The following is a 72,089-nucleotide window of genomic DNA, read 5'->3' as shown; positions in this document are numbered from 1 at the left end:
TCTGATAAGCGCCGTGTTTTACGGTGGCTGGTTTTGCCACCAAAGCAGTCTGTATAAACAAACTTTTTCCTTTTTCTACCTGCTGCCGTTTTGCGATTGCGTTTGCCACTCGCTGAAACTAGTTGTTGCCACCGAACCAAATGTGCTCTGTTCTGTAGGCGGGTTTTCTTATTGTCGTGAGCAGCATTGCAAGCCAACTCGAGCACTCCGCCGGCCGAAATTCTATAACCGCTATTAGGTATACTGGTGCTCCGGCACCAATCCGTTGATGCGATGTGATGTGAAACGATGCCATACAACCACACTGATTTACGGTTTGAAAGAGAATGATATATTTTTCAGCGGATCCGCGCGTTTTGTACTTTAGCGGTACCCGCTCACAGGATAGAGAAAAATCGGCAGACTCAGCCAAAGGGGCGAGTCCAACGAGACGAACGAATGAGCGTTAAAAGGCAGCGATGGCAAAAAAAATACATTCATTACGATTTGTTCGCTCGTTGGATTCACATGCAGGCTAAAAAGAGTCCTTTTCAGGATCACAAAATTATCTTTAATCTAAAGAGTTTATTGTTTTGTTATCACTCGATATCCTCATCTTGTTCGGCTAAACCTTCCTGTTTAGCGATTTCTTTTGCGACTCGCCACAGGATTCACAGTTGGAAAATTCCTTCCCATCCAGCTTGGGACATGTTGTACTGTAAATTACACTTAATGTGGTATGCCGAAGCACCACTCAGTGTCGCATTGGAGGCGATTTTAACCTGTAATTGAACATTTGCGATGACAGTGATACAGTGTCGACTTTCAATGTGGGGTCATAATTTGGACCCCGAACTCTATGTTTACAAAAATGTTCAACTAAATATGTCGCATTACAGGTCCGTCAAATTAGCTAAATGTCGAGTTAAATGTAAATTACTGTACTTTCAATCTGGAAGAAATTTAATTGGTAAAAATTGAATAATCGAGAAAGTTCCCAACCATCAAAAAGCTCAGCACAACTGCCAAATTCTCATACTCATCATATCTTGGCAAACAAATTATGAAAAAATCAATTTGTGTTTCATTATTATTTTGGATAATATTTTAGAATGCATTGTATTTCGTAAACTCTTTTTTGAAAGGTTTAATGGCCCTGATAAGCGCCGTGTTTTATGGAATGGTTCCAATTTAGAAAACTTAGTACTCGTGGTTTTGAAAAAAAACCATTTCGAACGCCCTCGACGCCGCCTTGTTCTGGATTTGCCACCAAAGCAGTTTGTATAAAGAACAAACTTTTTCTTCTGCTACCTGCTGCCGTTTTGCGATTGCGTTTGCCACTCGCCACTCGCTGCAACTGCCTGTTGTTGGCTTGGTGTCCACGGAACCGATTGTGGTCTGTTCTGAATGCGGATTTTGTTATCGTCGCGAGCAGCTTTACCAGCTAACTCGATAACTTCGGCAGCCGAAACTATATATCGCCGGCTAGGTGGACTGGTGCACTGGTACTAACGCGCTCGGCCTAGCTACCCTTGCGGAGCAATTGGCGGATACACATACGGGGAACTGGAGACCAACACGGTTCGAGCGGGATTTTGCCCTTCTCTTCACTTTTCCTCCTTTGCCATGTCCAACCATGGCTGCTTGTGTTGGTTTGTTGATCTGATGTGATGTGAAACGATGTGGTGTACGGTTCCGATGAGAATGATCGTTACGGCAGCGGAGCGGGGATTTTTAAGCTGACTGGCTGGCTCGAGAATTATGCATGTGTTAGACTGCGACCAATGTTTCGTTCATATTTTTTCTTTTGACGTAGGATTACGTCTTTCGGGAACATATTGGGGTACAAATTGAAAATCGAAAATCGAGCACATCGTGAAAATTGTCCAATTTCAAACGCTTATTGCTCAGTCATTTCATGATGGATTAATGAGATTTTCGCGTCAATCGATTTCGACACTCCATAACAATTTTTTATATTGAAGTAAATATTATTTGTCATGAAGCTAACTATCGAACAATTGAAAAATCTCAACTCCTAACCTAACGGAAATAACCACTTCTGATTGGTCGAAATTGACGACACGTGCGGCGGATCCCTAACAGAGACATCAAAACCAAGCTGTCTGGAGGAAATCGACATTGCAAATACATGAAAATAGGGGGAGCTTTTGTTTCTTCCGAAATGTATTCCCTAACAGAGACATCTAAACTAAGCTGCCTGGGGGAAACCGACATTGCAAATACATGAAAGTAGGGGGAGCTTTTGTTCCTACCGAAATGTATTCCCTAACAGAGACATCAAAACCAAGCTGCCTGAGGAAATCGGCATTGCAAATATATGCATGTCGGGGGCATTTTTATATTGCAAGCGAGGTGAGTGATACGATAAATTGTAGCAAATAAAATTTTAATTTGGGACTTGAATGTTGGTTGCTTCGTGAAATTTCATATCAATGATCGATCGTTCATTGTGAAAAATTTAGCACAAGTGTGAGTATGATGTATGGTAGCAGCGGTGTTGAAAATGACTTGATATATGAAACGATTTATTTCAATTTTAGTAAATAAAAACCAAGGTTTGTTCCCGCTCGCGAACGGGTTGTTAGGTTTAATCTTGTTGTGTTCATTTTCACCCAAGGAAAGTTAATACGGCAGAAAAATTGGAAAAGTGAAGATATATTAGAAAAAGTGATTTTCCATATGCTCTACATATAGTATTAATTGTTGTTGTCCAATTAAAATTCGCATTGGGTTGAATAAACACCCAGAAAGTAAAAAAATATAAAACAAAATTACATTTTCCATTTCAAATAAGTTTTCTCTATATCAAAGAAAAATTGATAGTTGTGTTCGGTATTATCGTATATTACATTGGTGTTTTTTTAAATTTATTTCATCCATACATAACACAGGAGCCATCTCGTCTAGGATCACAAAGGGCAGTTTCCATCATATCTCGTTCCACTTCGGTATCTTTTATCTGATACGCACCATCCAACGACTGTTTACTATTCTTGTGTCATCATCACTCGGTAAACACTGGTGGAGTGAACAAACCATACCCAACAACCAAACAAAACGGCCCTTTTCAGGGCCACCAAATCATTATCGAAGAGTTTTACGATGTAATTCTTCAAACATATGCAAAATCAACAGATAGCCTAACGGAATCCTACGTCAACTATGCGGTCGTGTCTCGGACCCTCCTGTGACTTTTTCCTTTCCAATCGTGCTTCATTGTATTTCGCTGCTGCTCTGGTTGCCCGCTTTGGTCGGTACGATTTGAGGAGCACAAAATGGACCAATCAAAAATGGGCACATAGTGCATTTGGACAATGCTTGATATTGTTATTCGTTATGATAGATGCGTAGATATATTTCCTATCAATTGATGCAAAAACCTTTGCGATCTATTGAGAAATGCTCGAGTTATAAACGTTCCAAATCTTGCATTTTTTCCTACTTGTTCAGTGCCTAGATTTTCATTTCACCCCCTATATCTTCCGGTTAGACGTAGTCCTACGTCAAAAATGATTACTAAGCGAAATCAGTCCCACGTCAACCTTGAGGTTATATCATAGATATAACCCACCCTTTTTACTCTTAGAAAACACGTAAAATAGATTTGCATTCCAGCCGGCCTTGGTTCGATCCCTATTGACGTCGTATGGACTTTTTTTGGCACAATCCCAAATGAAATGAGAAAAGAAAACAGAAAGAGATGATGAGGTCTGCACGCATACATACAAACCATTTTTAAGCTTTTAAAACAGCTCATTATTTGCACATTTAACTCTCCAGCAACACTAAATGGCATCATTTCTGCCAAAGATGACATGTTTTCTGCCAACGCTAGTTTGGGTGTACTTTCAACAGAATAATGACCCGAAGCAAACTGACCTCATCATGCGGGAATACCTGATCTATAATGTCCCAATCAACTCAAAACACTTCAGAAATCACCGGACTTCAATACTATTCAGTATCTTTGGTGGGAAATCAACGGAACTCGGAACGGCAATCACGGAGATCTGGGAGGCACTTCCGTCTACAGTGACCAGAAATATGGGGCCAGATATGGAAGGTGGCATTACAGGAACAAAAAGGTTGTATGCGTTTGTTGTTTGGTTCAGCATATATATGGTCAGTTCCACAGATGTCACGATGCGAGTCTCTATATGAGAGTAATAAATTATTTGTCTGATTGACCTTCTGTTCGGGACTAATTCATGTCAAATTAAATTTAGTGTTTGCAGATAAGTTTGTGAAAAATAAATTTTTTGGCCAAAGATCTATAGTTGCGGCAGAGAAATCGGAGTATTTGTGTCGAATGAGGCTACACCCAAAGTTAATATTTAGCTCATGTTATGGCATCCCGATTTATTACATTAAATGATCAAAAAAATAACAGAGAATATTCTACTCCCCAATACATGTATATCATTTGTATAATATATATGTAGAGCCAATATGAGCGAGCGAAACAGGACACACATTTAAATGAAAGCATATGAAAGCTTTTCGTATAGTTTGCCAAATACACGGCCCAGACAGAGAAAGATATATTCTCGTTCATGTTCTTCTTTATCGGATTAGAAAACACCTTCCAACTTAATTTTATGATGAGGTGTAAAGGCGCGTCCACATTATGCCGAATAATACCGATCGGCCTGCACCAGGCGGCATATTCGGTTCGTTAAGTAATGTGGACGCCCCATCGGGTGCACGAAGCCGTCACGAACACACGAAGCACTATGTCGTCAACGCTAATTTACTTCGTTTTGTTTTGGTTCGACTTTCTCGAACCGACCCCACTTGTTTCGGTTTGGGTTCGGTTTGATTCGAGTCGGTTTTCGGCACGTCGGCAAGCCCGGGCGGTACGTCCACATTTAGTCGGCTTTACCGGGCGGCTAAGGCCGATTGGCGTAATGTGGACGCGTCTTAATATTATCACGCTTCCGTATATCAGCACTGGCAGCTATATGGATAGCATGGACGTGTGAAATAGCTTTGCATTCCAGCCGGCCTTAGTTCGATCCCCATTGACGTCGTATGAATTTTTTTTGCACAATCCCAAATGAAATGAGAAAAGAAAACAGAAAGAGATGTCTGCTCGCATACATACAAACATTTTTTAAGCTTTTAAAACAGCTCATTATTTGCCCATTTGACCCAGATGAATACAAAATGCCAAGTATGAAATGTTTTCGGCCAACGCTAGTTTTATTTATTTATTTATTTGCTGCTAATGCAGTAAGGTCGTGCTATGACGGTACGAGGATCAACAGAGTCCAGTTCATCAAAACATAAGTGATTTCTTTTAACTGCCCTAGTAGAGAAGTTTTGGGCAGTCGTAAAACGATTATTCTAAGTTTGCATTTTGCGGGCCGTCGTTATGGTATCCGGGTAATAATAACTTACAGTACTTCTGAAAAAATGCAATTTCACCAATTCCGTTAGTACACTGACAGGTTCCGCAAATGCGTGGGCGGGATTCCTTACTTCTTGTATGCAGGAAACCTCTACACTATAATGTCTTGGAATTGTAGAAAAACTAGGGGCTGTTATAACTGTGATACAACCGCAAGATTGACATAGGATTACCGTTGGCTTAGTAATCTTTTTTTTATTTTTTGAATCAAGGCGGCCTTAAGCTGCCGAGATGACGCGACCCGAATCGACCATAGAGTCGCCATCGGATGCGATTTTTATTTCCAATTTTTTCCGGTCACGATTTTTTTGACGTAGAACTACGTCTTTCAGGAAGGGTGTCAAATCAGAAAACAGGTCACGTTTTTATGAAATGAAGTTAACGTTAATAACTATTTTCACTGTGAACGAACTCTTATGATTTGCAATCAAATCGAAAATTCTCTAAGATTTGTTTGATATGCTATTCATTACAATTCGCTTATCTCTAAACGGTTTAAATTCGAGAAAACTGGAAGAACTTCCTTTTTTTCCCATACATTTGTTCTGCCGATTTTTGTGCTAATCCTACCCGTATTTCGAATGCTTATAACTCGCACATTCCTTAAAAAATCGGAAAGATGTTTGCATCAATTGAGAGAAAATATTGCTACGCGTCTATCACAATTAATTAAATGTTATTTTTCATGAGATGAACATTTGAATAACTGTATAATTTCAAGCGTTATCTAAACGCCCTAACTGCCAAGTTTCGATTAGCCCGATTTACGGTTTCCCCAAACCAGACTTCAAAATCAATGTGCCTGGGGGAATTCGCTTTGCAAATATACATGTGAGACGGGGATATTTTTGTTCCCATATTTCCCTAACACGGACTTCAAATTTTATGTGCCTGGAGGAGTCCGATTTGCAAATACGTGCAAGCCGAGGGTATTTTTTGGTGTTGAGTTCTTTTGTACTCGCTTGTCGTGCAGACCGGAATATGTTTCCCTAAAACGTACTTTTAAACTGAGAAGCCTGGGAAATACGTCATTTCAGATACTAGAGATGAATGAACTTTAGCGGTGCGAGAACTACGGAAACATGAAATGTACAATAATTTCAGATGGAAATGTAAAGTACATTGATCGTTTGACATTTTTTCCGTTCACATACTTTGGTAGTCCTAGACATCATATCAAACGAAAAAGGACGTCCATCAAATTTATTTGTAACGAAGAACATAATCTATTACAAAAAAATCGATGCATCCTAAAATAATATTCGAAGCGGTAAACAAGTGGATTGCATAATATAATTGCTTAGTTCTACGACGATAAAATGCGGTCGTGTCCTAGATACAACCCTTTACTATTTTTTATACGAGAAAAGTATTTTCTGACGTTAAGAAAATTTAGCATTAAATTGCATTAGTATTGAGCAAGTTGGTGCTCCCGTGGTCGAGTGGTTAGCGTCTCACATTATCATGCCGGGGGTTCGGGTTCGATTCCCGTTCTGGCCGGCGGATTTTTCGTCAAAGAAATTTCTTCCGACTTGCACTGTGATTACATGTATTGTAGAGCTTGCCACTCCAGAATATATTCAAGGTGTGTTATCCGGCATAGAAATCTCAACTAGGTACTACTAACAAATTGACGCAAGTAATACCTGCGTTGAGAAGGCAAAAAGTTCCACTGGGAACGTTAGTCCAAGAAGAAGAATTGAGCAAGTTGCACAATATCGTAGGTGGTACGAATTCAGAACTGCTAAGAGAAGGGAAGGAATGTTAGTTCGATACTTACTGAGGAGAGATGCAGAGAACTATGCGACCTCTCATAAATACCTCGTGAATTTAGAATATATTTTAGTAGGGAAGGTGAGCCATAGGATACACTCAGTCAGTGTTTTTGGCGTAGCTTGTTATTATTTATAACTTAGTAGTACAGGTCGGACTCGATTATCCGGAGTATTGATTTTTTTTCACTCCGGATAATCAAATCCTCCGGATAATCGAGTCATAGAAAAAGAATTTTCTCTCGGTAAACGTAATATAATTATGATTTGCACTTATTTATTAAACGGTTTTATCTAGGTTGACCCGTTTGTATATTTGTGACTTTGTAACTTTGTCTGTAGCGCTGTAGCAAATTAATAGAAATTTAACCCTATTCCTGTTGATCGTTCATAAATAACTGTGTGCTACTAGACAAGCCTTTTCGTTTGATACCCATATTGATGTAGTTCTAAGAAAATAAGTAATCCGCCATTTTGTAGTAGCCGCCTAAAATGCATTTTTCATAAATAACTACATTCTACTAGTCAAGTCCTTTCATTTGATACTCATATTAGCTATTCAATATGGAATTATTATACAAATTATTCAAAATTTCCGAACATCAAAAATAAAATACTCCGGATAATCGAATCCCGGATAATCGAGTCCGACCTGTACTTAGTAAAGAAATAACTTCATTATTACTATTACTACTATTATTATATTATAAGTGCACTCCAGCCTTCCGATTATTGTGACATCAGTAGCTGTATGAAAGAATTATTTTTATAAATTGTCATTTAGCTGTTAATGGGAATAGGGGAGAACCCGCGGGAAGGTATTTTCTGACTTTAAGAAAATGAATCAAAAATTAAATGCTTGTGTTATATTCAGAAAACAACAAATATGTGTTTATGAAACAATTTTGATTTTTTTTAATTCAATTGAAAGTGAAAAGAAATTGGAAACTGTATATAATCGAATACGCCCTGTATAACATATTATTAGATGAGAATGGGTTCCTCTTATATTAGCAAAAACTTAAACGCCGAAATAGAAAAAAGTAAAAAACGATATTATTATTATAGTTGCCAGGGAGTGGGTAATCGCTGAAAGTTTTACGATCTTAAACTCGCCACAAATAAAAATTGTTCCAGATGCTATTTTAGATAGATTTTTCATGGATCTTCAAATTACAGGTATGACGCTGACTGTCGTAAAATAGTTGGCTATCTTTCAAGCTCTTGATTGTTGCGTGTTTCGGCGAACATTCAATAAAAACAAATACACTTTTCCAATATTTTGCAATATGTACTGCTTTCGCTACGAGATTTCATCGGCTAAATTCTACTTTTTCAAAGAATTCTTCAAATTTTCTTGTATTTTTTTGGAACTCGATGGTCTTGTTTATAAAGGAGATGTTAGAATTATTCCAATCTTTTATTGAAGCTTTTTTTAAGCAAAAGTAGCATGGATAATAGTTTTGTCACATCATAACTTCATTGAACTTTCACGCATTCAAAAATTGATCTGAATACACTGGGTCTATTAATCTGAAAAAATGCCCATTCCAAGTAGAAATAACAATCCGACGCAGGAAAGTGTCCAATTGTTGAATTATAATTTTTTGAATCTTGGTTTGAAAATATAAAAATTCGAAACATATTTTTTGAGATATTTTTCTTGTATCACAGCACCACCACCCACAACAAATCCATCCTCTTATTCTAACCATTCGTTTTTGAAACACTTCTTCTAACATGTGAAAGTGGGAAGCCTTGGTGAAGGGAAATCCAAATCGCTTTTCACTTTATAGACACACACTCATTCTCCCGAACTGAACCAAAAACGTCGCCCTTTTGGCTCAAACGGATCATCCCTAGGCAGCGATCGTACGCAGTTGAAATGTAGCGCACACATGTGATTCGAATAGGAATCGCTCTCCGCTGCCGCCACCGAAAAAAAATAGTCCAGGGGTTCCATGATAAGACTTGGTTGGTGTCTGCTCGGTAAGAAAACATGGGCTCCGCGCTTACTGCGACGCATCGGGGGCCGTCGTTTTGTTGTTTACCAACCAAAAAACCTCTCCGCGGTAATGGGTGGCATTAAAGAGGGTGTTGCGTTTCTCCCTCGCTCAATATCTTGTTGGAACCGTAGCAACCGTCCATAGATTTGTTGTTGTTTTTGTTGTTGGTATAGGCAAGATTGTATGGTGACAAATCGCGCATAGTGCGTAGCGTGTTCCGTCCTTGGCGAGGAGTAAATAACGGATGAACGCACAAAACTGTGATGATGGTGTTGTCTCGCTTTGGCATTGTTCCAGTGTGGGGTGTTTGAGAATGTGCGTAAAATACGCGTTCGAGGGGGATGCTAATGAAATGTGATTGGATGTTTTGATCAATGAACAAATTTACTATTCAACTGATTCAAGAAATATTCAAAGTTTAGTAAAGATTCGGAGTTTTACCTTTAGATTCCTAAAGTTCACCCTGCTTAAGTTCGAAAATATTCGGATCGATTCGAAAGTTTACTATGAGATATAATTAGATATGATTAGTATAAGTAACAAACTCTGTCTTTATTGATATTATTTGTTCATATCCTTCTTTTTCTGGTCAGTTCTGGTCAGTCTGGTCATAGGAATTTCCCACTAAATTTTTCACATGCTCACGAACAATTGATCCCAATTGCTAAGTTATTTGTTCGAATAGATTAGTTAAGTTAACACAGTTAAGATTTAGACTCCGCATGGTGTGGAGGCGATCTGGCGTAGTGGTAACATCCATACCTCTCACGCAAAGAGTGATGAGTTCAATTCTCACTCCCGACATTCTTCCAAAAAATGGAAGTAAAAGTGACGAACCAGCCAAAAAGTGTTGAAAGTCACTATAATACAGAAAAAAAACAGGAAGTGGGTTATATCTATGGTATAACCGCAAGGGTGACGTAGGACTATCGTTGATTTAGAGATCATTTGTTTGCAGTTGAATCTGAATCCATCCTGAATGAATGAATAAATAAATATTTGGGTGACTTCAAAAACGAGAGCGTTACGTTGGAGGCTCAAGGTTTTATGCATCCAATATTGGATACAAAAAACTTTGTTCTGAAGAATAATCTTAGAAGCTTTCCTGCTAACTGCACTTGATAGGGGGTCTTCGCAGCCACTTGGTTACGCGTTCGCTTACTAAGCGATCGATCGTGAGTTCAAACTCAGGGCCCTCAATTGACCATCTTTGTGTTGTTATAGAATAACTACATCCACGCAACCATCATCAGCTATGGAGATCGATCCACGGTGGAACAAAGATCAATTCATCCATACAACTGCTCTGCTCTGCAGAAACATCGGGCTGCTGTTCTATAAATAACCCAACAATGATCAATATCAACTGTCTCCGCTGTCCGGTCTGCTGAACAATGGAAGAACAGAAAGAATACCCTTACGCCTAAATGGCTACTACAGTGTAATTTACCATAATGTAATGGAACAGAAAACCTAACGCCTAAATGGCTACTACTAACTACTGTGTAATTTACAATTTATAGAAACATAAACATATGTACATGTACACGATAAAAACCCGGCTCTGTTACAGATAAAATGCTAATGAGCCTGATAAATAAATAAATGGGAAAAAAAAACTGCACTTGATTGACAAATCACAAAACCAAATGTATGTGGTCGCAGTATTATATAGATAGAAAACATTAAAATAAACTCGTTTGAATGTAATTTTCAATTCCAAGGGGAACTAGCAGATTATTTTTCAGCAACGATCATTTCTTTCCAGGTTTCTTCTCGATAACCAGCAAACGAAAAGAGTTGCGCGCGTGTATATATGTGTGTGAGTGTGTGTGTGGCGGCTGCTTCGATGTCTTCCCGAGGAACCGTATTTCGATGCTGATACTCTATTGGTCACCTTCTCTTCTCCTTCTGATCGATCGGCTATTCTGCGCTCCCTCACAGTTAAAACAAACTGATTGCATTTCAGGTCAGGTCAGGCCAGGTAATGAATCTCTCGATCCCTCGCCGTTCAGCTCGTTCAGTAACGATGTTGTCTTGTCGATGTCCTCAGGCGTCGTGCACAAATTACTTAACGCTAAAAATCAGGATTTTGATATTCTAAGCTTACTGCGAATATAATAAGGGTGGGGTTTAGATTCTATACTTTTATGGTTTATAAAATGACGCTTCCTTTGCTTTCGTTCATTTCTTACTCTACTCTCGCACCGTGAGGACTCGTTTCATCGGGACTAAGCAGACAGCTCGTTAGTCTTTCGGTAGTAAGGCACCCCGAAAGCAGCTCGGATAAGCGCACCAGCCGCAGGAAGCGTGAAGAAGCCACATCGCTATCGACCGGGAACTTCGCATGAAATTCGTCGCTATCAGAAGTCGACCGAATTGCTGATCCTCAAGCTACCTTTGCAGCATTTGGGTCGTGGAATTGCTCATGACTTCAAAACCGACTTGCGCTTCCAAAGTTCCGCGGTTATGACGCTGCAGGAGGCTTATTCGAAGATACCAATTTGTGTGCTATCCATGCAAAACGCGTCACATCATGCCCAAGGACATCCAGCTGGCCCATCGTATCCGAGGAGAGCGTGCTATATTAGCTTAGCATATAATCAACAGCCCTTTTCAGGGCTCCAAATTTGATGGATTAGAGTTCAGAAAAGTTTTTTACAGGCCGAGCTGAAAGGAGCATTTAGCGAAAATCGTAGTGTCGATGATAATTCGATACCGATAGGTGCCATGGATATGGATTTCATAATGAAGAATATGAAATACATGACATGATGTAGTGAATATATATGAAGAAATCACTTTGGTGAAACTGCATTATAAAATTATTTGTGTACGAATACCGCAATCGATAGTTGACTCTAATTTGCGCTGGGTAATTTCCTCAGAGGACTCGATTCCTCCTTTGAGCATTAAGAAACTCTTTCTGGCAAAACGAAGTGGTATGAATCACATTATCTGAATGAAAGAATGAAGAAGTTTTCTGCCAATTTCTTTTAACCTCCAAATATATCTTTCTCCCGTTTGTCGTTTTCGCGTTCGCTAATCCTTTCTCACAACACCCATTTCTCGTTTGAGAAATTGTTGAGTAAACATTGTTTGCCAGTGCGCGTACAGCGGGAATTCCTAAAAATTCATTGCACCTCTAATAAATTGCCGAAAGACGTGGTCTTACGTTGATCGCACTTGATTGAAAAAATCCAAAACGAAATGTATTTGGTCGCAGCATTATATGAGTAGAAAGCAAATAATCGCTCGAAAATGACTTGATTTTCGCGATGACGTTTCACGTTTTTCATGTTATGCATCCAATATTGGATACGAAAATTTTCCACTGATGGGGAAAAAATATTCAGAAGCTTTCCTATTAATTGCGATTGATTGAAAAATCACGAAACCAAATGTATTTGGTTGCAGTGTTATATTGATAGAAAACATTAAAATAAACTCTTTCGCATGAATGTATTTTTCAATTCCCAGGGGAACTGGCAGATTTTTTTTCAGCAACGAGAATTCCGCGCGTGTATGTGTGTGTGTGTGGCGGCTGCTCCGATGTTTCAAGCGGAACCGTGGCATCACTCTCCTCCTGATGGATTCCCTTCTGGCCTTAGGTGCACAAACAGGCTCTTGGTGACACCGTTCATCAGCGCTTTCATGATAAACGAAATTAGCTTCACAACAACAGTGACAACATGCTCCAATCGCTGTTCAATCATAACTGAGTGGGTTTACGAGCGGCGCTCGCTTATATACCGATTGGTGATTTCAATAGCCTGTTTTGAAAGCAATTTTAAGACTATTGAAACAAGTTTTTGGATGAAAAAGTAACAAGTATATGACGCGTAGACATTTTATCTTTCGAATGAAGTGTTTATCATACCATTTCGTTCAGTTATTTAAGAGCTATTAACGCTCAAAATCTCGGTCTCCGGCGTAACGCTTTCGTTTTCGAAACTTTAATTTTACACCCCGGTATAGAAATGAAAGACGTAGTCCTACGTCAAAACTCCGCATGATGTCCTCCTTTGGACAGTTTTACAGAGGATACCAAAAAATAACGGTGAAGATTGCCAGAAATGGGCAGGACACGTTACTAGAACGCCGACAGATGCATGAGTATATCTAATAAGTCTAGTTGGAGTTAGAAGTAAAGGTGAGCAATTATGAATCTTATAGGGAGCTAGTGAGTGAGTGAAGACAGTAATAAAGCGAATACTTGCTCAAATTTTGAAAACCTAAAAATATTTTGTATTTCAGGATTTCATTGTTTATTTCAAGTCAGAAAGCATCTTTCACACATGAAAAAAAAAATATTCAGAACTTCTCAGGAGGTGATAGACGATCATATTTGACGATAAAAAACCCGCATATGGTCGAATTTCATGTAACAGTTATTGAACTTAATAACTGTCCCGTTACTTGTGTAAGGGGGAACCTGTTGGGGTTTGCGAAATCTCCGACTTTCGCGCCAGAGGACGAAGGTCCTCTGTCGGGATTCAAATGTATGGTTGGCCGGACTAGCGTCTTTGCTTCGCCACAGAACAGTATCCACTTTTAATTGACCTTTCAACCAACTTACCGAAAACGATCCGAGGTTTCCGACTTCAGGAAAACTGACTTGAACTTTGAAACTCAGCCAAAAATATAGAAAAAAAAACTAAACGAAATTACAAATTGTTAAATTGAAACTAGTCCAGAAATTCTCTTTCTTTCAATCGTCTATTTTTTCGAATTAAACCTAACTCCTAACAATGACGTCAATCTGATAACCCTACTCTATCCTACTATCGTTTTCGCTACTATGAGGGGGGGATTTGTGAGCACACAGTTTGTTTTTTAGTTTTAGGGTACTCACGAATCGATGACGTTGCAGCTACGCTGATGGAACGATGCAGCAGCCTGATATTCGATGAAGCGCTCACACATCTTTCCTTTCACCGACGTGAGTTCTTCGGGAATCTCGCTGGCGTTGACAGTCTTTTCCCTTGACTGTGGCAAACCCCGGTGGAGTGTTGCCGCTTGTAGCGTACGGCAGCGGTGGGACTGATCTTCCTCACCGATGACCAACGCACTCCAGAATGGCCTATAGTAGTACGCAACTACGAGGCGATAGGCCACTCCGGGGGATTCTACCGAAGCACCGATTTACAATGACGAATTGAATATACTCCAGACGCGGAGCCACAAGGCTACATAAATTAATGGTGTCATTAATGTCCTATATTCTACCGAAAATATATATATTTTTTTTTGGTTTTAAATTTACCTCCGTTCACTTGGTGCGCAAAAACTGCTACAACCGTATTTCTTGTAGAATTGTTCTACAATAATCCTATTCACAAATAAAATTAAAGTTACACAAAAAACCAATTGTCTAATTCAATAAACGACTCACTTCTATTGTGTTTTTTGGTTCCACACATACTCACGATTTTTTATAATATTTAAAAAAAAACTCCGATATCGAAATTTCTAATTAAATTACAAAAAAAATAAAATTACTTGACTAAATGTTATCTCACCAAAACAACTATTAAAATTTAACACTCTAAGAATCAACTGATTCGCTCGGCGGCTCAGAAGAGAAAGATCGAGTCGGTTTTTTCCGTGAAATCGAAACCTATCGAATATTCTAGAATATTTTTTTGTCCTTTTTCCTTACTATTTCCTGTTTAACGAATAACGATTCGTGACTTGATTCCCGCCGCGTCATATTCGAAATATGGAGTCTTCGTCGATTTATTACTTAAGTCTGATTCCAATATGTTGTCTACTACTAGGTATCGAATCTACTTAAACTCTATTTGAAACGACTATGCTCGTTTCATCACTCCCTACTCTCCAACCAACTACAACTACAACTAACTATTTACAAAATTTATTACAACCCATTTGGAAAATCCAAAATCATTATGATTTGAAACACAGCATCTTACTATGGATGTCATCTGCTGAGCTTTGAAAACATTGATAATCTTTTCATAGTATCATTTAGTGTGCTAAATTGTATAACACCATCAAATCACCTCCAATTTACGAATTGGAAAATTTCTACCAAATAAACCTCCAATTTATCAATTGGAATAACCTTATCCCAAATATAATATCCCGAAATTCATTTCGGAAAATACTATTTTTACCCTGTTTACCCTTACCCTATAATTTACCCTGTGTCATAACTCCAATATACATATTGGAAAACATAAGCCAGTCGATGACGTAAGAGCAACGCACATCCCAATAACATATATGAACAAATGAAAACAGGACCAAATCTCTACACAACCAAAGTGTTATACTCTCTCGCAGTTAGGTCTCCAATACTATTGCTTCAGCCATTGTTGTTTCCAAAGAACCAAATGAGTGCAACCATTGTTTGCTATGGTCACGCACTCCATTCTTCATTTTTTTTAGGTTTAGTGCTTAATTCCCGGATTCCAAAGGTAAGTATGTATTTTATTAGGTTCTATAATTCTATTTCTATTTCTGATTCTACTTTCCGTTTCCCAATTTCTATTTCTCATTAACTTCACTTAATCCTTTCATCCTTTCATTTCGTACCAACTAATTATATTGTTTATTTCGTCATAGGTCATTGTACTCAGATAAATGTTTTGTTTACTGTTGTTCTAATTGTTTATCATGTAATTCCATACTCATATCTATGTTTTTTCAGCAATAATATGAAAATGGATGATCCAGGATGGATCAATTTAATGAACACAATTGAAATCGAATGGATGACATGGAAAAGGAGACGTTCATGAAATTATGGAAGTATTTCTCAATAGGTTTCATATCTTCCAATAAACGCTCATTCCAATGTTGTGTACACTCTGATGTACATTTTTCCGCAGAGCGTATTTTTTTGTTAGGCTTTTGAGCATAATATTGTTTTTGTACATAGCTTTAAATTAATTATTTTACCCGTTTTATACGTGTTTTTATCTTAAGCACCTATGCTCAATTATTTGTTTATATACATAGCTTTCAAATTTTTATTCTAACATTTTTTTGAGTTGCGAAACGTGATATAATCCGACAGTTTTTCCGTTCAAATCCTCTAATAGATAGCAAAATTCATCAACTTTTTTTTCCTAACGATTGCTTCTACGAATTTCGGTGTTAATTCGGCATTTATGCCTTTAGCCTTATCAGACAACAGATGATTTTTCCTTAATACTTTTTGTCCTACTTCAATAGTTTTCCCGATCTTAAATTATAATATTTGGAATATTTATCATAAGCGGTTTACAGATTTCTTCTTACTTGTTCATAAGTTTTCATCATCTTTTCGTTATGTTCTTTCTCATTAGATCCTATTCCCTATTTGTGTCCCTTAATCTTTGGTATTCTATACCAGAACTTATTTGGTTTCTCCCAAAATATGGAGAAAACCCACTCGACGCATGTGTCGCATTGTTAATTGCATTAGCATTTTTGTAAATATCCGCATCCCACTGATCAATATTCTCCTTCAATAGGGCTCGAATCGCTGATGTTATGACGCGATTTGTTCTTTCGGTATTATTTACATGTGGGAAATAAACCAGTGTGAGCTATTGTCTGTCTTAAGAGCGGTTCTGTTGCTTCCATTTGAAAGGTGAGAACATTTAAAATAGGATATAGTTGTGACACATCTGGAAAAATCGCTAATCCAAATGTATTTCGTCGCAATATTATATGGACAGAAAACGTTAAAATACACTCTTTCGCTTGAATGTAATTTTCAATTCCAAGGGGAACTGGCAGATTATTTTGCAGCAATGATCACTTCTTTCTGGATTCTTCTCGATAACCAGCAAACGTAAAGAGTTGCGCGCGTGTATGTGTGTGTGTGTGTGTGTGTGTGTGTGGCGGTTGTTCCGATGTCTCAAGCGGAACCAATTTTCGATGCTGGTATTCTCTCGGTCGTCTTCTCTTCTTCTGATGGATCTACTTTTCTGCGGTCCGTCACAGTCCCAAACAAACTGAATGCGTTTCAGGTTAGGTCAGGCCATCCAGCTCGTCCCAGCTCGTTCAACTCGTTCAGTAACGATGTTGTCTTGTCGATGTCCTCACGAAAAATGAATGCGTTTCATGGATAGAATGGTATTGTATTATAGAGACTTTAAACTTTTCAGTTCATTCGTCTTGAGCCTTGAGAAAGGCCCTTGGAACTCTACTCTAACTCCTGCATTACACCTCCACCCTCATTGCCTTGAGAAAGGCACTCGATCCCTCGCCGTCCAGCTCGTCCAGCAACGATGTTGTCCAGTCGGTGTCCGCACAAAGAATGGTGCGTTTCACCACCAGAATATCGCTTAAGTATGCTTTTTGTCCGTGACTGAATCGAAAGAAGGTGTGGTTTACGATGGCAATTTGGAGGGCAAACTAGAGGGGAATGAACTCTCTGAGTTTGAAACTTTTGGCGACTGAGCAATAATCGATTGAGAATTATGTTTTTCGCGATGTGAAACATTTTCCGTTGCGCGCGCATCCAATATTGGAAACGAACATATCCTACTGATGAGGAAGAATAATATTCAGAAGCTTTCCTGCTGATTGCATTTGATTGAAAAATCACAAAACCAAAAGTATTTGGTCGCTGCGTTATATGTTAGAAAACATTAAAAAAAAATCTTTCGCATGAATGTATTTTTCAATTCCCAGGGGAACTGGTAATTATTTTTCAGCAACGATAATATCTTTGCTGATACTTTCTTGGTCACCTTCTCTTCTCCTTCTGATGGCTCGGCTTTTCTGCCCTCCCTCACTATGTAACGAATCCCTCGATCCCTCGCCGTCCAGCTCGTCCAGCACGTTCACCTCGTTTAATTACGATGTTGTCTTGTCGATATCTTCACGAAAAATGAATGCGTTTCACCACCAGAATATCGCTTAAGTATGCTTTTTGTGCGTGATTGAATCAAGAGAAGGTGTGGTTTACGATGGCAATTTGGAAGGCAAACTAGAGGGGAATGAACTCTCTGAGTTTAAAACTTTCGGCAACTGATAATTTTCACGAAGCGAAACATTTCCCGTTTGGCGCGCATACAATATTGGATATGAAAATTTTCTACTGATGGGGAAGATTAATTTTCAGAAGATTTATTATATATAAAAATCACAAAACCAAATGTATTTGGTTGCAGTGTTGTATGGATAGAAAACATTAGAATAAACTCTTTCGCATCAATGTATTTTTCAATTCCCAGGGGAACTGGCAGAGTATTTCCTGTTAATTGCGATTGATTGAAAAATCACAAAACCAAATGTATTTGGTTGCAGTGTTGTATGGATAGAAAACATTAGAATAAACTCTTTCGCATCAATGTATTTTTCAATTCCCAGGGGAACTGGCAGAGTATTTCTCAGCAACGATTAGTTCTTTCCAGATTTTCCTCGATACTCGAAGCCCACCAGTGGGCTTCGATAACCACCTGTTAATAGCACTTGATTGAAAAATCACAAAACCAATTGTATTTGGTCGCAGTATAACATGGATAGAAAACGTTAAAATAAACTCTTACGCTTGAATGTAATTTTCAATTCCAAGGGGAACTGGCAGATTATTTTGCAGTAACGTCTTTCCGAATTCTTCTCGATTTTTCTCGAAGTCCACCACCAGTGGTTAATGCTAACTTCATAACCACCTGTTAATTGCACTTGATTGAAAAATGACAAAACCAAATGTATTTGGTCGCTGTGTTATATGATTAGAAAACATTAAAATAAACTCTTTCGCATGAATGTATTTTTTTGTTTTTTTATTATTTTGCCAGTTCTCAGGGGAACTGGCAGATTATTTTTCAGCACCGATTGAATCTTTCTGGAATTTTCTCGATGCTGAATGGCACCCAAACGAAGAGTTCCGCGCGTGTATGTGTGTGTGTGTGTGTGGCGGCTGCTCCGATCTCTTCCCGGAGAACCGTTTGTGGCATCACTCTCCTCCTGATGGATTCTCTTCTGGCCTAAGGTGCACAAACAGGCTCTTGGTGACACCGTTCATCCGCGCTTTCATGATAAACGAAGAGCTTCACCACAACAGCGACAACATGCTCCAATCGCTGTTCAATTATAACTGAGTGGGATTACGAGCGGCGCTCGCTTATATACCGATTGGTGATTTCAATAGCCTGTTTTGAAAGCAATTTTAAGGCTATTGAAACAAGTTTTTGGATGAAAAAGTAACAAGTATATAACGCGTAGACATTTTATCTTTCGATTGAAGTATGTATCATACCATTTCGTTCAGTTGTTTAGGAGCTATTAACGCCCAAAATCTCGGTGTCCGGCGTAACGCTTTCGTTTTCGAAACTATGATTTTACACCCCGGTATAGAAATGAAAGACGTAGTCCTACGTCAAAATTATTGTATATAATCGAGTCCAAAATGGTATATATTCGAATCATAAAATCGAGCCCGACCTCTATGTACTTTGTTAAATTTTATTTGGTGTTAAAATAGCATTTTAAAAAAATATGAATAAATGAAGTCATCATAATATGAAAAACACAAATCTTATTGAATTATCCAACACACTTCCCATTCAATGTTGGATTTCTAGAATAGTTTACCTTTCATCCGTCAACTTCAATTGATGCGATCGACTATCGCTAGTTTAAAAATAAATATGATATCTGATTCGAGATAAAAATAAATAAGATTGGTTTCGAATATTAATAACTTTATATGGCTCCAATGAAGGAAATTAGTAACACGTGTTGGTCAGATTTAGTCAAGCTTCAATCGTAATGTCTTCCCCCAAAAGTGCATTCTCCTGCTCATAATCCGTGGAAGATAGCGCAGTAACAACAAAAATTGCCCCAAAAAATAGAGCAGTTCGAGCAGAGCTAGAAATAAATAAATACGCATCACATTTTGAGCACTGATTGGAAATGTTGCTATCTCGCTTCCACTGATGCCCGTTGTTTCCAAAACGGGAAACGACATTCTCCGTTACTGGTGAGTGCGTAGACGCACATTGCCAAAAACGTTCGTTCACATTCTCTACGCCTAGCGATGGATGGCGATGGAAAACAAAGCGTGGAAGAACGAGACCACGCGTGCAGAGGTTGTCTGTTTCCCCTCCAGACCAATACTTTTAGTTGCTGGCTGTGTTGTTGTTTTTGATGTTGTTGGATAGTGGAGCATAAACATTAGAAGCGAACGCAGCATAGACCAGTCCTTCGGAAGTACGGAAAACGTGAAAACGGTGTGCGCGCGCGTTCTCGTTTCGAATCTCGGTGTTTCCTCCGCTGTTACGGAACGGTGACGGAGTGACGCCCGGTCTTGCCCAATGGCCCCAATCAATCGGTGCGTTTTGGGAAGGTAATGAATTTTCTATGAGCGCACTATAATTGCGTTGTGGAGTTTTGAGAATCCATGGATTGAGTTTGAAGTAGTGAAATTTGCGGTTTATGTGACCTCAGCATTAGTTAACAATAATATAGCTAATAATAACAGCAACAGTGATGTCAAAGGATAATCCGTCGATCAGCAGCGAGGAAATTCATCGCCAGAGTCCAATAAGTGGGAGCAGTTCAGGACTGGAAGGTATGATACCAGTTTCTGTCAGAATATATTGATCCATTGAGAATGAGAGAAAGTGTTAAGTGGAGGTCATATAGCAGGAACCACATTCAGAGTATCTCAACATTCTTCTGATGAACCTCGATTAGCACACATCAAATGAAGTCCAATGTGACCTATAACGGTGAACGAAATGTTACAATTGAAACTTCAATCAGATGAACAGTTGAAAGTATCAGAATCAAAACGATGGAGTAAACACAGCAATAGTCTGTTCTTAGCTTTACAGAAGACGGGAGAAGATGGTTTAATGATAAGTTATAACTGAATGACATATAGATCTTTGGAATATCGGATAGAACAAAGAGTGATATCGATTCTTATATCAAGCCACTAACGAATCATTTTTTGAAAAACTTACTTATGAAATACACAAAATAAATCTCAAAATAATCCTCGTTTCTTATAAGAGCCGATTATGTTCGGCTAGATTGTATTTTGTTTTTGCTTTGTGATCAATTTGAAGTGTCACTCAAGTTACAACCATGGGAACCGTGGAGTTCAAGTGGACACGTTACTTTTTCGATGAAAAAAGATGTACGTTTCAGCAAAATTCGACAACGTACCAAAATATTCATTTTTTTTTCATTTTTCATGATTTACAGTAGTTTTATAGAATATTTTTACGGATTCACATGTTTTGAAGGTTTTAAAGTCCACCTTCTATTGTTGTCAACGTGGCCCTCATTTGAGCTCATTTTGAATCAGCCACCAGATGATTATTTGGTACGTGTTCAGACCTTCTTTGAATTACAACACTTACAAACATTGCACAATGCACAATGGTCCAGGAGATGCACTTGAGCGGAAATTAGCATTTAGAGCTCAACAGTTGTTCTCTAGACAAAAACTGTCTTCGAAAAAGTTGTTACATGCGATAGAGCGCTCATTTTTATGTTACCAAAAATAGGGTGACCAAAATTTTCGATGAAATAAAAAATCTAACTTTCTTATCTTTATAGATAGAGGTGAACATAGTTCGACAATGTTTTAGTCCCAATTATTTGAGACATCTTTATACAACCATTTTTTTTCTATCTCTTGAAATAACCGATATAGCGCATGTTTTGTAAGTTACGTTAGGGTCACCATGAAAAAAAAGTTTTTTTGCTCTATCTTTTATATTTCAAATTCTACATGAAAACTGTCTTACGAATTAGCATCTAGAGCTCGACAGAAGTGGAAGCGATCTGGCGTAGTGGTAACATCCATGCCTCTCACGCTAAAGGTCACGAGTTCAATTCTCACTCCCGACATTCTTCCAAAAAAGGAAGTAAAAGTGACGAACCAGCCAAATGAGTTGAAAGTCACTATAATACAGATAAAAAAAAAAGCTCTACAGTTATTTTCTAGACAAAAACTGTCTTCTACAAAGTTGTTGCATATGATAGAGCGCACATTTTCATGTTTTCAAAATTAAGGTTACCAAAATTTTCGATGAAATAAAAAATCTAACTTTCTTATCTTTATGGGTAGAGGTAAACTTAGTTCGACAATGTTGTAGCTCCAGTTATTTCGAGAAACTTCGTAGAATAAAGTTTTTTTTCCTATTCCTTAAAACAACCGATTTAGCTTTTTTTTTCGAGTTACGTTTGGGTCACCATGAAAAAAAACCGATGTATTGCTCTAACTTTTATATTTGAGATTCTACATACAAACTATCTTCAGAAGACTTTTAGAGCTTACTAATACAAAATTTTTGCGATGCAGAACTTGTCAATATCTCAACTCTACTCAAAGTTATTGATATTTCATCCTCAAAAATACCCTCTCTTCATTTGTTTGTCGTTCTTTCTGGGGCAAACATAAAAAATATTCATTGACGGCATTTCAAAGGGCACACTTGACTCTATATAATATGCCATTTTAAAAACTAGGTTATTTTTTTGTATTTGAGTAAAATAAATTTGAAATCATGAGTTTTTAAATTAAAAATTATAGGAGGTTGTGTCCAAGATTCGATCGCATTGTTGACGTAGAACTACGCTGTTATTTTATATAAGTCGCTTGTATATACCTTGGGATATTATTCTATAATGCTGTGAAATTTTAGAAACAACTGCTTAGTATACTAATCTCTGAAGTGGTTTTTTCATTGTAGAATCTGTTGACGATAATTGATTGATGATTCATTCTTGCCCTCGCAAAACAATACACTAGCTGATCGTACGTCGCAATTTATTTCATGTCAATGCATTGAAAATTTACCTCGAACGCAATTCCGGTGGCCTTTTTCGCAATTGACCTAGACTCGGCTACATTCGATTATATACATGTTGCACCAGCACCATTATTCAACATCACATAACTACATCAATATATCTTTGGCACCGCATGGAAACAACAACAATGACAACACTTGCAAGTATCAAATATCATGCTACATGTTATTTAATATTGCCTCAAAGGAATCGCACCTCTAGGCATCGTTCGTACAACGTAAACCAAGCGCCAAACAAGCGTTCGCCATAGCATGCATACAGAGCCATACATTGGTGGCTTGAAACTACTAGGAATATAAACACTTCTCATCATTTTGCGCTATTCTCAAAAGAAACGCTTCTGTTAATATTACTGGTCTCGAAAAAGAGTTGCATTACTTTCTCATGCTAGAGAGAAGCGCAGCTGTTACCCTAAGTGGAGGAAGTTTTGTTACTGGCAAGTGAAACCTAATCACATACAAAATTCCAGAACGACATTTATTTTCTTGGTGACTAAACAAGCGAAATCTCTTTTTGTAATAACAACCAACAACCAACGCACCAACGAAGCCCTTATGATGACGGAAAACAAACAATGTTAACTGCTTGGAAAAAGACTGAATTATGCCACACAGCTTGTACTCTGCTGTAACACCCATCGATGTGAATTCGCTGATGTGTTTGTCAAGAGCGACCGCCTTCACCACCAGCGGGGGGAGCCTACTTCGCTGTTGTTCGATGCGGTGTCACACTCGCGAAGGCTCGGTTCAGTGCGAGCGCTATTCACTGCACCAACATGGTGTGCATCATTAGATGACGCTTGCCTCGAAATTTTATTGCCCCTGGCAATGCGTTCGTTTTTTGCAGGGCCTGCCTTCCTCTCTTTCTTGGTCAAACACATTACGAGAAGCGTCTAATTTATGACGCGGAAAGAAAAACACACGATACAAATAACGGGAAAAACGAACTGAAAAAAACCACACGACGATATCCAAGTTGGGTTACCACTGGTGGGGTCCAATCTTAGATCGAAGCTCAGCGAAAGCAAAGTGAACTGGATTGCTCAACAGTCCGATGCCGAATGAAAGTTTGCCTCACCGAGATCCACTGTTTATACTCTAGGCAAGTATTCCCCTTAATTCTTCTACTTTTCCTTTGTTCACGGAGACATTAAATCCTACGATTTCCCATCCGTTGGTCGTCGATATGTTGCTCGTTACTGCCAGCTCTGTTCGGGAAAGCACACAAATGGACAGAACAAATGTATGGGAAAATGGAAACGTTAAAGTTTTCATGAATTTTAACCATTTACAAACTAGGGGATTCTAATGTATAACATATTAAACAAATCTTACGGAATTTCCGATTCGTTTAGTATGTAAATCGCCAAAATCCGTTCACGGTAAAAATAGTTATTAACGTTAACTTTATTTCATAAAAACGTGACTTGTTTTCTGATTTGGCACCCTTAATGAAAGACGTAGTTCTACGTCAAAAAACATCAATAACTTTGAATACGATTAAGATATTGACATGTTCTGCATCGCAAAATGTTTGTCTTGATAAGCTCTAAAAGTCATCCTAACACAATTTTGATGTAGAGGATTAAATATAAAAGTTAGAGCAAAAAACCTGTTTTTTTCATGGTGACCCTAGAAAACAACTTTATAAAAGATCTCTACTCTCTAGACAAAAAAAAATGTTGTAGCTCCAGTTATTTTAAGCAATTCTGTGGAAAAAAGTTTTTTCTTCTATTTTTTGATAAAATCGATTTAGAGCTTTTTATTCTAAGTTGCATTAGGGTGACTATGAAAGAACGGGTTGTTTTGCTCTAACTATTATATTTCAAATCCTACGTCAAAATTATATTCGATTGACTTTTAAAGTTTACTAAGATAAATGTTTTGCGATGCAGAAAGTGTTGAAATTTGAACGGGATTCGTAAGAACGCTTAATAAACACAAAACTATTAATTCACATTTTTTTCTCTTATGGTTTTTTTTTATTACATCCAACAGAAACATTCGAATCTTTGAAAAAGTAGTGGTTGATAATCGAAATGTAGACCTAGCATACGGGTCAAATTTTTTTTTAAGAGGAGGGATTGATATAGAAACCTACGGTTCATATTCACTCAACTCTAAACTGTCATTATTACTTTCGCATTAAATATCCTCCATTATTTAAGCCATAGCTGTCATTTAACGTCTTAACGTCAATTTGTCCAGGAAAGTTTATGAAGAGCTGAACTCGTCATTTCCGTTCAAGGGGTTGAGTAAAAACCTGAACAAATCCACATATACAGGGTTTCCCAACTTTAAATTCCGAAAGTAAATTGAAATAAAACACACTTAGAATTCGAATTTCGATGAAACTTTTATTTCAAATTAAGTTTTGGTCATTATGCCATTATGCCATTATGCCATTATGTGTGAAATACAACATCATTCAAATGTCCACCTAGGGCTTCCTCGCACACCTTGATCCGGAACAGGTAATTTTCGATGACTTTTCGGCACATATGGGGCGGTATCTCGGCCATAACTTCACGAATGTTGCCTTTCAAATGTTCAAGAGTTTGCGGAGAGTTGGCATGGACACGGTCTTTCGCATAACCCCACAAAAAAAAGTCTAGCGGGTTCAAATCGCATGATCTGGACGGCCAATTGGCATCACCAAAACGCGAAATTATGCGTCCCTCAAATTTCGTTCGCAATATGTTCGGTCGTGTTGTGTGGCACGTGGCGCCGTCCTGCTGAAACCACATGTCATCCGTATCCATATCTTCAATTTGTGGCAAAAAAAATTGCTTGACATGCGGCCATAGCGCTCACCATTCACAGCTACCGTCTCGCCGTCCTCATTTTCAAAGAAATACGGCCCGATGACTCCACCAGACCATAATGCGCACCAAACAGTGACTTTTGGCGGATGCAATGGCCTATCAACAATCACGTGTGGATTTTTTGAGCCCCATATACGGAAATTTTGGGTGTTCACATAGCCACCAAGCTCCAAATGTGCCTCATTGCTGATGAAAATTTGATGCGAAAATTCAGCATTTTGCTGTTGTTGTTCGTTCACCCAATCGACGTATGCCCGACGCATTCCATGGTCACCACGCTCTAATTTTTGTACCAGTTGGACTTTATATGGATGTAGGTGCAAGTCCAAATGCAAAATTCGCCACAATGATGTGTTTGACAAGCCCAATTGCTGAGCACGCCATGGAATCGAAACATTCGGGTCATCCTCCACACTGGCAGCAACAGCAGCAATATTTTCGGCCGAACGCACATTACGATGATGCACAGGTTTCACAATATCCGCTATGGATCCAGTTTGTTCGAATTTACGCACTACATTAGCGATTGTGTGCTCTGTAGGCCGTCCATGACGACCAAAATCCGTCCGTAATGCTCGAAAAATATTTGCCGGGTTTTCATCATTTTTATAGTATAATTGAACAAAATTAACACGTTGTGCGATGCTAAAACGATCCATATTGTAAAATGGCAGACATTCAACTAACGATATGACGCTTTGGTTGACAGCTATGTCAAACGGTTGTCAGCGCAGGGCTGTATACTTTCGGAAGCCCGAAATGGAAAACCCTGTATTACTGAATCATAACATGAGCTTTAGAACATGATTACTAATTTTTGTTTATTTTGATCGTTCAGGCATGCGGATGATGTTTCATTCAAGTAACTTAACCCTTTTTCGCATGATTTTTTTTTTCTATATTGGTGAAATAAATCAAGGTCCAGACACGATCAACTTAAAGTGAACTAGTTCTTTTATATAATTTTTGCGCATTCAATGTTATGATGGAAATTTCCTCCATTGTGGGAAGGGATATTTACTTAATTTGCTTTACATTGAATTAATTGTAGAGTTTCTATTGCATAGAAGAGTCGCAATTTTTGGTTTAACTGAGGAACTGATCATAGAGGGTATCTAGGACATGCTCGAAATATGCTTGGATGTGATTAATGAGGTTCTGGTCAGTTATTCTAATAAATTAAACTTTTTTAATTTCTGAGTAAGAAGAGGTGGGGTGGGGTTATCTTGTTTTAAAGCACTTCAGGTCCCAGGTGCATATATTCCAGAAAAAATATCGTTCGTATCTCCTGAACCCTACATTCACCCAAAATCTGTTGCCAAGAAACACACCATCCATTTTTTTGTCACATGCGGACATGCGGAATATTTTCGCAATTCGGCTTTCAAAAATCAATTTTTAACTAACGACACAATATTATTAAATTTTCATTTTTGAACGTCGGTAATTTCGTGAAGTGATGCGGGAAAAATGCGGGAATTCAAAAATGAAAATTGATTGGCCGCCTTGTAACCCTAAGTCAACTTAGAAAAAAACGCTATTTTAAGAAATAGACAAAAGCTTTGTTCTGCCAAGTTGCTTAAAATAACTGGGGCTACAATATTGTCGAGCTATGTTTACCTCTATCTATGAAGATAAAAATGTTAGATTTTTTATTTCATCGAAAACTCTAGTCACCCTATTTTTGACAACATAAAAATGAGCGCTCTGTCATATGTAATAACTTTGTCGAAGACAGTTTTCGTCTGGAGAATAGCTGTCGAGCTCTAGATGCTAATTTCCACTTAAATGCAACTTCTGGACCATTATGCATTGTGCATTGAATTACACGACATTGATAGGTGACAATTCCAAAGAACTGGAGAGCTTGTTATAAAACAAAATTGAAAATGAAAACTCGAGTATGAAATCCGCAATCTGAAGGATTTTTTTTTCCAATTCATTTATTTGTAAGGCTCAATCACATAAGCTTTGCGGAGCCGCTAATTCAAGGTTTGTTTATACAAAGTCTCAACTAATTGCTATATTGAGTAGGATTCGACCGAATACTCGCGGTTTACTCGAGGTTTTTTTTTTTTTTATCTGTATTATAGTGATTTTCAACTCATTTGGCTGGTTCGTCACTTTTTACTTCCATTTTTGGAAGAATGTCGGAAGTGAGAATTGAACTCGTGACCTTTAGCGTGAGAGGCAAGGATGTTACCACTACGCCAGATCGCCTCCACATTTACTCGAGGTTAAAAGGGCAACATTTTTTGTGGGACGGGTCAGGTTAGGGATATGGATATGAGGTATCGTTTTTTTTTTCCAAAATATATATTTTTATCAAGGCTCATATGGCGTTAGCCTCACGGGGCCGGGAGTTCAATACTTTGACAATTTTTTTTATTATCTATGTTAGTAATATGTAACCGATTACTCGCGGTTGGCTCGAGGTTAGTATTACAAGTGTTTTCGTAATTGGAATGTTGCTGTCTCCAATGCTCTGTACGTGTGCCCGACACGGGATACTTCCTATTGGGATGCAGCTGACCATTAATCAGCAACACCCCCCTAGTCTGTACCTCATATCTAGCGTGGTGCGTCTTCTCGACTCGAGGAATCCAGGATAAAATGGTCACTAGCCGGCGCAATCATCAGTTCGTGTAGAGTTGTCATGAGCGGTACAACCTTTGGCTCTTGTTGAATCATCAGTGGACTGCACAACCTTTGGCCCGTGTATCTGTAAAGAGTGTGTGTATGTATTGCCGCGACTAAGTAAAAGTTTATAGATCGGATAGGAGGGATATGAAACAGGGACACAACGAAGGAAACATCATTAAATGTTGACATCGGCGTTTCTGAGGAACAGGTATAGATGAAGTAGAAGATCAGGTTCACGGCTACCTAGGATATCCCGGACGGGGATATCCGATTGTCTGCCTTGTGCTCTCAGTGCCCTAGAGAGCTGAAAGCGAGCAGCATGGAACCGGATACACGACCAGACAACATGCTCGATGTCGTGGTAGCCATCGCCACAATCACAAAGATTGCTGCGAGCCCAATGCGATAGAGATGCGCGTTTAGGTCGTAGTGATTGGACATGAGCCGAGATATCACGCGAATGAAATCACGACCTACATTCAATCCCTTAAACCAAGCACTCGTCGAGACCTTAGGGATAATCGTGTGTAACCAACGACCGAACTCATCTTCACTCCACATGCGCTGCCAACTTACGAGCGTGTACTGACGAGAAATGTGGAAAAATTCATTATAAGCAATTTGCCTTTCAAAAAGTGTGCCTTCTGAAGCGCGCACCTTAGCTAGCGAGTCCGCTTTCTCATTCCCCGGAATCGAGCAATGAGAGGGAACCCATGCTAAGGTAATCTTGAATAATTTTTCGACCAAAACACTCAATAGTTGTTAGGAAATAAGATGAGCGTTTGTCAACCTTCATTGAGCGGATTGCCTCTATTGAGCTGAGACTGTCTGAAAAAATAAAATAGTGGTCGATGGGCAATGTTTCAATGATCCCTAATGCGTAATATATCGCACCCAGTTCAGCGACATACACGGAACAAGGATCTTTGAGTTTGAAAGAGGCACTGGAATTTTCATTGAAGATGCCGAAGCCAGTGGACCCGTTTATGAATGAACCGTCAGTAAAGATCATTTTATCAGATCTAACTATGCCCCTATATTCTGCCGAAAATATCGGCGGAATAGAATCTGAGCGTAGATGATCTGGGATTCCATGGATTTTTTGTCGCATGGACCGATCAAAAATGACAGAGGAATGGGAAGCAAACTTGGTTGGAGATGCCTGGTGAAGGGTGCACGTCGTGGGTAAGGTACTCATGGTATAAATACATAAAACTTGACTGAGGAACAGTTGGAGTAGATTTTCGAAGTTATCAATCACCAACGGATTCATGATCTTGCAACGGATGAGAAATCTGTAGGATAATTCTGTGAACCGAAGAGTAAGCGGGGGTACTCCTGCCAAAACTTCGAGACTCATCGTATGTGTCGAATGCAAACACCCCATGGCTATACGCAGGCAACGATATTGTATTCTTTCCAGCTTGAGAATATGAATCCTGGCAGCTGATCGGAAGCAAAAACTGCCATATTCTAACACTGATAATATCGTTGTTTTGTATAACTGAATGAGGTCTCCTGGATGGGCACCCCACCATGTTCCGGTTATTGTTTGGAGAAAATTGATTCTATGCTGGCATTTCTGTTTCAAATACGCAATGTGTATTCCCCAGGTACATTTGGTGACCGGAATAAATCGCCACAGTAAACAACTGCAACAGAAACAACCGCTTAGAAAAAGTGTAGTAGGCTAGAAATATTTGGCGCGGGAAAAACATCATGTGCCTCACATTTCTATTATAAATTTATTCTCTTGTTCTCGTTTTTCGAAATTTATTCTGAGGACAATGTAATGGGGACGAAGTCCCCATTTGGCGAGGATAAGGAATCGAGGCGGCCCATGCCGCCAAGATGACGCAATCCGAGTCCACCGCCGACCCGCCGTCGGAAGCGGCGGTGTCTCGCACGCAAACCTGGGATCCACTGATTGCCCGGTTAGTTTGAAACATAGGATACGATCCTTTAGCAATGTCCGACCGAGCTCTAGCGAGCGTCGGACGGTATACGTCTGCCCGGGGCGTTACGTTTGCCTGGGGCGATACGTTTGCCCGGTTAATTCTTGTTTTGAAATACAATACCGCGCCACAATATTTATAGCCTACTACACATTTTATAAGCGGTGGTTTCTGTTGCAGTCGTTTTCTGTGGCGATTTATTCCGGGAACCGTACATTTAGAGTCAAAATATACTCCAAGGTATTTGAAAAACATCGAGTGCTTGATCGTTTTGCCGGATAGGTGAAGCTGGAATTGGGCGGGTTCGTGCTTCCTAGAAAAAACGACCATTTCAGTTTTCTCCGTAGAGAATTCGATACCCAGCTTGAGGGCCCACGTGAACAGATTGTTCAGGGAATCTGAAGGATGATCCTCATCCCTTCTGGAAGATTGCCAAGTTATTGAAGTCTCGCCCAAAACAAATACCACCATTCATTACAGGTGATTAATTGCAAATTACCTCTTCTGAAAAAGCTAATTCACTTAGCGAACATTTCTCCCACTTGCATAACATTGGGCGTGCTTTCCACAGTCCATTTGTGCATCAAGTGGAGCACTACACTCAAAACCTCGACACAATACCCTCGCATCTTCCAAATAATCAAAATGTGAATATAAAACAGGTTCGTTCAGCCATCAAAGGATCTGGCCGGGCAGGGAAGTGAAAAGTACGCTTAAACCAAGTCACCCGCTTTATGGAAAATATTGTATAGGGTACTGAATAAGTAATTTTCCCCTATGAGGTTCAACATAAAATCTATGGTAAAAAACGTACTTTTCAATATTTTGCACGCCATTCTCGATAGCTTCGAGATAAGCAGTGCAAGTCGGAGGAAATTTCTTTGACGAAAAATTCCCCCGACCAGAACGGGAATCGAACCCGAACACCCGGCATGTTAGTTATGACGCTAACCACTCGGCCACGGGTGCACGGGTATCGAGAAATATTATTAAAAAAAATCCATCAAAAATTTAAGTACTAACAAAATTATGAAATATTGAAATTTTTTTTTTTTTTTTTTGAAGATTTAGAGATTCATTACTACTCTAATTCGTATTGCAATGTTTTTCTACGTCTTTTCTAGATATTTGTGATTTTTGTCAGAATTTTAACAGTGTTGCGCGACACAAAAAATATGTGTTTATAAAATTTTGATATTTTTTTAGAGTTTTGAGACTTAGTACTGGTTTAATTTCTATTCAAATATGTTCGTATGTAATTTTTGACATTTGTGAAAATTTCAGAAAATTTCGGGAACTGCGCGGTGCAAAAATATTCAAAAATTTAAAAAAAATCTATTTTATTCATTTTCTAGTACAGGGAAACTTCGATATAACGTACCCTCGTTATAACGTACCCTCGATATATCGTCACTCGATATAACGTACATTTTACCTCGATATAACGTACACCTTTTCAAAGTGTAAAGGAAAATTTTTTTCAATATTTTTTTTCTGATAGAACAATGAATTATCTGTATTGTGATGCTAAAACAAGTTTTGTACCTTCAATCAATCTCGAAATACAGCTGGGTTTGTGATTCCAGATTCTAAATGAATCAAGCTCTAATCAACAGTACGAAGGAAAACATCATGAGAAAGGCTGGCTTTGTCTTCTGATTGAAGTTATTCATTAACTTGACTAAAACAGCAACACAATAATGTATTATAGACTACGTTTGTGAGTACTTTATTATGCTTCGATATAACGTACAATTCGATACAACGTACAATTTTGAAAGTGAAATGTACGTTATATCGAAGTTTACCTGTATTTTGTTAGTATCGTAAGTCTAGAATTATGTTGTATTCATGTACTCATGAAAAGTGCCTCCGAATCTTATCACTAGCGCTATGGAAAATGTTGTATAAGGTATCAAATTAGAAAAATTAAGTATTTTTTTCTTATCCCTATATGGTTCACTATAAAAGTTGTAGTCTAAAACGTAGTTTTTATTTTTTTCACGCCATACTCAATAGGCTTGAAAATGATATTCGAGAAAATACTCGAAGTATATCTATTATGGTGTACCACGACAAATTATATTTTTTTATATAAAATATTTTTTTTTAAATTAAGGTAATTTTTTGGTACAGCTAACAGCTCACTAAATCGATGTTATGTTACTCGATATTTTCCCTCACTCGATGAATTTCATGGCACCTTTGATTTATTTTACAAGCATTCTTCTCTCCATCACTCGATACCTCGCTGAGTCGATGGTCCTTTGGATATCGAGTTAGGGAGAGTTGACTGGGTCTGGATTTGAAATTTTGTAACTATTCATTGAACCCTCTATAGCCCAACCCCGCTTTTAGACGGGCTTCACGGATTTTATTTTCAAACTATTCAGACATTATTTTCAATATTCATCTCCACTAGAACGTCGTCTCATCTATCACACATACACATTGGTTTTATGCTAGCATGTTTCTGCTAGGAGTATTTTATGTCGAAAGTCAGAAAATCGAGTTAAAAGTGGAATGGGTTTTTTAGACTAAATAAAAATTGGGGTCTTAAAGAGGGTTAAGTTTTGAGACACAGTACTGCTGTGTTCGTACTTGTTTGTTTTATATTCATGTTTTTTCATAATGTAGCGAATATTGAACATACTATTTTAAGGTAATTCTTGAATACAGCTATACAAAATGTATCTTGCGTTGGAAAAAGTATATTGATTCAGAAGGGGCGTATTTTGAAGGCGATAATATGAATTTAGCTGATAAATAAACTATTTTCTTTAAAAAACACAAATTCCCGTTATAAATTTGACAGAATGTATTACATGTTTAGTTGAACATAAAGTTGTGAAATCAAAACTCGAAACATAGAATATTTCCAATTGTGATAGTAGAGTGGTGAAAAATGTGTGACAAAAACAAATATACCAAATGTCATATAACACCTAAACACGGACGAATGTAACAAAATTTGTAAAAAATGAGGAGGAACATTGCCAGAACTTGAACACGTTGAGTACGTGGATTGTCATCGACATGGAACACCTAATTGAACAAAAAAGTCACAGGAGGGTCGTGTCCGAGGTTGACGTTGACGTAGGATTCCGTTAGGCTATCTGTTGATTTTGCATATGTTTGAAGAATTACATCGTAAAACTCTTCGATAATGATTTGGTGGCCCTGAAAAGTGCCGTTTTGTTTGGTTGTTGGGTATGGTTTGTTCACTCCATCAGTGTTTACCGAGTGATGATGACACAAGAATAGTAAACAGTCGTTGGATGGTGCGTATCAGATAAAAGATACCGAAGTGGAACGAGATATGATGGAAACTGCCCTTTGTGATCCTAGACGAGATGGCTCCTGTGTTATGTATGGATGAAATAAATAAAAAAAACACCAATGTAATATAAGATAATACCGAACACAATAATCAATTTTTCTTTGATATAGAGAAAACTTATTTGAAATGGAAAATGTAATTTTGTTTTATATTTTTTTACTTTCTGGGTGTTTATTCAACCCAATGCGAATTTTAATTGGACAACAACAATTAATACTATATGTAGAGCATATGGAAAATCACTTTTTCTAATATATCTTCACTTTTCCAATTTTTCTGCCGTATTAACTTTCCTTGGGTGAAAATGAACACAACAAGATTAAACCTAACGACCCGTTCGCGAGAGGGAACAAACCTTGGTTTTTATTTATTAAAATTGAAATAAATCGTTTCATATATCAAGTCATTTTCAACACCGCTGCTACCATACATCATACTCACACTTGTGCTAAATTTTTCACAATGAACGATCGATCATTGATATGAAATTTCACGAAGCAACCAACATTCAAGTCCCAAATTAAAATTTTATTTGCTAGAATTTATCGTATCACTCACCTCGCTTGCAATATAAAAATGCCCCCGACATACATATATTTGCAATGCCGATTTCCTCAGGCAGCTTGGTTTTGATGTCTCTGTTAGGGAATACATTTCGGTAGGAACAAAAGCTCCCCCTACTTTCATGTATTTGCAATGTCGGTTTCCCCCAGGCAGCTTAGTTTAGATGTCTCTGTTAGGGATCCGCCGCACGTGTCGTCAATTTCGACCAATCAGAAGTGGTTATTTCCGTTAGGTTAGGAGTTGAGATTTTTCAATTGTTCGATAGTTAGCTTCATGACAAATATTATTTACTTCAATATAAAAAATTGTTATGGAGTGCCGAAATCGATTGACGCGAAAATCTCATTATTCCATCATGAAATGACTGAGCAATAAGCGTTTGAAATTGGACAATTTTCACGATGTGCTCGATTTTCGATTTTCAATTTGTACCCCAATATGTTCCCGAAAGACGTAACCCTACGTCAAAAAATACTTAATTATTTTCCTCAATTTAACCAAAAAAATCACTGATAGCAACAAAGCAATAAAGCTTCCGTATCTTCGCCAATATACTGAGAAGTGACAGCAGCTTGCAGTAATTGAATTATTTTAAAATGTTTTCCTAATTTTCACCGTCTGTCAACATCTGTTCTATTTATAGAATAATTCAATTTCTTATAAAAAAAAATCAAAATACCAAAGAAAATTTGACTTTTCGATGGTAATTTTATCATAGTAAGATACTATGAGCATACTATGATACACTATGAGTAATTTTTCTATATTTTCTTTTCCAAGCTATTGAGAGTGTCGTGGAAAAAACTACGGTTTTAGCCATAGCTCTTATAGTGAACCATATAAAGATTTAGAAAAATCATCCGAGTTTTTAATTTGCAACAATATTTTTCATAGCACTGGTGACGAGGTTTGTGGCTCTTTTTACGAATACACGAATACAATACAATGGTAGATTTTAGGAAAATTTTAAAAATGCTAAAAAATCACAAAAAAATGGAAACAAAAAAAATATTAAAAATTTATTAGCGCAGTTCTCGAAATATTCTGAAAAAAGATTATCAATATCAACACATATAATAAACAAATAAATATACATATTTAAATATAAACTAAACTTGTAATGGGTCTCAAAATTCAAAAACAAAATAAAAATTTAGAAATATATTTTTTTGTACCGCGCAACACTGTTAAAATTCTGAAAAAAAAAACTTTTTTTAACCTCATAGGGAATCAAAAAAATATTCTAAATTTTTGGTTTGGTACCATATACGATATTTTCCATAGAGCGGGGGATTTGGTTTGGCTTTTTACTTCCATACCCGGCCAGACCCTTTATCCATCACCTGCTTGATCTTAGGAATCGTTTGTATGAGATCCTTGTTACCGAAATCCGTCGTCTGGTTTTTGAATTGGTGTTGTTCGAAAGTAGTAACACGAAAATTCCGTAAATATATATATTTAGAAAAATATAATATTTAGAAGAGATTACAAAATTCCTACAAGGAAACAAAATTAGATAATAATAATAGACATTCAATGTTTTAGATAAATAGTATTTCATACAGTTATTAGAATGATTTAGATAAAATCTAAATTTTCTCGCAGGAATGAAATATATTGATACCTTTGAGAACAGGAAGTGACATTATTTATGCACATCCGAAATTACTGATGTTTTGTTCAGAAAGAAACAGGATCCCAAGACCAACAAAAAAAGCCCACATAGCATTATCTTTGACAATGTAGAACACAATATTCTCGTTTGCTCGCAAATAACTCGTTATGAAATTTCTGTCATTCATGCGTTAAATAATATCCCTTTCCCGTATATTTAATCTGTGAACTATTTTTTTCACTCAATCGCGCAAAAATCCGCGCGCAAATTCATCCTCTGAAAGCGTAAAATTTAGCTGAAAGTTTAATTTCTACCTTTCTTCCTGGTTCCCAGCTAGGCAACGGAACGGGAACGGGAACGGGAAGAGAACCAGTATCATCCTTTCCTAACCGTAGCTTATTAGTTCAGTTTTTTCTACGTTTCTTTTGTTCGCATTCTAAATTCCTTTTTACTGCTTTTTCTTTCTCCTTCCCGACAACCCTTTCACTAGCGTTAGGTTCGAGTTCGGATTCTACAAGCATGTGAATAAATTATGATTAGAAACACATTAGAAGGTTTTTTTGTTTCCTCGTTTCAATTCGTCTGCTGTGCGTCAAATGCGTGTACAGCATGGTACAGTGGGCTGATTCGCATTGATGTACTCGCGATTCAATTAGTTCGTGCTTGTTGCAAAATGTATAATTTCATTGCCAAAAACCTCCGCCAGATAATCGTCCCATCGCCCAGTTTGACCTTAATTCATCCCCTCGGTATTCCTGCAAAATAAGATCCTGCTCGACAATCCTGGAGGGGTTTACCTTCCCAACATCTCAAACCCATAATTATATGGCTCCCCCTGAAGAAAATGCGATACGCGCTGGTTTTGAAATGGAACAAAAAGAGGAAAGAAAAACAAGTGAAGAAAAGAGGGAACACGTAAAGTGAAAGCATGACCAGGTTTCGTCTTCCTGTATGTATACGACGTATAGACGGCGAGGGAATCCCTGAGAAGAAGAGTGTGTTACGCGTATCGTGGAATCTTATTCCGGGAAAACGGAGCTCATGGAGGGGGAAAATTTGAGAACAAGTTATAGCTGGTCAGCAGGGCAACGACTTGGCAGATCTAATTTTGTTAATAAAGGATTATTCAAATTACGGTGTGGACACAACTAGGAAGGACCTGCTGCTTTCCGCGTACCGTGTGCCAATTGTATCATTTAAACCCTGGATTTGGTAGGGAAGGTTAGCGAACTGGAAGATGGATCGTTGTGACGTGAACATGATTTATTTTGCACAGTGCGATCGCGAGGAAAGTAGTTGGGAAGGTTGTGTTCTTCATTTTTTATTCAATAATTGCCATTTTAATGGTCTCGTTTGAGATAATACGTTATGCGAATGATGAGTCATCAATATTTTTCAACGATTGTTCTTCCGATTGATTGTGGAAAATTGTTTCATGCAAATGACTGATCCGGCTGACTTGGCGGCTAGCTTCTATCTTTCAATATATTAGGTTGGGGAAAAACTTATCCATTATTTATGGGTAAAATTCAAAACTATTTTTAATATGCTTCGGATTGTCCGATTTGGGTCAAAAATGCACCGTTTTATTGTAAAATTGCCATTCTAAAGGTAGCTTTATAATGTCTCTATCATAGAGGTCATGGTCCTTATGGCGAAAAACTCTAGCGATACATTTTTACAATCTTCTCTTGATCCCAATTTCTTATCACTCTTTTAATTTTGCAATGCGAGGAAAAGGTGGTAATCGCTTGGTGCCAGGTCCGGACTATATGGTGGATGCATTAAAACATTCCAATCTAGCTCTCGGAATTGTGTGGCCTTACGTTATCCTAATGCAGTGATTTTCAACCGGTGGGGAGTTCCCCCCTAGTGGGGACTTTTGTCATTAAAAGGGGGGGATTGTGCAAGGGAATATTTCACATTCACTTCGCCCTCAAGATGACAATGATTAGCAAAAATTACGACGAAAACTTTATTGGGTACGCTAAAATTTGCGATTCTCGGCAAACATTACCAAATCTGCAACATTACGTTCAATTGAACAACTTCACAATGTTTGAAAGACTTTTGTCAGTGAATCAAGGTGGAATAGATGACGGAACAGTACAGAAGATCATAAAAAAGGAAATTGTACAGCATTTGTCAAGACTTCTTACAACATATTTTCCTTATATCAAAGTACGGATTTGAACATGGTTTGAAGTTCCTTCCGACTGGCAGTGACGAAAGTTTCGGATCAATTTCAGAACAAACTCATCGATCTATTGTATCTTCGGATACGGAAGGATACTGAAAACACGTCTGGTCTGTTCAGTGGTGGAGATATGAGAGAAATATTTCTTATAATCTGTTTGACAGGTTTCTTACACAGGCGTTACCTCCGTTACTTGTTTATCAAACATCATACAATAAGCAAACAAGGTTGAAAACCACTTTCCTAATGGAACACAACGCCTCTTCTGTTGGTCAATTCTGGACGTTTCTGGTCAATCGCTAGCTTCAAGCGGTCCATTTGTTTACAGTAGAGATCATAATTCAATGTAAAAAAAATTAAATTTTTTTTAAAAAATGTAAAGGGCCTGGCCGGGTGAGGGAGTAAAAAGTGCCCCAACCAAATCACCAGCCGTATGGAAAATATTGTAAATGGTACTAAATAAAACATTTTGGCAGTAGTACAATATATTTGAGTCCTTATCACCATAGGATCTATATGGTGAAAACGTACCTTTTCGTTTTTTACACGCCATTCTCAATAGCTTTGAGACAAAAATAAGAAAGTATACTGAAAGTACATCTTACTAAGGTGTATCAATAAATATCTTCAAACAATTTTTTCATCAAAAAACTAATAATAAAAAATATTCTAAATACACGGTACAAAAAAATATATATTTTCTGGCATTTCGAAATTTTGAAAAAAATATAACTTTAAAACTTCTGCTTTAACTTTTATTTTAATGCGTTCGTGTGTATCTTTTTTTCTACATGTGGCATAATTTTTTCCTGAATTTGCATTGTGAGATACAAAAATAATTTTCTTAATCGTCTGCATTATTATTTTTATTTTCTTGAAATCGATTATTTTAATCGATTAAAACAAAAAAACAATAATAATAATTTGGATTTTTTCAAGATTTTTTCTTTTCATTAATCCGACCACGAGGACTTAATTTTTTCTCTCTATCGTACTGCTGACTCCTATGAATTTGGTAAACCATCTAAATCCAATGTAAAGAAAATCTCATATATTTTGAGAAACGAGAAAACAAAACTTTGAATACTCCAAATATACCGACAAAATTTAAATAAACATTAGAGCAGTATTGGGTCTCTAAATTCAAAATGAATTAAATATGCTCTTCTTCTTGAATGGCGTTAACATTCCCTGTGGAACTTTTGCCGTCTCAACATATGCATTAACTAGCGTCATTCATTAATACTTAGTTGAGATCTCTTAAGCCAAATAACACGCCTTGAATGTATTCCGAGGGGCAAGCTCTAGAATACGCGTGACCACAGTGCAAGTCGGAGGAAATTTCTTTGACGAAAAATCCTCCGGCCAGAACGGGAATCGAACCCGAACACCCGGCATGATAATGTGAGACGCTAACCACTCGGCCACGGGTGCACGGGTATGCCCAAAGGCCAAAAAAAAATTTTTTTTTGCGCAATCCTCTTAAACATTCAAGAAAAAATTACGCTACATGTGGAAAAAACAACACATACGAACGCATTGAAGTAAAAATTAGAGCAAAAGTGGGTATTTTTTTTCAAAATTTTGAAATGCCTGAAAATATTTTTTTGTACCGCGAAAAACACTCTAAAAATTCGAAAAAAAATCACACATATCTGAAATAGACGTAAGAAGAAATTTGAATACAAACTAGAGTAAGGGGGTCTTCGTAGCCACTTGGTTACGCGTTCGCTTACCAAGCGATCGATCGTGAGTTCAAACTCAGGGACCTCAATTGACCATCTTTGTGTTGTTATAGAATAACTAAGTCCACGCAACCATCATCAGCGATGGAAATCGATCCACGGTGGAACAAAGTTCGATTCATCCATACAACTGCTCTGCTCTGCAAGAAACATCGGGCTGCTGTTCTATAAATAACCCAACAATGATCAATATCAACTGTCTCCGCTGTCCGGTCTGCTGAACAATGGAAGAACAGAAAGAATACCCTTACGCCTAAATGGCTACTACTGTGTAATTTACCATAATGTAATGGAACAGAAAACTTAACGCCTAAATGGCTACTACTAACTACTGTGTAATTCACAATTTATAGAAACATAAACATATGTACATGTACACGATTAAACCCGGCTCTGTTACAGCTAAATGCTAATGAGCCTAATAAATAAATGAGATAAAAAAAACTAGAGTAGTACTGAATCTCAAAATAAAAAAGATCAATTTAAATTTAAAATGAAAATTAATTAAAACAAAATTTTAGCATTTGATTTTTTTATGAAAAAATTGTTCGAAGATATTTATCTATACACCTTTTTCATTTTTTCGCCTAAAAGCTATTGAGAATGGCGTGAAAAAAACGATAAGCTGAATTTTTCACCATAGATCCTATGTTGTGCCATATAAGAACTCAAATATATGGTACTACTGTCAAAATTTCATATTTAGTACCCTATACAATATTTTCCATACAGCTGTTTGAGGGCACTTTTTACTCCCTTACCCAGCCAGGCCCTTTGGAATATAAAAAAAAATTCGTACCGCGCAATACTGAAAAAAATCTGAAAAAAATAATACATATCTAGAAAAGCCATAGAAACACATTTAAATATGAGTTAGATCAGTACTGAATCTCTAAATCCCAAAAAGAAATTTTCAAAATTTCAATATTTTTTTAGTACTTCAATTTTTGATGATTTTTTTGATAATTTTTCTTGATACACCGTGGTAAGATGCATATTCAGTATTTTTTTCAAATTTTTATCTCGAAGCTTTTGAGGATGGCGTGAAATAAACGAAAAAGTACGTTTTTCACTATAGATCCTATGTTAAACCACATAGGGGCTCAAAAAACCGCCAAAATTTCATATTTAATATCCTATACAATATTTGCTATACAGCTGGTGATCTGGTTTGGGCGCACTTTTTGCTTCATTACCCGGCCAGGCCCTTCAAAATAAATTAAGTTGCACGTATTTTACTGTTACCATATCACCATAAACATCATTCACAATATCAGCAGCCTGGCTTGCATTTTAGCATTTATAAAAGAAAAAATGTACAATTTCGCTTTGTTAACCTCCATTGTTAACACCCTGTAACTCACAAATGAATAATGGAACAAACAAAAAACAGCGAAAGAATTTTTATAGTGTGAAATGTCACCTTTACAACGAGCCTATACTTGAAATTGTATGATCGATATTACGCGAGATATTGATCACTAAAGACAGCTATCGAGAAAATAATGGAGATCTTTTTCCGCATCCTAATATTTTCTATGGTTAGGATCATATTTCATAGATGGCTGAATCAATCTTTTCTTCGTTTATATGACTGGCAATTTGAACTTCATTGTTTTGTTCAGGCGCGAAACATTCAAAAAACCAAGATTCAGATGAAAAACTCTTACTCCACTACAACATTAGATGCTTCATTGTTTTGTTCAGGCGCGAAACATTCAAAAAACCAAGATTCAGATGAAAAACTCTTACTCCACTACAACATTAGATGCAACTCCGCATGAATTACAGTAAGTTTATAATTCGTAGGTCACCCTTAGCTCTCAATCAATTCAAACAATCTAAACGGGGTGCTTTCGACCAAGCTACTGCAGGTGCCAAATAGTATCTCGCTACACGTAGGGTATTTGCTCATTTAAGCTTCTTGTAACTCTTATCCTGTAAGCCTGGGAGCTGCATCTATTTTTCGTACGATCACTTCCCATAAATTCTCGTTCGGGGTTCGAACTAGTGAACAAGCAGGGTAGTCTAGAATGTGATGCCCCAGCTCGATGAACAATGTAAAGGTCTTCCGACTTTTTAGATGCGCTATTCTGTTGGAATACCAAATCATCACGGTGGTTTCGAGGCAAAATGTTTCAGGAGCACTTTCTTGAGCTTGTGACTGTTCATTTGTGTTGGTGGAAAAGCTATCTGAATAAGCCCTCTTTGAGAAAGTTATCCTCGAACCATAAATCTTCCTTTAAATCCCTTTATATGGTTTATCAAACTGGGACTTCAGATTCGTGACTATTCTGCTTATTTTCCAGTTCAAAATCCAATTGAGAATTACAGGGAAGTGATCGTACGAAGAATAACTCTCATACAGGCAGTATGAAAGTTTTAAGGAGCTGAAACGAGCTCCTTAAACGAGAGGTAGCTCTACCAGGAACAAGATGAAAATAAGTGGTATGCGGTAGCTTGATCGAAAGCACACCGAATGGATTGTTTCAATCGACTGAGAACTAAAGATGACCTACGAACCATAAATATGTTGTCATTCATGCGAAATTGATGTTAATTTTGCTAAGAAGTTCGTGTGGTTCTATAGTTATGAAACACCGTCGTTTTTGTTTTTTGAGTGTTTCGCGTCTGCAAGAAACAATGAAGTTCAAACGACCAGCCTTATTAATGAAGATAGTGAATGGACCTGACCACAAACTTCTCTTCACGGTGAAAACTAAATGAAATGTAGATGACCTTGCATACAAATCATTTTGTTTTCACCGTGAAGTGACGTTCGTTATCAGGCCCAATATACCCTGCACTTGACTTACTTACAAAAAACAGGAGGTGGCTTATATCTATGGTATAACCGCAAGGGTGACGTAGGACTATCGTTGATTCAGAGATCATTTGTTTGAAGTTGGATCTGAATTCATTCTGAATGAATGAATATTTGGAGACCTTCGAAAACGAGAGCGTTACGTTGGAGGCACAAGGTTTTATGCATCCAATATTGGATACGGAAATATCCTACTGATGGGGAAGAATAATCTTCAGAAGCTATCCTGTTAATTGCGATTGATTGAAAAATCACAAAACCAAATGTATTTGGACAGTGTTACATGGATAGAAAACATTAGAATAAACTCTTTCACATGAATGTAATTTTAAATTCCCAGAGGAACTGGCAGATTATTTTCAGTAACGATTAGATATTTCCACATTTTCCTCGATACTGGAAGCCCACCAGTGGTTTATGCTAACTCGATAAACATCTGTTAATAGCACTTGATTGAAACATATTTGGTCACAATGTTACATGGATAGAAAACATTCAAATAAACTCTTTCACATGAATGTATTTTTAAATTCCCAGAGGAACTGGCAGATTATTTTCCGGATCTTTCTCGATGCTGAATGGCATCCAAATTCGTCATGGTGGACGAAAACATGCGCTTCAGGTTTGCCCAGAAATTCTCGATGAGACTCAGCGGGACGATGAGACGCCGACTTGGCTACCACATCGATATTCAGCCGCTCTGGCATCCCTGATTGTCATCCACAGCAGCATCTTCTTGGGAAACTTGGTGTGTGAAATAAACTTCACTTCGATGCTCACTTCCTTCGTGGGGGAAGTAAAATACAAAGTGCCCTGCCAGTCGTTGCCATCCTGGATGAGATAGGTCTCGTCGTCCATCACCACCGCCACGTCGCGATTCGCCGGGAAAATCAACTTGACCATCTTTTATAAAGCCGCGTTCACTGCGACCAGTGGACGGAACTTCCGCTTCCTGACATATATGTCCATGTTCACCAGGTACTTTTTCACTGTTTGGCCGGTTGCACCAAACTCCCGGCGGCCAAGCGCACGCAGCGATGTAGCCACTTTTCCCTTGATATTCCTCTTCAGCATCCTTTGGAGCTTCTTGTCGCTCCGGGTCGTCGGCCGTTCGGAATCAGGCTTTCTTTCGGAACTCTGATTGTTGTCCAATTGTGCCAAGATGTTGTAGATGCCGGAACAGGCGTATCCGGCGTCCACAAAGTGCCGCACGATGTCCATTTTCGACACGGCGTGGTACCGTTCTTTGAACGCGCGCACTTCTGAACGGAGTACACCCAGGTGTTTTTTGCGCGGTTTTTTTTACGCGGATTTTCTAATTAACGCGGATTTTCCAATTAACGCGGTTTTGACGTGGGACTACGTCTAACAGGAGTATATGGGGGGTAAAATGAAAACCTAAACACAGAACATGCAGGAAAAAACGAAAGATTCTAAATGCTTATAACTCGAACATTTCTTACTGGATCGGAAAGATGTTTGCACCAATTGATAGGGAATATTTCTACGCTTCTACCGCAATTGATAAAATGTTATTTTTCATAAGATAAACAATTGAATAACTGTAAAATGTTAGGCGTTATCTAAACACCCTAACTGCCTCGTTTTGATTGGCCCGATTTACGGTTTTCACAGACATCTAAACCAAGCAGCCTAGGGGATATCGGCACTGCAAACACATGAAAGTGTGGGGACTTTTGTTCTCACCGAAATGTGTTCCCTAACACAGACTTCAAAACCAAGTAGCGTTGAAGAAATTTGCATTGCAAATACATGAAAGTTGGGGGTATTTTTGTTCAGACTGAAATGTGTTTCCCTAACACATATTTCAAATCCATGGAGCGTGGGGAAATTCGCATTGCAAATTCATGCAAGTCGGGGGCATTTTGCCCCGACTGAAATGTGTTTCCCTAACACAGACTTCTAACCAATGGAGCGTTGGGAAATTGGCATTTCAAATACATGCAGGTCGGGGGTAATTTTGTTCCAACTGAAATATGTGTAGCATACGCTTGAGTCATCCGACTACCATTTATGACTTTATGACTTTGTTGGACTTTTACGCTTAAACACTATACAACGAAATCAGTTCATTTCCTAGACATGTGCTTACTAACATTATTCTGCTTCAATCGACATACTTATTAGGGCGGAACAATGACTGTGAGTCATGTTGATTATTTTTCAATCATACTGACGCATAATTGCAGCGCAGCGCGCAGCACATACTTTACGACCATACGCGAGCATAATAAGCTGGCCCACTTTACGACCATACGCGATCGTAATAAACTGATCCACTTTATGACCGTGCGCGTATACTCGAATAAACACAACAAGCGCGCACCAAACAAACCAAACTTCTATGTTTATGTTTATGTTTATTACTCTTACTAACTTAGGATAAAGAAATAATAATGTAAGAATTAATAAAACTATGTGAATTGAATAAACGGAGAACAGTCGAGTTCTGAACGAAACCAGAGCATGATATTATTCCTGATGACAAAACCCTCAGGCGGAACCGATGCCTTTTTGTCCGCCACTTATGTCGAATAACTTCGATAACTGTAATCGAACAATTTTTTTTTTTGACGTAGGACTACGTCTAACCGGAAGATATAGGGGGTGAAATGGAAATCTAGGCACTGAACAAGTAGGAAAAAATGCAAGATTTGGAACGCTTATAACTCGAGCATTTCTCAATAGATCGCAAAGGTTTTTGCATCAATTGATAGGAAATATATCTACGCATCTATCATAACGAATAACATTTCATTTTTCTTGAGATAAATAATTGAATAATTGTGAAATACCAAGCATTGTCCAAATGCACTATGTGCCCATTTTTTTACGCGGTTTTTTTTGCGCGGATTTTCCAATTAACGCGGTTTTTTTACGCGGTACCGGTAAAAAAAGACCAGTGCAATATCACATCTCCCCTTCAGTTCACATTTTTCTCTTATGTTCCCTCAGAGCATATTACTGTAATTAGTACTTGTAACGAAGCTTAGCGCTTATGAAGGAAATTAGTGCCGCATTTTATCACGATTCTTACGTGGATTTTAGGTGTTAGGTAACGGGTAGTTCAGCGGGCTGTACAACGGGGCGGGGTTTTTACGGGCAGCGATTCGTGAATGGATTTCCCTGTCTACTTAGCTCTGGACGGTTAGCTCTGGAAGGTACTGCACGTGCATCGGCAGTAGAGTGTACAAATCACAAGGGAATCTTCTAGCAACAGCAGATGTCCTCATTCGTGAGGAAAACCGAACTCTAGCTACCAGTAACCAACTAAATTGCAGGAAAAAACTACGGGTTTTCGGAAGCGAGTAACACTCAACTTTTTACTTCCTTTCTACGTAGGGATAGTCCCGTTTGATATCTATCGTTAGGTAACATGGTTTTTTTTACGCGGATTTTCGAATTAACGCGGGTTTTTTTACGCGGTTTTTCCAATTAACGCGGTTTTTTTACAAGGGACGTATCCCCCGCGTAAAAAAAACCTGGGTGTAGCTTCACTTCACTTTTCTGCTTACTCATGAGTTACTATGATTGATACTGCATGGGTAGTTTCGTCAATGCGTGTAAAGGTAAACCCATGGAAAATCGGAAATGTTTGTCCATTTTTTTAATGCAAACGTTATGCCAAGTTGCTTAAATAGCCAATGTTCTTAAACCCACAAGGTTACGATGCAATCTGAGATGGTGCAGTCAACTTCTAGGAAAACTTGGCATGAAATCCATCTGTGATTATTATTGTTAGTTATTTTCGTACATCTCACTATTAGTCGTGCTAGTAGAACTATCCATAATGTTTCCCACAAATGTAATTGTCTTTAGAAAGGTTATGTAAATTCACATTTTTCTTTATTCACTAAAGATAGAAAGATACAGCATTCTTCCGTTCAATGAAAGACAGTTGCCTTCAGAATATAGATGGAAAAAGGATGTGTACAATATTTGGAATTCAACATATTATCAAATTAAACATACATCAACATCTTTGCGTCATTTTTTTCCTTCGTGTCTGGGATCGAAATTATTGTTGCTTATTGCATTATACAGAATGTTGAGAATGTTATAACAGTTTCTTGGAATTATAAAATTAAATTGTGCTTGCTTTCCAATTTGTATTCAAGTTGTATCATTTTTCGTAGCTTAGGTGAGTTTTTTTTTTGGCGTAGGATTACGTCTTTCGGGAACATATTGGGGTACAAATTGGAAATCGAAAATTGAGCACATCGTGGAAATTGTCCAATTTCAAACGCTTATCGCTCAGTCATTTCATGATGGATTGATGAAATTTTTGCGTCAATCGATTGCGGCACTCCATAACAATTTTTTATATTGAAGAAAATAATATATGTCATGAAACTAACTATCGAACAATTGAAAAATCTCAACCCCTATCCTAACGGAAATACCCATTTCTGATTGTTCGAAATTGACGACACATGCGGCGGGTCCCTAACAGAGACATCAAAACCAAGCTACCTGGGGGAGATCGACATTACAAATATATGCAAGTCGGGGGCATTTTCATAATTCAAGTAAGGTGAGTGATATGATTAAGAATCGTATAATCGTTCAAAATTTGGAACTTTAATGTTGGTTGCTTCGTGAAATTTCATATCAACGACCGATCGTGTATTGTGAAAAATTTAGCACAAGTGTAAATGTAAAATTGTATATGGTAGCAGTTGTGTTAAAAATAACTTGATATATGAATCGATTTATTTAAATTTTCATAAATAAAAATCAACGTGTGTTCCCCCTAGAGAACGGGTCGTTTGGCAGAGGGCGGTTTTTATCATATCTCGTTCCACTTCGGTGTCTTTTATCTGATACGCACCATCCAACGACTGTTTACCATCATTCTGTCATCATTACTCGGTAAACACTGGTGGAGTGAACACACAATACCCAACAGCTAAACAAAACGGTCCTCTTCAGGAGGCCACCAAATCGTTATCAAAGAGTTTAACGATGTAATTCTACAAACATATCCAAAATCAACAGATAGCCTAACGGAATACTACGTCAACTATGCGGTCGTGTCTCGGACACAACCCTCCTGTGACTTTTTTATTTAGTCTTATGCATTAAGCTTCTCCAACCATTTTTATCATTTCAGGGCCAATCTTTCTTCAATTTTCCAACACTGCTCGCTTGTTCGATGTGTTTCCTCAGCTTAGCATTTGTCAAAACCCAGAACGCTCGAAAACGAAAGTATGAAACGTTCATTCTGAGTGCTCGCATAGCATTCTGTACTTCTGATACAATTTGCGATGAAGTGCTCCTCTAATTCACTCCAAACTTTCATCGATCAATATGAAACGTTCACAGGGTCTTTGGGGATACACTAGACTAATTTTTTTTCAAACATTAAAACTTACTGTAACTTATTTGCAAAATTACAGAAGTTTTTCTAAAACACTATAAAAACCCAGTTTTTGGCACGTTTTGTATATCAATAAAAAAATAATAAGAAAACTTGCACAGATGTCATTGATGTTTTCAAAACTACCTTTCGGAATGTGGTGCGATCATTTTTAATTTGAATTATTGATCCATCATCAAAGACAAAGGGTTAATTTTTCATTCAAACAAAAATAACTCTGTATGGAAAGTTTCTACGAGAATGTTCTAGGAATCAAATGAAAACAGGTTGATAAGGTTAGTTGGAATTACTATTGAGTTGGTGAGCAAAAAATTGTGTTAATCCACAAAATGTTTGAAAAAACAGAAAAGAATCGGTTTTTTATATTGACATTGTATTTTCACTACACCGACACACCAGAATAAAAATGTTTGCGTAAAATATCATAAAACTAGAAAGTTGAAGTTTCAAAATTATGTATATTCCATTATGCGTTGATATTTCACGAGTGTATGATATTTTCGAAGAAACCCATAGAAAAAAATCAAAAACATCAAATATCTTGCAACTAACTAATTTTTTTCAGTCGTCATTCGATTGCTGCTTTTGATATTTGACACCTTGAGCAGCACAGCTTCGTATTTTAAATCTTCAGATTCCCGTGGGTCTATCATTTTTTTTTGTTTTGTCCTAAATGAAACCATAAACGCTATTCTCGCAATTTCCACAAAACGACATTTTTGTCTCATTCAATCAGATCCTGCAAATACTGTACATTTCATTATTATCGTTCGTAACAGTTCTGCAAAACCGTTCAACAGGTAGCGGATCCATTTCACAACTTGTTTTGTTCTTTTTTCTATAAAACGGCAAAAAGATGATTGAGATCTGTACCGCTTTCCCCCCTTCACACCATGAAAAATAACACAAGCTTCCGAACAGGGGTCTCTAGAGGTGTCATTTTTATCTGAAAATTTAAATCGAGGATCTCCTTAATTCCTTATGCTGACATTAATCTGATAGTTTTGACCCCTTTCCAGAGCTTCGATTGCATTTGCTCCTAGCTAACTGTTCCTGTTTCATTTCTATGTCCCTTCTAAAAAATGTTCTCATTCTTGCAGACAAGAGAACCCAAGTTAGACAAGGACACTGTAAGTGGTTCAACGTGGTCAAAGGATGGGGATTTATCATACCGGACGACGGCGGGCAGGAAGTGTTTGTTCATCAGGTATAAATCCTATAAGAAGGCCTGGTGGGTATGATTAGTTTAATTATTTTTCTAGAGTGCCCTCCAAATGGAGGGCTTCCGATCGTTGGGGGAAAATGAACGGGTTGAATTTGAATCCAAGCTGACGGATAAGGGCTACGAAGCAACCAAAGTATACGGACCATCTCAAAGTCAGTGCGTAGGAAGCACTTTCAGGCCAGGCGTCAAAAGGAGATTTAGGAAAATAAGGCAAGTTGTAAAACACTTCTACGACACGGTTGATACAAAATAATACAGCAAGGATTCTTTCTAGATGTTATAACTGTGGCGAGTTTTCCGACCATATTTCTCAGACCTGCTCTCTGGCTCCTCTTCCGAAACGATGTCATCACTGCAAATCGGAAGATCATCTCGTAGCGGATTGTCCAAATAAACCTCCGGTGAGCATCAATTATTTGTCTCCTTACCACCAACTGGAATAATTTCATCCCTCTATTTATCAGACGTTACGACGCCCAAAGTCTTCACACCAAACACCGATGGCGCCACACGATGTGGGTAGTACATCGGACCAGTAAGCATAGCGCCACCGCTAGAGTGTGTGTCTACGCTGCACCACTGACCTCGAAACATTACCGTAGTACAAACGCAAACCAACGAATATCCTACCTCACCGTTAAATGACTACAAGCATAGTTCCAGTTCCCAAGGACAAACAAGGAAACAATATTACCTGCGCTTAGATGGGGGTTACTTTTATTGCCCTCCTACGCATTGCCAAATGACTTTTTATGGCGTAGATTTTGCGCTATAGATTAAGATTATGGAAAATAATTATTATTTTCGTCGGGGTTAGAAATATTAACGATAGGTAGCAGCAGTCTCGCAAACAGAATAAACTGAAATAACGTGAACAATAAATAAAACGAGATGAGTATTAAATGAGTGCATGTGTAAATAGAGAGTATGTGCAATTCTGCAAATACAGTTTGAGTGGGGATTGACCGAGGATTTAGCTTATCCGTGTATGTGCAGCATCATTCATATCAGTAACGAAGAGTTGTATACTTCTTCTAAACCCTTGGAACAATACATTCTGGTATTTTCTAATCCCTGAACACCACACAATTATAGGCAATAGCTGAGAGACGAAGAGAGTTTAATATAATAAATGAAATATTAGATTTAATTGCCCGAATAAATGTTTCGTTGTATATTGATGACATCCTTTATTGTTGTTGGAACATTTGGATCCTCGAATGTATTGTGTCGAATTTTACAAAAATTTTGCAGATGCAGTGAAGTAATCCATCCAGATATGTATTTCAGGATGCAGTTTTTGATTACAAAAATATCAATGAAAATAATTACTTGAAGTAGTTCCTTATTCAAATAATTATTTAAATAATTCTCCAGTGTTAACACTACAAACTCATCATTATTATTTGAAATCATTGTCAGACATTATTTTCGTCCAAGCCTTTTCCATCACTAACAGAAAATATGTTACTGTACTGGTCGGACTCGATTATATACTGACTCGATTATATGTGATTCGATTATATACAATTTTGGACTCGATTATATACAGATTGAGAAAAAAAAAATTTAGATTTCAAATATGCCCCAAGAAGAAATGTTACCTTTGAACGGTAAAGTGATATTCAAGTGGCTATTATATGTACAGTGGGGTAAAAATCGTGATTTTTGAAGATCTTGCTTGAATTTTCACCAGGAATTGTTTATATCGATATTGCAGCGAAATTAAGAAATATAGACTTGGGGGCAAAAGAACAAACTGTAGAGTTATTTGAGAACTTTAATTTGATTGATAGAAACAATCAAGTTCAATATGAATTTTTGGGATAAAATTGATAATCATACATTAAAAATTACTAACTTTGACATTTTCACTTGAAAAACAGTTATTTAAATCCAAAACAAATTAAATGTTCCACTACTATATCCTGTACTAAATTTTCTCATCTTTCAAATGAAGGCAACAGAACTGGCTTATGCAGCGTCCTTTTCAGTGTAGAGCCAGTTTGAGGCAACAGAGTCCGAAACAAAAAAAAAGTTCTATAACTCTGTCATTGTTGAAATTCGAACATATGCGTTGAAGGATTTTTTTCATCAGATATGATCATCTATCATCTACCTTCTGAGAGATTCTGGAAAAATATTTTTTCATGTGAGAAAGGTGTTTTCTGACTTTAAGGGAATGAATCAAAAATTAAATTCTTTTTTTTTTATTTTCAATAAACGAAAAATATGTGCAAAAAAACGAATAAAAAAATAAAATATTTTTTTGACTCGATTATATACAGGATTCGATTATATACAGTGAAAAGAAATCGGAGACTGTGTATAATCGAGTCCGCGCTGTACCTTGAAAAATAACGAAAGAAAAAAAAACACTCTGATTTTTGAGCAACTTTTGTAAAAAACCTCATAAACCTCAATAATTCTTCATCAAAGTCTACGAAAGTTGAGTTCATTTTGCTAGATTATGTATTTTGCACACTTTTGTAATAGTTAGTTGTTAGATTGTCTACGATTTTCCTGTTTAAACTTGTTTTCAATATTGTATTTTGACGTAGGACTACGTCTAACCGGAAGATATAGGGGGTGAAATGGAAATCTAGGCACTGAACAAGTAGGAAAAAATGCAAGATTTGGAACGCTTATAACTCGAGCATTTCTCAATAGATCGCAAAGGTTTTTGCATCAATTGATAGGAAATATATCTACGCATCTATCATAACGAATAATATTTCATTTTTCTTGAGATAAATAATTGAATAATTGTGAAATATCAAGCATTGTCAAAATGCACTATGTGCCCATTTTTGATTGGTCCATTTTGTGCTCCTCAAATCGTACCGACCAAAACGGGCAACCAGAGCAGCAGCGAAATAGAATGAAGCACGATTGGAAAGGAACAAGAAAAAAATGAACGAAACATTGGTCGCAGTGTCACTCATGCGTAATTCTCGAGCCAGCCAGTCAGCTTAAAACATCCCCGCTCCGCTGCCGTAACGATCATTCTCATTCGAACCGTACACCACATCGGTTCGCATCACAACACATCAACAAACCAACCCAAGCAGCCATGGTAAAGGAGGAAATCGCAAAACGGCATCAGGTAGCAGAAGAAAAAAGTTTGTTCTTTATACAAACTGATCTGGTGGCAAATCCAGAACAAGGCGGCATCGAGGGCGTTCGAAATAGTTTTTTTTCAAAACCATTCGTTCGTCTCGTTGGACTCGCCCCTCTGGCTGAGTCTGCCGATTTGTCTCTATCCTGTGAGTGTGTACCGCTAGAGTATAAAACACGCGGACCCCAAAAAAATATCTTATTTTCTTTCAAACCGTAAACCCGTGTGGTTGTACGGCATCGGCATCGTGGACGTAACAAAGGAGGACAAGTTAAGGGAAAGGCAAAGTCTCACTCGAACCGTGCAGGTCTCCAGTTCCCTGTTGGTCGCATTCACTGATTGCTCCGCAAGGGTAACTAGGCCGAACGGATTGGTGCCGGAGCACCAGTATACCTAACAGCGATTATAGAGTTTCGGCCCTCGGAGTGCTCAAGTTGGCTTGCAAAGCTGCTCACGACAATCAGAAAACCCGCCTCAAGAACAGAGCAGCTTCAGTTCGGCGCTCATCAAGGCAACAATTAGTTTCAGTGAGTGGCAAAGTGTTTCTCCGGCACGTCGCATTAAATGTAATTTACTGAACAACATGTCACAAGCTGGATGGGAAGAAATTTTCCAACTGTGAAAGCTGTGGCGAGTGGCAAACGCAATAGCTAAACAGGAAGGTTTAACCGAACAAGATGGGAATATCGAGTGATAACAAAAACACAACCCCAAAGGTTCTTTTCAGAACCATCAACATATTCATAAAGAGTAAACAGTAAACTAATCCATTTTTCAGGTAGATAGGTAGGTATTCACGTAGGAGAAGAAAATTAAACAATATATTTAAAATATATATTTAACAAAAGCTGTCCCCTTTGTATAGTCCTACGTCACTCCGGTTATGTCCCCGACATTACCCACCCGTCTTTTTTCATTTGGGTTGAGTTTGTTGATATGTTCAAATACAGGTCACAATCCGAAAAAATTATGTTTGACAAAATTGTTGGAAAACAAAAATTGATTCTTAGATTTTCGTGAAAAGTGGTAATTTTGTTCTTTATCGCAAAACATTAGACCCGTATTTATTTATTTTTTATTAGAGTGCCCATTTCCATTTTAGGGTAATTTAAAGACTCAACTTTTCCCCTTTTTTCCAAAAATGACTTTTTTCAAAAATTCATAACTTTAGAACCACTACACCGATTTCGATGAAGATTCCAAAATTGTATATAATCTAGTGTGGATATAATCGAGTCCGACCTGTAATAATATTTCGAAAATGAATAAAAAAAATCTACTCTTTCAGGAAAATTTACTTCTAGGTTAAAAAGACTCGAAAACCATTCAAAAACGACCAAAAATTGAGATTTTTTGGGTAATTTTATTTTTAAATCTCTGTATCTCAGAAACGGTAGAATTTAGCATAACTTTGCTGTGCACATTCTCGACCTTTCTCAAAACTAAGACTAGAGTTAAAATGGCAAACCGTTGATCGTCTGCAATTGGAGCCAAATACAAAAGTACAAAAAAAATGTACCTTCGAATTCCATAGGAATCGCTCTCTGACAACAATATAACATTTCTTAGGAATACAAGTAAAAATTATTTAGATTTTCGTAGGTTTAGCCAATGATTGTACGTTGGGGTGGTTATGGATGTATGGAAAAAGTTTCTTCATCGAATTTCAGAAACCGATAATGTATATTTTGTTTATTGGCCCAAAAAATGACCTGTGCAAAATTTCAGCTCAATTGTACATGATTTAGGGGTGCCTCAACGCACTCAAGGTTTTGATTTTTTGGTCCTAAAAGGTCGATTTTCAGCCAAAAATGTTTTTTGAGATAACGCCAAATCTCGACGTTTTATGCATTTTGGAGCAAACAATCAAATAGTTTTTATTTTTGGACGGACTTTCCAAACGATCGTCGTATTTAGATAAGGTATGAAATTTTTGAATTGTTATTTTATTGTTAACTATATAACTCGGGTCAGTGTTACATGTGTATGGCCGATATACCGTTGGCAGGAACATTTTTATTTTCAGTACAATTTTTTACGCAATCAATTACACTTGGACGAAGACTAGAATTGAAATTCGTGGGAAAGCGAAGGCTAAGTTAATATTTGTTTAAATTCATTTCTTATGTGTTTTTTTCCGCACGCCAATGCTAGCTCAGCACTGCACAGTTTGCTTTGTGCGTATTCTGAGAACACATTCAGATGCAAACGACACGATAAAAATATACTGACGATTCACCAGCGGCAATATTGAGTCTGATCCATCTTGCGACGTAGGCGACGTCTTACATTCTATAAAATCAGAAAACAGGTCACGTTTTTATGAAATAAAGTTAACGTTAATAACTATTTTTGCTGCGAACGGATTTAAACGATTTACATACCAATCGAATCGGAAATTTTCTAAGATTTGTTTGATATGCTATACATTACAATCTCATAGTTTAAAATGATGCAAATTTAAAGCATTCCCATTTCCCCATACATTTGTTCTGTCCATTTGTGTGCTTTCCCGAACAGAGCTGTCAATTACGGGCAACCTATGCAGCCGCTAGAATAGAAACAACGAAGGGGGATAGCGGATTGTTGAATGGCGATGCACGGAAGATGTCTCGTTAAATATTCAGTGCAATGCGTGCATTGATATAAATAAACAAATAGTGGCATATGATCAATTAGTGTATACGAGGGTCGTGCAAAAAATAAGTTTCAGTGCCTCAGAAATCGCGGAAAAATAAAGTTAGGAGGAAAAACAAGGTGATTTTCGTAATCTACGTTTTATTTTCTATTTTTCTACATAATCGCTGTAACGTTCGAGGCATTTTTCATAGCGTGGCACGAGTTTTTCTATTCCGAGCGCGAAGTGCGTAGCGTCTAACTTTTAGAAGTACGATGTAACTGCCTCACGAATTTCTTCAGTGTTATCGAATCGTTGACCACCGAACGCCTGTTTCATCACCGTACTATTCTGGAGTTTTGGACCGATTAAGAACCGCGATTAAGAACAAAAGGTCAGGTTTATTGACGAAAGAGTGTTCCTCATCCACAATAATGCGCCGTCCCATTCTGTTCGCGTAACTCAAGAGCAATTAAAAAAATTCAAATGAACTGTGTTCGAGCATCCTTCTTACTCCCCAGACCACGCCCCTGGCGACTATCACTTATTCCCGATGATGAAATAGGCGTTCGGCGGTCAACGATTCGATAACACTGAAGAAATTCGTGACGCAGTTACATCGTACTTCAAAAAGTTGGACGCTACGCACTTCGCGCTCGGAATAGAAAAACTCGTGTCACGCTATGAAACATGCCTCGAACGTTACAGCGATTATGTAGAAAAATAGAAAATAAAACGTAGATTACGAAAATCACCTAGTTTTTTGTTCTTACTTTATTTTTCCGCGATTTCTGAGGCACTGAAACTTATTTTTTGAACGACCCTCGTATTAATACTACAGTTAAATATTATGCATTGGAAGTTGTGAAAATATGTCTACTATTAAACGGCTCACAGCTTCCAAAAATATTCGTAATATTTGTCAAGATATTACTAATAGTAACTTTCTCCGTTTTTGACCCATTCTCACCCCCATCGACTTCAATTTTTAAGGAATTTATTCTTTGATTATTTTTCTCAATGCAGCGCGGACTCGATTATATACAGTTTCTGATTTCTTTTCACTGTATATAATCGAGTCAAAAAAAATGTTTTATTCGTTTTTTTGCATGTATTTTTTGTTTTATAAAAGAGGAATTTGATTTTTGATTCATCCCCTTAAAATCAGAAAAAACCTTTCTCCTCCTACGCATATGTTCGAATTTCAACAATGACAGAGTTATTGAACTTTTTTTTTGTTTCGGACTTTGTTGCCTCTAACTGGCTTTACATTACAAAGTACGCTACGGAATACGATTCTGTTACTTTCATTTGAAAGATGAGGAAATTTAGTACAGTATTTAGTAGTGGAACATTTAAATGAGTGAATTTTGATAACATTTTGGAAGTGAAAAACTTAAAAGTTAATAATTTTGAATGTGTTATTATTGATGTTATCCTAGAAACGTATATTAAACTATATTGTTTCTATCAATTAAATTGGAGCTCTCTAACCGCCCTACAATTTGTTCTCTGACACCCCACTTCTATCTTTCTTAATTTGGTAGCAATATCGATATAAACAATTCTTGATGAAAATTCAAGCAAAATCTTCAAAAATCACGATTTTTACCGCACTGCACATGTAATAACCACTTAAATTACACCTTAACGTTGAAAGGTTAAATTTCTTTTTGAAATAAGCCATATTTGAACTATAAAAAAAATATTTTTTTTTCCAAACTGTATATAATCGAGTCCAAAATTGTGTATAATCGAATCACATATAATCGAGTCTATATATAATCGAGTCCGACCTGTATATCATAGTAAGATTCACTTCAAGTATTTTTTTAATATCGAAGCTATTGAGAATGGAGTGCTAAAAATTGAAAGGTTTTCCACCATATAAATAGTCCAAATTTCTATACAATATTTTCCACAGAGCTGGTGACTTGATTTGGAGGCACTTTTTACTTCCTTACCCAGCCAGACCCTTTCTCCTGTACAAATCGTATACGTTTTGACCAACTTTTCTCATACTCTTTTCCGACCAATGAAAATTTGGTTAAAGATAAATAAGAATATTCTCTATCGAATGAGTATTATCTCAAAAATGTGTGTTGGGTCCTTTCAAATAACTTTTTTTAAATTTTCTTTAAAATAATTAATTTCCCCCATACAACTTGGCCTAGAACTTTTCTCAGACCCTTTTCCGATTAATAAAATTGTGGCTGAAAATTAGGTAAAATATTTATCTATCAAATAACTTCGATAACTCCATTCGAACAACTTTTTTGATTTTCAAAATTCTATATATTTTCCTATATGGACCTATGTTCACGTTTCAGTATATAACTTTTCTCTGTCACGATCAAGAAAAAAAAAGAATTATGGGGAAAGATGAATGATTAAATTCTCTATCTAATGATTTTGAGGGTGTTACTTGATAAACAGTCAATTTATTTCAACTGAAATGATTCATTATTCATTAAATCCAGCAAGACGTTGAACAGAAACTTGCACGCAACAGAAACTTTCATTCGCTAACTTCACACAAGTCAAAACCTGCGGTCCCAGGCGTATGTCTTACAGATTTCTTTCCGGTACCTAAAGTGTTAAAACGGTCAGAGGAGCAACGGGAAACCCGAATGACACATTCCGAAACCGAATTGATACCATAAACATTTCCCGAAAGTGTCGAAGTGCTCTCCTCACCTATATGGATACGGGGATATGTTTCACGCCGGGATGAATCGTCGATTCTCTCCGAGCACTGGTAAATAAACTAGAAGCAGTAGAAGCAGTTCCGCTCAGTCGAGCTGCCGAGCGCAGTGGCCGGCCGCACCCTTAGTTAACCTACATAACAACCCGTCCGAACCAGGACCGAAAGCATGGCGTAGCAAGGAGTAGGATTCAAGGAGAAAAAAAAATCTCCACACACGTTCGGTGGCACAACAAGAAAGATGTTGACATCGTTCTAAATGATGATGATGATAGTGATGATGGGCATGATAATTAAGATGCTATGCTCTCGAGAGAAGGATATGCTCATGGGAGCATGAAACATGATAGCAGATATTACGGAGAGAATATCTGTTTTGCGCTGCGAATTGCGCCAGTGATGCTGGATTGAAATACTATCCAAATACTAGTCCATAGTAATTCTGTCAAATATACAACGGGAATTTGTGTTTTTAAAGGAAATGATTTATTTATTTGCTAAAATTATATTATCGCCTTCAGTATAGACCCCTTTTGAAACAATTCACATGATCCAACGACCAATCTAGTCATCAAAACACTTTTTATACAGCCATTCCATGCCAAACCGATATAGTGGTTCTCAGATTTTCGTCGAAAGTGGTAATTTTGTTCTTACTCGCAAAACATTAGACCCGTATTTTTTTATTTTTTCATTGGGGTGACCATTTCCTTTTTAGGGTGGTCCGAAAAATCAATTTTCTCTACTTTTTCCCAAAAAGGAGTTTTTTTTTCAAAATTCATAACATATGAACCACTGAACCGATTTAGATGATCGATATATTAAATTAAAGCCAACGATAAAACTTTTACTTTTATAAAAAAATATTGAACTTACAAAAAAAATGGTTCTATTTTCGTAATTATTGATTGTGGCAGTTTTTCATTGTTTTCATGGCTTTGGACTAGAGGGCGCTATGTTGTTTTATATTTTTACTTCAAAGCTAATTAGAATAGTTACAAGCTGATGAAGCGAGGTGGTTCAAAAAAAGTTCGCACGAACCTCGGAAACGCCAAAAAAATGTTTTGTGACAAAATGGCGGCCGTTTTAAGAAAAAAGTGTGTTTTTGACTTGTTCGAGGTTCATGCGATAGTGGCACTTTTACTGATTCAGAATCTGTTCGAATCTTTTGTTTCAAATAACCAGAAGGACTGGAATCGTGTAGGCCATTACACAACTTTTTTTTGAACGCTCTCGCATTATCAGGTTGTAACTATTCTAATTACGAATATTTTTCCGTTTAATTTTTGTTTTATTGTTAAAAGATATACAAACAAATAATGATTCAATTGGTAGCAAAAATATCTTTTATTATATTTTTTTCGGAGCTCGAAAAAACGTCCGAAATTCCTGCCTCTACGATTCGATTCGTAACGATTCGTAACATTCGTTTTCATGTGTTTGTAGGTGCGAGGATTGCAAGGCGTGATGACACTCACACGTATACCTACGCATTTCCACATAAACATGTACTCCTAACGCACGATCTCAAGGGGAAATTCTTCATTAAAATGAAAATATCTCGTATGTAAAGGTTATAGGGATTAAATGAATGCTGGTTAATAAGATTGAATGAATTTGCTATTGGCATAGTTGACCAAAAATCTTTTTTTTTCTCCCCGATATTGTTGTCTTCTACGTCTATATACAACAAAATAACAATATGTTCGTAAAATAATCTAAAATCTGAAGGTTTATACTTTTTTTATACCCTCCACTAACCCCCACACCAGAAAGCTCGTATAAAGAGCCCCCTGGTAGTGGACTCTCGTAACATACAACAAACAAAGAAGAAATAGCGGAGAATACATCTACAAACGAAGAAAACAAAACATGTGAGATCCCAGTGGAACATTGGAGTTCCTTTGAAGGGATCCACCATATTAAAGAACATGCTGGAAAAAAGAAAAGTAAAGAAAATATACTAGCCAAAGTCTACACATATATAAAGTGGTCGGCACATTTACAGAATATATTGATTTATGTTAATGGTCAAAATGATGTATATATCATTATCTAAATAAAAAAAAAATATCTTTATGGCAGGGTTATCATATCTACAGAATAACCTGTATTTATACAGAATCTTCAGACCTTCTGAAACCGAGAATCTGTAGTTACAGATTACAGATTTTTTGGGTTTCATACAGAATTCACAGATTTTTTAAAATGACGCTCCAATATCCAAATATTCTCCATCCTACCAATTTTCTTCATACAGCATTTGAATCAGTCTGAATAAAAGTCATGTTTGTATTCAGCGTTAAGCGTTAAGCATGAGCTTTTTAATCGTCGATCTACAAAGGCTGTGTCATCGGCTAACTTCACAATAAATAAATAACACTGTTTATCGTTTTCTTACTAAAAAAGCACAGTAAATGTAAGTGCGCAGTAAAGTGCGCTCATACTGTCGTGAAACTCAATTTTGCTTTGAAAGTTCTTGTTTGAAAGATTGAAAATATCTAGAAGGATCATCGATACGTTTTGACATAGGATTACATTTTCGGGAACATAAAGCGAGTACAAATTGATAAACTAGGTATCGATCGCTTCACGAAAATGTGATATAAAAAACAGGAAGTGGGTTATATCTATGGTATAACCGCAAGGGTGACGTAGGACTATCGTTGATTTAGAGATCATTTGTTTGAAGTTGAATCTGAATTCATTCTGAATGAATGAATATTTAGAGAACTTCGAAAACGAGAGCGTTATGTTGGAGGCACAAGGTTTTATGCATCCAATATTGGATACGGAAATATCCTACTGATGGGGAAGAATAATCTTCAGAAGCTATCCTGTTAATTGCGATTGATTGAAAAATCACAAAACCAAATGTATTTGGTCACAGTGTTTCATGGATAGAAAACATTAAAATAAACTCTTTCACATGAATGTAATTTTAAATTCTCAGAGGAACTGGCAGATTATTTTCAGTAACGATTAGATATTTCCACATTTTCCTCGATACTGGAAGCCCACCAGTGGTTAATGCTAACTCGATAACCATCTGTTAATAGCACTTGATTGAAACATATTTGGTCACAGTGTAACATGGATAGAAAACATTCAATTAAACTCTTTCACATGAATATATTTTAAAATTCCCAGAGGAACTGGCAGATTATTTTCAGTAACGATTAGTTATTTCCACATTTTCCTCGATACTGGAAGCCCACCAGTGGTTAATGCCAACTCGATAACCATCTGTTAATAGCACTTGATTGAAATATATTTGGTCACAGTGTAACATGGATAGAAAACATTCAATTAAACTCTTTCACATGAATATATTTTGAAAATTCCCAAAGGAACTGGCAGATTATTTTCCAGCAATGATTATATCTTTCCGGAACTTTCTCGATGCTGAATGGCATCCTAACGGAAAGAGTTCTGCGCGTGTATGTGTCGATCCTTCGCCGTCCACCTCCTCCAGCACGTTAGGCAACGATGTTGTCTTGTCGATGTCCTCACGAAAAATGAATGTGTCTCACCACCAGAATATCGCTTAAGTATGCTTTTTGTGTGTGATTGGATCGAGAGAAGGTGTGGTTTACGATGGCAATTTGGAAGGCAAACTAGAGGGGAATGAACTGTCTGAGCTCGGAACTTTCGGCGACTGAGCAATAATCGATTGCGGGCGCATACAATATTGGATACGGAAATATCCTACTGATGGGGAAGAATAATCTTCTGAAGCTATCCTGTTAATTGCGATTGATTGAAAAACCACAAAACCAAATGTATTTGGTCACAGTGTTACATGGATAGAAAACATTCAATTAAACTCTTTCACATGAATATATTTTGAAAATTCCCAAAGGAACTGGCAGATTATTTTCAGTAACGATTAGATATTTCCACATTTTCCTCGATACTGGAAGCCCACCAGTGGTTAATGCCAACTCGATAACCACCTGGAAGCCCACCAGTGGTTAATGCCAACTCGATAACCACCTGTTAATAGCACTTGATTGAAACATATTTGGTCACAGTGTAACATGGATAGAAAACATTAAATTAAACTCTTTCACATGAATATATTTTGAAAATTCCCAAAGGAACTGGCAGATTATTTTCAGTAACGATTAGATATTTCCACATTTTCCTCGATACTGGAAGCCCACCAGTGGTTAATGCCAACTCGATAACCACCTGTTAATAGCACTTGATTGAAACATATTTGGTCACAGTGTAACATGGATAGAAAACATTCAATTAAACTCTTTCACATGAATATATTTTGAAAATTCCCAAAGGAACTGGCAGATTATTTTCAGTAACGATTAGTTATTTCCACATTTTCCTCGATACTGGAAGCCCACCAGTGGTTAATGCCAACTCGATAACCACCTGTTAATAGCCGCGCGTGTATGTGTGTGTAGCGATGTCTTCCCAGGGAACCGTTTGTGGCATCACTCTCCTCCTGATAGATTCCCTTCTGGCTTAGGGTGCACAAACAGGCTCTTGGTGACACCGTTCATCCGCGCTTTCATGATAAATAAAGAGCTTCACCGCAACAGCGACAACATGCTCCAATCGCTGTTCAATTAGAACTGAGTGGATTTCCGAGCGCCGCTCGCTTATATACCGATTGGTGATTTCAATAGCCTGTTTTGAAAGCAATTTTAAGACTATTGAAACAAGTTTTTGGATCAAAAAGTAACAAGTATATAACGCGTAGACATTTTATCTTTCGAATGAAGTGTTTATCATACCATTTCGTTCAGTTGTTTAGGAGCTATTAACGCTCAAAATCTCGGTCTCCGGCGTAACGCTTTCGTTTTCGAAACTTTGATTTTACACCCCGGTATAGAAATGAAAGACGTAGTCCTACGTCAAAAAGCGACCAAATTCTAACTGAAACACACTTTAGAGTACAGAGTACAGATCGATTTCGTTAAACTTAATTGTGATATTATATTTCCAGCAGATTTTCTGTTTACATCCTCTAATAAGACTTCAACATCCTCTGAAAATGACGAGTAGGAATATGAATTTTTCTCAATGTAACGAATGTGTGTTTTCACGGGAGAACGATAATTTGCATATATGCTTCCCTTGTCATTGGATACCGGAAGAGCATATTTGAGCGAAATCTCATCTGCCTGTCCGAATGTTATCGCAATCTAAGGTGTGAGCAGGATTTTTTTCTTGGGAAGCTCAAAATGGCATTTCTTCTTGGATGGCACTAACGTTCCCAGTGGAACTTTGGCCTTCTCAACGTAAGTATTACTTGCATCATTTTTATTAGTAGTACTTAGTTGAGATGTCTATGTCGAAAAACACGCCTTGAATGTATTCTGGAGTGGCAAGCTCTAGAATTCGCGTAACCACAGTGCAAGTCGGAAGAAATTTCTTTGGCGAAAAATCCCCCGGCCAGAACGGGAATCGAACCCGAACCCCCGGTATGGTAATGTGGGACGCTAACCACTCGGCCTCGGGAGCACATGCACAGTATGAAATATAAACAAAAAACCCCTTTTATTATGTTCGTAGCTTAGCCTGAAAGAGAAATGATAAAACATCGAAGTAAGTATACAGTAATGTATTGGAATCCGGACGCTTTTTGACATGGGACTACGTCTAACCGGAATATATGTGGGGCTAAAATGAAAACCTAAACACAGAGCATGCAGGAAAAAATGTAAGATTTCGAATGCTTATAACTCTAACATTTCTTACTGGATCGGAAAGATGTTTGCATAAATTGATAGGGAATATTTATACGCATCTATCGCAATCAATAAAATGTTATTCTTCATTAGGTAAACAATTAAATAACTGTAAAATGTTGAGCGTTATCTAAACGCCCTAACTGCCTCGTTTTGATTGGCCCGATTTACAGCTTCCCCAACACAGCCATCAAAACCAAGCAGCATTGGGGAAATCAACATTACAAATACATGAAAGTATGGGGACTTTTGTTCTCACCGAAATGTATTCCCTAACACAGACTTCAAAACCAAGCAGCGTTGGAGAAATCGGCTTTGCGAATACGTTAGCTTTTGATCCCACCGAAATGTGTTCTCTAACAGAGATTTCAAAACCTTGGTGCCTGGAGGAAATCGGCATAGCGAATTCATGCAAGTCGGGGGTATTTTTGTTCCGACTGAAATGTGTTTCCTAACACAGACTTCTAATCCACGGAGCGTGGGGAAATTGGCATTGCAAATACGTGTAAGTCAGGAGTATTTTTGTTCCGATTGAAATGTATTTCCCTAACACAGACTTCTAAACCAAGGTGTTTGGGGAAATCGGCTTTGCAAATAAATGAAAACTGCGAGTACTTTTGTACTCGCTTGCCTTTGTGTAGACTAGAATATGTTTCCCTAACACGGTCCTTTAAACTTAGGAACATGGGAAAATCATGCATACACTAGAGGCAAATTACCTTTTAAGTTTCAAGCAAATTCGCATTTCGAGAAGTACGTACACTTGAGAGATGCAAACTCCAGAGGGAAATGTAAAATAAAATAATTGTTTGATAATTCTTCCTTTCACATATTCTGTCCTAGGCATCAGACCAAACGTAAAAGGACTGTCATTAAATTTACTTGTAACGAAGAGCATAATCTATCACAATGCATTTATTGACCTTACATGGCATTTGTTCAATCTTTTTACTCACAAAGCAAATATATTGAATTCAATTGAATTCGGAAATCGTTGCATTCAATCAAGAATTCAGCTAATACCATCAAATAATTGCTAATCTAAGGTAGTCCCACGCCAACCCACTCATTTTATTGATCCGGACACTTTGCATTACATTCAATATCATACCGCAGCCATAAAATTGATGTGATTGATTGACAAGTTTTTTGATGAAAAATTAACAAGTGAATAACGCGTAGACATTTTATCTTCCGAATGAAGTGTTTATCATACTATTTCGTTCAGTTGTTTAGGAGCTATTAACGCTCAAAATCTCGGTCTCCGGCGCAACACTTTCGATTTCGAAACTTTGATTTTACACCCCGGTATAGAAATGTCAAAAACTTTCTGGTTTTCACCTTTTTCAAAAGTTTTAAAATGTTTTTGCGTATGGGAGCAGACCTCTTTTTCTCTCAGACTGAACGACAGTTTGGAATTGTACCCAAAAAAATGGGTGGGTTATATCTATGATATAACCGCAAGGTTGACGTGGGACTATCTTAGCTTAGTAACCATTTGTATGTATTGATTGCAGTTTGCATGTATATGCAATGGCGATTTCCCCAGACACCTTGGTTTAGAAGTCTTTATAGGTAATCAGATTTCAGTCGGAACAAAAATACTCCCGACCTGCATGAATTTGCAATCCCAATTTCCCTGGACACCTTGTTTCTGAAGCCTGTGTTGGGGAAACATATTTTAGTCGGAACAAATTGCCCTCGACTTGCATGTATTAGCAATGCCAATTTTCCCTCGCTCCATGGATTAGAAGTCTGTGGTAGGGAAACTCATTTCAGTCGGAACAAAAATGCCCCCGAATTGCATGTATTTGCAATGCTAACTTTCCCACGCTCCTTGGCCTTGAAGTCTGCGTTAGGGAAACGCATTTCGGTGGGAACAAAAGCTGCCCCTACTTTCATGTATTTGCAATGTCGATTTCGCCAATGCTGCTTGGTTTTGAAGTCTGTGTTAGGGAACATATTTCGGAGAGAACAAAAGTCCCCCTACTTTAATGTATTTTCAATTCCGATTTCCCCAACGCTGCTTGGTTTTGAAGTCTGTGTTGGGGAAACCGTAAATCGGGCCAATCAAAACGAGGCAGTTAGGGCGTTTAGATAACGCTTAACATTTTACAGTTATTCAATTATTTATCTAATGAAAAATGACATTTTATTAATTGCGATAGATGCGTAGAAATATTCCCTATCAATTGATGCAAACATCTTTCCGATCCAGTAGAAAATGTTCGAGTTATAAGCATTCGAAATCTTGCATTTTTTCCTGCATGTTCAGTGTTTATGTTTTCATTTTACCCCCCATATATTACGGTTAGACGTAGTCCCACGTCAAAAAAATAACCGAACAATGTCAAGCAGATATCGAACCAAGGTCGGCTGGAGTGCAAAGCTGTTTTACCCGACTAAGTATCCCCATAACCACAAATGCTGTTGCATAAGTGCGTGATAATATTACGAAAGGGTTAATGTGTGCCTATTTGCAATGTGTCTCGTTTTTAGTTCTCTCATATTGCTCTTATATTGCTATGGCACAGGGTTGCTAACAATGTTTTTCGAAAAACTGGAAGATTGCTTCCAAAAGTGAAAGAAAACTGGATTCTGTCAAAACCTAATATTTTAAGAATATCGGCTTGATTATGCTACCCATTCCAATGCTTCAGAAATAGAATTTATTCTCAAGCTTCATGTAGTATTTATATGTAATCTATAAAATGGCGAAATCAACCATTAATTAATCATATTATTCGAGCAGATCAAAATGACGTGTCCCACCACTCGAACATTTCTGTGAAACAATATTTGAGGACTTTTGTTCTAGAACCTATTTTCGGTTCTATTAGTGTAAAACTTGAAAAAACTGGTATTTATTGCGGATTTTGACATTTCTGCGGATAAAGCGGATTTTGACATTTCTGTTGTGTTTGTATTGACCCACTTCGTTGCTTTTTCGCGCTCACGAAGAATGCAGAATTCAAGAAATCAATAAATCAATGCACGGTACTTAACCTTACCTTCGGATTGACGTTTTTGGGTGGTTTGTTTCAGCTCTCAATCGTTAACATTTAAGTATGAACTTTAGGAAATTGCAACGAATGGGAGCTGAAATAAAACACGCAAAACTGTCAAATTGAGGTAGCCGTTCAATGATTCATGCAGTAATCTATGTATTAGAATTCTGCAATAACTTTTGATTAGATCCCACAACATTATTCTGCTGTTCTCTCCAAATTCTTCATTCTTAGGTATTTCACTTCTTATATCCTTTTTGACGTAGAACTACGTCTTTCAGGAAGGGTGCCAAATCAGAAAACAGGTCACGTTTTTATGAAATAAAGTTAACGTTCATAACTATTTTCACTGTGAACGAATTCTCATGATTTGCATTCCAATCGTATCGGAAATTCTCTAAGATTTGTTTGATATGCTATACATTATAATTCACTAATCTGTAAACGGTTTGAATTCATGAAAACTGACTGACATGAAAACATACATTTGTTCTGCCGATTTGTGTGGTAACCCTACCCAAATTTCGAATGCTTATAACTCGAACATTTCTTAACAGATCGGAAAGATTTTTGCATCAATTAATAGGAATTATTTCTACGCGTCTATCACAATTTAAAAAAAATAATTTTCATTAGATGAACAATTCAATAACTGTAAAATGTCAAGCGTCATCTAAACGCTCTAACTGCCATGTTTTGATTGGTCCGATTTACAGTTTCCCCAACACAGACTTCAAAATCGATGTACCTGTGGAAATCCGCTTCGCAAATATACATGCAAGTTGTGGGTATTTTGTTCACACCGAACTGTGTTTCCCTAACACGGACATCAATATCAATGTACCTGGGGGAATCCGATTTATCAAAACTAGAGGCGAATGAACTGAAAAGTTTAAAGCCTCTTTAATCCAACATCATCATCATTTATCAAAACATGCAAGTCGGGGGTATTTTTCGCAGTTGAGTACTTTTGTACTAGCTTGTCTTTGTGCAGACCGGAATATGTTTCCCTAAAACGTACTTTGAAAGTGAGAAGCCTGGGAAATCGTCATTTCATATACTAGAGGTGAATAAACGTTAGCGGTTCGAGAACTACGTAAACATGAGATCATTTCAGAGGAAAATGTAAAATACAATGATCGTTTAGCAATACTTCCGTTCGCATATTTTGGTAGTGCTAGGCATCATATCAAACGTAAAAGTACGTTCATCAAATTTATTTGTAACGAAGAACATAATCTAATACAAAAATTTCGATGCATTCTAACATAATATTCGAAGTGGTAAACAAGTGGATTGCATAATATAATTGCGTAGTTCTACGTCGAAAATATGCGGTCGTGTCCTAGATACAACCCCATACATTTTTTCCCTGTTGGGGGTGAACCACTGCGTCCATCTTTTTGGTACCCCCATTTTTTATACTACTCATCAAGCTTATCTACTGCTTATTGATAAAGGAGTAGACTGAAAGCAATAGCGAGATAGGTGCCAATCGGGAATACTCTGTTTGATAAAATCTAATTTAGTTTAGTCTCAAACTATCACGAAAACCTTCCCCGGCCACTGAAACCCCTACATACCAATTTTCATGTTGATCGGTTCAGTAGTTTCCGAGTCCATAAGAATCAGACAGACAGACAGAAATCCATTTATATATACATATATATATATATATATATATATATATATATATATATATATATATATATATATATATATATATATATATATATATATATATATATATATATATATATATATATATATATATATATATATATATATATATATATATATATATATATATATATATATATATATATATATATATATATATATATATATATATATATATATATATATATATATATATATATATATATATATATATATATATATATATATATATATATATATATATATATAAGTTAACGCAAGCAACATCATTTTCCCCACAGCAACAGAACCGATCACTGTGGAACAGTTTATCGGTAGCATCAATTCGCAAACGCAAGCGAAACAACAATTTAGGACACCAACGTAAAACACCGATTCGGACTCTGTACCTGACGCGACAACGGACTGGATAGAATGTGCAGCGTAAGGGCTTTAGGTAAATGGCTAGGCTTCATGATGTAAAATTGACAATAATAAAATCAGTCTAACTTGTACTCCCGGCGAAACCGGTCTTTCCTTTTTAAAAACTCTTCGATATCCTCATGTAACTTAATTTATATATATATATATATATATATATATATATATATATATATATATATATATATATATATATATATATATATATATAGATAAAAATATAGATATATATATATATATAGATAAAATGGGTGTATGTAAATGGGTATAACTGGATAAAACTGGATAATATGTCAAAAAACTGGATTATTTTAGAATTCAACGAATCGATTGGAACAAGACAAAAAACTGAAGAAATCCTGGAACATTAGCCACGCTTATTGCATATATCATACAAATGTACCATTACGGGAGGATATCACATTTATTGTTATTTTTAAGCTCATTCAATTTATAAATCAGGATGTCAAAAGTTGTGCTGAAAATTAATTTTGCGTGTATGAACGTGTGTTCGTAGATGATGTATGCTTACTTTGTTTCAGGTCTAGAGCAACATGTCTATAGGGCCTAATTGGAATGTGACAGTTTCGAGAAACATGACTATGAAATTTTAGTTCTTTTTTTCAAATCCTATTTAAAACGCATCAACAGTAGCGCGAAAATATATTCTTCACTTATTGATACAACACTGTTACAAAAATCAACACTAGCACAAACAAATTTTTTAGGAATGAACGACTTCATTAATGTATAGCCCCTTTATAATTGACCCTTTTTGTTAGATCCAATGTTTGTGTTGTTTTGAGTTAGACCCTTTTAGGTGTGCCCTTTTGCAATCTGACATTTCAATTAAATGCTTTTGGAGTAGTTTTGAACAGTGAACTCAATCATTATTAACGATCAAAGCACGAATATTGTCGAAAGGGAAAATAGTTGAACACTAAAAGAATCAATAAAAGAAGTGATTTACAATTCCTTTTGGTCATGATGTTAGTGGAAGAAGAAACAATTTTGTTCAAATTCAAATTTTCAACTTCATTTCAGCTCAGCAAATTCCCATCAAAACTGCTTTTCATAATATTCGGACGTGCAACCTTCTGTAACCAACTACGCCGTGAAGCTCGGACGCCAATTGCGTGCAATGGTTCCACTTGGATTCCATTGAGAAATACACTTGGGAACCGAATTGAATTCGGAAGAATACATCGACTGGATGAAGTATCTAACTAATAACAATGGAGCTGATCAAGGCTGGAGTCATTCCATATCTGGAACCATATAAAACTCATGTCTAAGTAAAAATATACAAGATATATGCGATGCGCAACAGTTGTGATTTGGCACAATTTGATCAACTAAACATATTTATTGAGAAAGTTTATGACTGGAAGATTTTTTTTGTTAACAATATATTTATATCGATACATATGGATAAAGTTTGATGACATCTGATGTGCTGGGATCAACAATTGATGGGTATTGAATATGTAGGTTGATGAACAGTATATTGTGGGTAGTTTCTTCTAAACTGATCACTCGTCATTGTCTGGTTCGGTATTCAAATATTCCACCGGCCAGTCTTCATCGTCTTCATCCAAATCCGCGTCGAAGTGGTTATTTTGCTGTGCGATACTCAAACTGCATAATAGTTTTGAACTTGATTGGCTGCCCCGATGAATTGAGCTTGCCGAAAGTAATTTGAGGACAATAAAGTCACTTTGCTCAAGTTCCGTAACGTTGAACGGAGTTTTTCGCTTGATTTGAGATTTAAAAACAGCCCAACCACGAGGGGTGTCTATATCCATCATATTCTGCTTTATTAGGTTTACTATGCGAACTTCTGAAAACTAATCTTCAACCGAAAATTTTGCAGTACGCACAAATCGATTTCTTGCGAGCCCCGGCGAGCTTTCGATTTATCCCAAAGAAAGCATTGAGCGGAATTTTGGCACTGGTGCGTTTTGAAAACGTTGAGGTTGAGCATTCATAATCGTTAACAGTAGAAAGCCTGACCACACAAGAGATGAGGATGTCGGAAAACATTTCTGCAGTCCGAAGGAAGCCGTATATACAGCCTGATCTTCTTCCTTCTCTGCATACACCCGCGCTGCTTGGCAAGGATGATATTTAGATCCTCCGATTTCGCATTTTGCTTAATAAATATGTTCAACCTGTCGCACTCGCCACATGTGTCTGCCTTAGACTTCCTAAATCTCATATTGAGCTGCTTGAAGATAAGTCGGAACTATCATAAGAAACTAGATCCAACCCAACTTCTAAGCATCCCATCATAATTTAATTGACACGATTTAATTCGATCATCTATACCTTGCAACTTCTGTGAAAAAAACAGACAGGAGACAGAAAATATGAATCGGATGCATTCAATAAAAGGGTCTAACTTTATATAAGATTTAATTGAAATTTGATCCTTTTACATCAAAAGGGTCTATCCGAAAATTTGAACATTATCAGTTAGGTCGTTTTTTTCAAAATCATTTTTATGTGTTTTTTTTATGTATTCTTAGTAGTTTTTCTTAATTGTATCGATAGATGGTTGAGTTCTCAAATAAAAAATGCAATAAAAAGTTTGTCTTCATTTTCGAGTTAGGCCCTTTGGACATGTTGCTCTAGAAGTATTCTGTCCCTTCCCTTTCTACCGAAATACGTTTTGCAATCTATTTTTTTCTGTTGTTAAGGTAACCCTAATGTTGATTATTTAGGGGCTATCCACATACCACGTGGACAACTTTAGGGGAGGCAGGGGGTATGAAAATGTCCACGCTTGTCCACGGAGAGGGGGCAGGGGGTAGAGACTATGTCCACGTGGACACGAAAAATGAATATTTTTTCAAATATAATCACCGATACATTCTAAATTCAATAAAAACTGTTCCATATTCAAGAATTTTAAAACTTTCCGCCGCACTTGAGTATTCCGTATTTATCAATAAACGAATTGAGCTGCATGAGAGTGCTTCATATATTTTTACTAATATCATTGAACTTCTTCACTGAAATCCATTCTCTAAAAATAACCCCGTAAACTGTGAGCGACAGAGCTATTTTGTATGATCCTATAACTTTTATAGTTGCGGGCTATGCATAGACGTTTATAGCACAAACCTATGAAAAAACTAGCTGTACCCTGCCACGTTTTGCTGTTACACATTGTGCTTGCATGGTTGAGTTGAATTTTTCATTTTTTTTTGTATTGTAACAACAATCCTAGAGGACGGCGCCAGTGGTTGTGTGGTTAGCGTAACAGCCTCACAATCCGATCGGCCTGGGTTCAATCCCAGCTGGCGCCGTTGGGATTTTCTGAGGCGAAAAATCTCTGGTTACGTCTTCCTTCGGAAGGGAAGTAACAGAAGTTGGCCCGGCTCATGAGTTGTTGAGTCTGATAGGTAGGAACAGGTGGAGTCGCCTCCCTGATGTCAGTGATTGGCACTAAAGTGGCGGAAATAGGCCGACGAAAAATAAGCGAAGATAAAAAAAAACAATCCT

The 72,089-nt window shown here is 37.2% G+C and overlaps 1 protein-coding gene across 1 annotated transcript; it reads left to right on the top strand.

The window, feature by feature from the left end:
- Positions 1-20,339: 20,339 nt before the first annotated feature.
- On the top strand, positions 20,340-50,428 carry LOC129769257 (protein lin-28 homolog). Its single transcript, XM_055771378.1, has 5 exons — positions 20,340-20,730; positions 49,197-49,303; positions 49,359-49,531; positions 49,596-49,722; positions 49,786-50,428. Exons 1-5 carry the CDS (start codon positions 20,649-20,651, stop codon positions 49,858-49,860), a joined length of 564 nt encoding a protein of 187 aa, XP_055627353.1. The 5' UTR covers positions 20,340-20,648; the 3' UTR covers positions 49,861-50,428.
- The last annotated feature ends 21,661 nt before the right edge of the window (positions 50,429-72,089 follow it).

The sequence above is a fragment of the Toxorhynchites rutilus genome, chromosome 2 (genome assembly GCF_029784135.1).
Source record: "Toxorhynchites rutilus septentrionalis strain SRP chromosome 2, ASM2978413v1, whole genome shotgun sequence".
Lineage (NCBI taxonomy): Eukaryota > Metazoa > Arthropoda > Insecta > Diptera > Culicidae > Toxorhynchites > Toxorhynchites rutilus.
The sequence above is the reverse complement of the archived record's forward strand: the minus strand, read 5'-3'. Positions and strand labels throughout refer to the sequence as shown.

Excerpts from the sequence above, each read along its gene's own strand:
- LOC129769257 (XM_055771378.1), top strand. The coding sequence starts at position 20,649 with ATGTCAAAGGATAATCCGTCGATCAGCAGCGAGGAAATTCATCGCCAG. Across the intron at positions 49,304-49,358 it reads AGGAAGTGTTTGTTCATCAG|AGTGCCCTCCAAATGGAGGG; the intron begins GTATAAATCCTA and ends TTATTTTTCTAG. Across the intron at positions 49,532-49,595 it reads AGGAGATTTAGGAAAATAAG|ATGTTATAACTGTGGCGAGT; the intron begins GCAAGTTGTAAA and ends GATTCTTTCTAG.